Source organism: Abramis brama (assembly GCF_963993115.1).
Source record: "Abramis brama genome assembly, chromosome: 1".
Lineage (NCBI taxonomy): Eukaryota > Metazoa > Chordata > Actinopteri > Cypriniformes > Leuciscidae > Abramis > Abramis brama.
The window spans coordinates 47465331-47526278 of record NC_139963.1 but is presented as its reverse complement, the minus strand read 5'-3'; the positions used below and the strand labels follow the sequence as shown (position 1 = coordinate 47526278).

The window sequence follows — 60948 nt, the reverse complement described above, 5'->3', positions numbered from 1 at the left end:
TTTATTTTGTTGGATTTTAGTTGGACTTGGTCAGAACTGTTTCAGAAATAGTTATCTGCCTGATGCCTGCTGCCTTTGGGCTCATTGATGTTGAATTTAAATGACGTAAAATAAAGACATGTTATGTTACATTGTGATGTAATGGTGTTTTCTGGAAGGGACTAAAGATCAAAGAACTTTTATCAGCTGAAAGGCAGAATACAAATGTTTTTTATTAAGTTTGACATTATATAACAGTTTCAGGTTATATTTTAGTGTTGATAACATGTCCCGACCCACACACAAACTTATAATTGTCCCATTGGTTTGTTTGATGGTGGTCACCCTAGCGCGCATGGCTTGTCTGACCTACTGAAACAATTGTGTGAAAATAGGCTAATTTTTCCATAAATACTATGTTTGTCCAAACTAAAGTTCGTTTTGGGTTATTCTTATCAAGTGTGACTATCACACCGGACAGATCAAGAAAGGTAATTCTTGCTTAGCTGTGGCTGAGTCAGCAAAATATTGCAAGCACAACCTAGCCTACTGGCTAAAAATAGCATAAACTTCTTTAAATATTAGAAATATGTAGTTTTAATTGTTAATTGCAATTATTTAACCTTTAAACTGGTGTAGTAATATCCTCCACAGGAGCGTCAGCCAAGGTAGGAGAAAAAAACATTAGCCTATAACAAACTGTTAGTTATTACAAAATGATCAGGAGTGGTTACTGTATCTTCTATTGACACTCACTGTACTCACTTGCAATCCGGACAAAGATTGAGCTGGATGGAAATTACAGTATGAATAGATTACATAGAGGTGAAGGAGTGAAATTATGGAACAAATATTGGACGTTAAAGGGATACTCATCCAAACGTGCAACCTTCACCATTAATACCAAATATCTGAATCAATAATCAGATCTCATTACTATAAATTTATTAAATATTTAAATAGATTAAATATATCTTGAAATATATCTGTCATGAAATAATGCAGTTTTATTGTGTCTTTCTTTCAAAGTAACTCTGTAGTTCATTATTACTTAGTCCTCTCCCTTAATAAAACGTAACAAGTTACTCTTGACCTCCAATTTTTATCCTTAATTAAATAAACATTATATTGCAGGAATAAAAATAAAATAAAAAAAGTATTATACTTTCATTCTAAGTCATCTACATTATCTTACAAAAACAGGAGATTATAGGAAATGAGGAAATGAGTCATAAATATGTGCTGGTATCTGATATTATTTATCATTACAATTATGATTTGAATTTATATATATATATATATATATATATATATATATATATATATATAAAAAAAAACTACAACCAACAGTTTAAACACACCCATACAACATTGTAGAAATGTCTCCAGTGATTAATTACAATATATCATACATAAAACAGTGATTATTAACTTACCTCAGAAATGGTAACCTCAGAAAGTATTTAACTGGCTGCTACATGTGCTATAAAGGGATGACAGATGAATCTTTGAGAATCCACCACCACATCAGTTGCTGTTATGGTGCATCATCAATAGATGGCACCATTGCAACTCGATAGTCTGTCTAAAACAGGTCTATCCCCAAATAATTCAGCTGCTTCTAAAAGGTAAAGAGTCTTTAGACAATGAACACAATGAACAAAGACAGAAATGAAAGAACTAAAGCACTGTAGAAAATATGACAGATAAATACTAACTCACAACTCTTGCCAACACAAACCCTTCATACACCGTACATATAACTCAATGTAAAAATACATCATCCACAGCATCCCAAGAAAATCAGATCGTCAGCACGTAATTTACTAAACCTTTGTGTCTGGAGAGTCCCATACACACACACACACACACGCATCCTACCCTCAATTTCTCCCTCATGTGTCTTTTAGACACCTCCTTTTTTCTAGTTGCCATGACATCATCAGTAACCCAGGAAACCCATTGAAACCAGAGGGACCCAGGAAATGAGGTAATGGTTCAGGAATGTTGGGAGAAAAGAGTTTCCCCACAACTGAAATCTCCCTGTCCAGAGGAGAAGAGCAAACAAAGCAGCTCTGTTCACAGCAACATGAGGTCAACAGTCCTTAGACAACAACAACACATTACCCATAATCTAATTACAACCAATATCAATGTGAAAATCAAACAGTTACAAAGTTAAGTCTAAATATGCCATAAATTACATAAATAAATAATCCAGGACTAAAAAAGCTGTTGAATGTGAATTTGCAGTCAATTTCCCCATAGGAACCTGATGAACCATCATAAGGTTTAAAACCCTTGGCTCTGCTTCTCTTTTGACCTCCTATTTATATCTAATTGATTCCAATTATAAAGTTAAAATTGTTTACTTTTGTTTTAATTCCTGCATTATTATACATATTCAATTACATACTGCCATTCTAAATAGTATCTTGCAAAAACAGGAGATTAGAGCCCGACTGATATGGATTTTTGGAGGCCGATACTGATATTAGGGAGTAAAAAAGCCCGATATCGATATATCGACCGATATTATTTATCATTTGTGTGTACAAACTTTTGACTGGTACTGTATATAGAATACACAGTATACACAAACAGAATATATATATATAAACACACATTTTGCAGTGATCACTCAAATGTGGAGATCAAACACTTGTGTGACAAAGATATGTGATGGAGGTAGGGTGAATGATAGAATGAGAATGATACATTTGAGCTGTAACCAAACTAGTTTGCATTGCATGTTCTACTCTATATTGTATTATAAATACTGTTGCATAATCTTCACTAATGACTTCGTCTTTTAATTTAGTCACGTTATATAAAAAATAACTTGTATCAATAAATATATCAAAAGTATTACTGGCAAAACCTTATTATCTTCTATTATTAGTCTTAATTCCTCTAGTCTCTACTAATGGAGGAAGAACTCTTTACTTTTTTTTACTAAAGTAAAAGTAATAATACCATAATGAAAACGTGTTTAATTACAAATACAGTAGGCCTACTTTTATACTATTTTAAATAAGTAGTCAGCAAAATATACTAAACGTGAAACTAGGCTACTCTTTATGCAAAATTGCCCTATATAAAGTGTTATAATTATATAAATTATTAGAATATTTCTTGATGTTGAAACGTAGCGTTATAGGCAGAATGCGCTTAAACACTACTCCGGACGCGGCCGTTGTTGCTCGCGTCGCACCCTAGACACGAAAAAGCGCCTGTTACAAAGCAGAACGAGGCATTAATTATCTGAGATTTGTCGCTCGCGTCGCGCCGCATCCAGTGTAGACCACATCACTGATTATAATGGGTTCAACTGTCTTTAGTCGCACCGCTCGCGTCCGGTGTCTTGTTCAGGCAGCAGCAGACAAGCGGTGTCTTAACGGCAAGTTGCTTACTAGTACCAGTGCGGTCTGTTGAATGGTGATTTAACGCTATGTTGTCACCTGATGAGACGCAATGTTATACAGTAAATAATGTCCACATCTTTTACTCTCACAACGAGCTTATCATACTCATTTGCTACATTAGCTAGCTAGCCATGTTTCATACCTTGTCAGTGGAGTTAAAGTTAATGTGTGCGCATCTTACACCGTGTTTGAAGTAGAAACCTCCTTTTACTGAAGTGAAAGGGTTGACTGGTGTCACTACAGTGACATGGGTCACCATTAGCAAACAATAGAGCACGCTTTGCTGGACAAACTATGTAGTTACACAATACGCCGATACCGATATATCTGCGATAGGCTCATATCGGCCGATATAATCAGCAGACTGATAAATCGGTCGGGTCTACAGGAGATACAGTTTGCAGTCAATTCCCCCTTTTTGAAACAACAGGAGTTTTTAAAGTCCATTTTCAAATGATTGTTGAACCCTTTATTACATTAACATTAGCCACTGATAAATTACTGCATTAACTGTCTATTGGCAAGATCTAAGAAAGCCTGGATTACCTGCAACAGTGTTTCCCAAACCTGTTCTTAGAGGCACACCAACACTACAAATTTTCAAATTCTTCCTATTCAAACACGCTTGAATCAACTCATCAGACCTGCAATGGATAGGTCAGATAAGGGAGACGTCCAAAATGTCTATTGTTGTTTTGCCTCCATGCACAGGGTTAGGAAACACTGGCCTAAAACAATGCCTGCTTAGCTATTTGGTTGTTTTTTAACATTAACTAATAACCAACATGGCCTAAGTGAGGCTATTGGCTAAAAAGGAAAGTCAATTCAGAGCAGGCTCTTACATTTTGATAAAAGATTAAGACTATCTTTCACAAGCATTCACATTATGACTAATCAAGGAAAAAAAACATGGTCAATTTTGTTTTCATGTCGAAATACTACAGAAAAGTAATAAAACGGCACTAAGCCATAAATATGTGTAGCTTTTAAATATGTTTGAGGAAGAGAAATTATAGGTTTATGCTATAAAAAACTCTTCAGGAAAGTGCTTGCAACCCTAAGACTCAAAATGATAGCATTCAGAATGGATTAGACCACATTAATTACAAACAAACAAACAAAAATGACAGTTTGAGGATAAGGGTCAAATAGCAAACATCTGTATAATGCAGGTTTCAGTCATGTTCCTGGAGATCTACCTCCCTGCAAAGTTCAGCTCCAATAGGCCTATGTCACGAAAAAATTGAAGACCGGAAGTACGTCTTTTAGTAGGGATACGGCTCTTCCGGTTAGCTCTTTACAATGGCGGAGTCCGATAGATACCGCTGGACCAAATCTCTCCGCAACCTGCCTAAAGTCACATATGACGATGTGGTTCGGATAGTAAATGAAAACTCTCTAGTGGAAAAGCGTGAAAGCTGAGTTATGGCTGTCTACATCCTGACGCAGAGCAACCCGGTACACTACAACAACAGTGGCGGGCCGTTCGCCAGTAAGGTAAACGTTTCTATGGTAACAGCGAGTTGGACCAATCAGCAGACGTTGCTGCTACGCTTAGGATTGTGGGTAGTGTAGTTTTTTTCATAAGATTGCAGATAAAACATGTTTATCTTAAAACAAGGTTGATTTCATACGAACTTATAGCTTCTACAGGAGCAAAAACCTTTGTTTCACAACCTCATAGCTCGTGGTCAGTCTACCTTGGATGGTTTAGACATTATGGCTGATAATCTAAATCCTTATGGAGAAATACTGTTGACCGGAAGTTCTGAATCCCTACTCCGCGTTCCGGAAGCAGGAAGTGTGACATAGGCCTATCCTAATCAAACACAACTGAACCAGCTAATTAAGATCTTCAGGAAAACCTTTTAATTACAGACAGGTGTGTTGGAGCAGGATTGAAACTGAACTGGGAGGAAGCTCTTCATAGACAGGATTGGGCAACCCGGGTATAATGCAAGTGCAGGTATTAAGCCGCGTTTCCACCGCAGGAACTTTCCCCAGGAACAAGGGACTTTGTGGTGGTACTGAGTGTGTTTCGACTGTAGGAACCAGTGTTAAATGAAGTTTGGGGTGAAAATTTCCCCCTCAGAAAGTTCCTGCTTGCGAGGTACTACTTTTTCAAAGTTCAGGAACTTTCGGGGGTGGGACTTGGACACTGAACATTCTGATTGGTTGATTACACGCAGAATTTTATTTCAACCACAATTTTTAAATGAAATTTGCGGTGCATGCAGTAAGATTGTTTGCTATTTGAGTTGAAAAATACGACCGATGGACCGACGACAAGGTTAAGGCTTTATTAAGCTTATATGAGGAGGACGAAATCCAGTGGGAATTGGAAAGTTGTGCACAGTCCTACGTCACTGGACTAATTTGCCTAATCTGGGGAAAAATAGTTCCTGGGAGAAATTGTTGTGGGTCATTTCGGTGGAAACGTGGCTTTGGACAGTATAGAGTTTCTATAATAGTTTAGGATATGGGATTGATATTGTATAATTAGTGCACATGCTTGGCTGATCGAGGAATCAGGCTTTTAATGATGCGTCTCAAGTTCCACCACAGTCCAGTCGCCTTGTGGGGAACTGGCTTGGCTGCTGGGGGAGTAACTACTGACTGAAGCCACTGTCGCAGCGGAGCAGTCGAAGTGGGACATGATGTGTGGCCACAGGCTGCTCTCCAGAGGGCTGAGGATTCCCCCTCCCTGCCCAGGCAGGTACAGGAGTGGAGGACAGCCGTCCTCCCCGGCCAGAAGCAGAGTCTGGTTAATCAGCTGCTGGACCATGTCCAGTTTTGTGTTCCAGTCCAGCTCCTGTGGCGGCGGTCGGCGAAGGTTTCCGTTGGCAACTCTCAGCGGTAGGTCCGTCGGGATCGAATGGCCAGTCCGGTTGGGAGAACCTTGTTTTCCCCCAGATCTGTTCTCCTCATCCTCTTCCTCCTCTCTGGTCTCCATGGCCTCGTAGATGGTGCAGAGTCCAGATGAGGGCGCCAGGAGACACGATGGTTGCCCTTTCACCTGCGGCTGCTGTTTGACTCTCTGTTGCTGCTCCATCTCAAGCTGGCGCTGCAGGAGCTGTCGGCGTAGCCGGTGTTTCTGCTGCTGTTGTTGCAGCTGCAACTGAAGCAGCTCTCGACGTTGCCTCTCCAGTGCCCTTTGCTGTTCCTGCCGCTGCCTTTCCTCCTCCAGACACAGGCGTTGCAGCCGTTCCTGCTCCTGGCGCCGTCGAATGTGTCTCAACTGCAGCTGGTGCTGCTCTAACCGTCGCAGTTGCATGTTTGGCACCAATGCAGTCAGTGGGAACCTCGGAGGAACATCAACATGCTGGACATCGATACGAGGCTGTGGCTGCTGTAGCTGCCTCTGTTGGTCCGGCAGAGGAGCAAGGTAGTTATTGTCATTAATTTCTTGGATTAGTCTTGGATGGTTACCATTGTCCTGTTGGCTAAGTGAAACTTCACCAGTCTGTATGCTGTTCCAGGGTTTCCCTGTGGACAGTCAAGAGCACTTGCAATATGCGTTTACTGACAGAAGCATTTGTAATGACGAAGGGTGTGACCGAACAGGAACAGAGGAAAAGCACAGACAGAAAGAGGAACAGGCAGACAAGAAAAGAAAACACACAAACCAAACAAGTTAGACAAAACTTAATGAAGTCTGGAATCGAGTTTTCCCGCACATCCTTCCTGTAAACACCTTTGAATATTTTTAAAAACTAGCAAACCATCACATGAGGAATATTCTGTGTTCAATACATTCTATACTGTGGCATTCTGTTGGTTACCAAAGAAAATTTATACTGGGTTCTGTTTGTACAATCAAAAAAGGATCTATGCGCCATGTGCTCTCAAGCGAGAGAAGCTGTGGATAGAGCTTAAATTTAACTTTCAATATTCCTTTCAAGTAATATTCAGTCTACAATGTTAGATTGTGCAGCTCAAAAATGTCACCAGCAAGATTCAAGAGTAGTTCATTCTGACTGAAAATATTGTAACTGTAAAGAAATCTTTCAGAGTTTGAATGTTAAGCCCAAAGTATACTTAGGATTTTTACACGTACGTGCAGATGTGCATTGAATTTGTTTTGCACTAATCAGTTGTTCGACCAGGTGTCAACACTGGCCCAGGTCGTTGTTCCACAGTAGAAAACGAAACTAAAAAGACAGAACAACAAAATAACGGAGAGTGCAACAACAACAGATGCCCGCATTGACAAGCACTTGTGAAAGGGGGTTATGAGATAGCCATAACTTTAGTTTAAAAGAATACAGAGACATGTTTATTGGTCATAACTTCTGGACAAAAATAGCGAAGACAATGGACAAGGATGTAACTTTCTAGAGCGCATGTGTTGATCGCCTGTGCTCGTGCACGCTATCAAATGGAGTATACTCAGATTTTTGTGTTCGACTATACGCATACGCTGCCATATAGCCTATTCAAATAAAAACAAACAAAATATATATGGGCTTCATTCTGGCAATTCAGGTATGTAATCAAATAAATGAGGTGAATAAATTAATAAATATCTAAATCAATTCAAGAATTGGAGTGGGTTGCAGAGAGTCTGATTGTTTGGAACAGTAACTGGGATTAAAAAAAAATGTAATTGGCAATGTAGCAGAACTGAAATTTTCACTGCACATGTACCTGAAATACATTTATAAACTACCTGAATAGGACTTAAAAATGTAAATGAATCATATATAAATATAATAAATAAAAAAGTAATTATAATAATGTTATATAATATATTCATTAAAAACAATAAGACAAATATATATAACATAATCTAAGTAAAATGTAAAATATAAATGAAATAAAGATAAAATTCCATTAATGAAGGCAGTTTTTCAGGGTAAATGATACATGCATACATCCACATAAAATGATAATAACCTAAACTTGCTCATTTCTAATCTTTAATTAAAATAATGGATTTGTGGGAATTTGGAGAAAACAACAAAATCATTCTCTCAATGTTTGTCACCTGGCACACATAATTTCACATAACAGAACAGACAGGGAGCTAAATGGATGATAAATTGTACTTTGTTAATTTCACCTCCAGATATTTTTGATGTAAAATGACTTTTTTTGATGACGGGTGGTTAAAAAAAAGAGAAAAGAAGTGCAGAGTAGATGAGTGAGAGAGATACTGAGAGATGGAAAAGGAAAAGCAAGAAAGAAGGTTCCCTGACACACCCTTACAGGACCAAATTTAACATTCAGGCAGGTTTTGAAATATTTGTGTCAAGTTTGTGTTTATGCATTAATGTCTAATGATACTACATGAAAACAGGCAATTCTTGAAATTCATCAATTAATTCCTTGAGATACCATGCAACTGTTTGTGTTTGGCTTTCAGGGAGGGGTCCTTTTCTGGTGTTCAGTTTAGGAGGAATGACATGCTTTTGAAGAGGGGGGTTATAGACTATAAACACTGACTGTCATTTCATCAAAATACATCTGGAATAAACACCATTTCAGCAGATATCCATTTCCTGTTCAAAATAAAATTCCACAGGAGCACTCGAATGAGAATAGACCATCATGCCACTCAAAAAACAAAACAAACAGGAACAGACAGCCTTGCAATGATGTTTAATGGAATTTTTTGGGGAAAAAACTTTAGTTATTGTGAATCATTAATGTCCAAACATCCTTGGATGGTGTCTGGAAATGGAATCATATCAAGATTATAACAATTTCTTAATTAGTTGCACATGCAGTTCCAATTCTTGTTGAAATGTCCCAATACTCACAGTACACTGACCTGCGAGCATCATTTTAAGTTTTACAAATGCAAGAAAACACTTGAATTTCCATGAACAGAAATAGTAGTCCGTTCTGAAGTACAAATGTCCAACTACTGTAAATGAAAGAATCCAGATCAATCTGAGCCCAGTACTTTAAAGCACTTAAGTTACGTGCCAATCTATGTTATCCTTCACTAAAATGCGCAGCAGTAGCCCAAAACTAACAAAACACAAACAAAAATTGGAGTATGACTTGCCATCTAACACTTATTCACCCCCCTATGTCAAACACTTTGAGAGTGAAAAGCTTCTGAAGATTATCTAACCTGTATTTAATGCTAAAACAGTTAGTGCTGGACACTGGAATAGGTTTAAAAAGACAGTAAAGCTACTTTTACAGTGCAGGAAAACTGATGTGTGTACAAACATTAAGGTAAGACAGGGATCTTAACAAATCAAATTAAAACAAGAAAAAAAAACCAAAGTATAAAAAATTGACATTTGATTGGTAAAAACAGTAGGATAAATACAAAGGTAGTTGGAGTCCACCAAGTGTTTTTTTTTTTTTTTTTTGCATTTTTGTCCTTTCATCAAAGGACGTTATCTTAACTTAGTCTAACATTGCAGGTTCAGGGGTGCCATGAAGCGCAGTGTTATTTAAAAAGTACATTCTAATAGAAAATGAGAATAGCTACTGTACATACACAAATTTAAGCCATACAATCATAACCATCACCGTGGTAATAAAAGAACAGAGAGCAGCTCAGACAAAGCTATAATCCCTCACCTGGCGGCTCCATTTTGTCTTTCCCCTTTCTATTACTTATTTCTATTAATTTCTCCGCTCGCTAACCCCACATTTGGAAGAAATGAAGGACACAGGGTGGGAGCTTGGGGTCTGGGGTAGACAAGGTGCATTCCGAAGTAGGGACTTTATACGTTACCTGCCAGAAAGTTATCAGTCTTATCACATATAGCAGAGTAGTAAGGTGGCTGGCCGTCTGAATCGTCCCCATGTTGGGGTGAAAGGTGCATGGGGGACTCAGGATCCATTTCCTCCATAGAGCCTGGGTCTGTCTTACTGCACAGCATGTAGTGCTCGTCAAACCCAGCATCTCTCTCTGTGGGCTCGCTTATAGGCAGCAAATCCACTGGGCAGCCCAACAAGTCATCACTGTAGGCGGTAGCTGCTGGCAGGGTGAGCTCCTTGATGAAAGAGGGATCCTTAGCCTCTTCCGGAAGCTGCTCTTCATTTTCCAAGCTAAAGATACCTGGGCTCTTTCCACAGCTCTCAGCCATGGAGTGGGCATTGGAGATGGATGCAGAGCCGTCAAAACCATAGGAGGCCACAGAGTTGGCTGACTGAGGCGTATCACCATCTTCCTCTCCAATCTGTTCAGGGGCCTCCTCATCCTCCTCCAGGGCTGCAAGGTTGTGGGGGACTGTGGTGTTGTCATCAACTGTGACATCAGGGTCATTTATCTGCATCTCACCCTCTGTATCACTGGCCTCATCACCGGAGGTTGATGGTGATGATGGAACAGAGGCTGGCGCTGTTGCGGCATCACCCAGTACCTCATCGGCCGGCAGAGTTTCTGCCTCTTCCTCTTCCCCATCACAACGCTCAAGGTGAATACCAAGGTCCTGCTCCATGTCTGTCTGCATGGCAGGGACTGGTGTTTGCTGCTTGTCTGATCGGGACTCTACACCTGAGCTGCTGTCATAATCCCGAAGCTCTTCAGGTGTGCTGGTCTCACTGCTGCTGTGAGCAGCCAGGGCTGTCCCACTGAGAGTGCTGGACTGGGACATTCCAATTGCAGGAGCAGCTAAGATACCTGACTCTGCTGGGACAGAGCTCCCAGTATCCTTGCGAATATCAGATTGAGGTTCTGATGCCTGAATCAGGGGTGGACTCATGTCCAGAAAAGCCTCAGCTGGGGATTTGGGTGGTGTATCTGGATCAGCTGAGAATTTAGTGGTTGTGTCTGGATCGACTTGGAATTTGCTAAGTGTTTCTGGCTCTTGAAATCTTGAATATGACAGGCTTGATTCAGACAGGACGGAAGCAGGCTGGGCCAAGGGATCAGAAAATGGATTTGAATGACTCCATGCTGCTTTCAAAGGCATAGATGGTGCTGCAGCAGTGTGACCCTTGAGATCTAGATGACGCTCTTCTGTGTAATCATCATCATCTTCATTACTATCATTTCCACAAACTCTTTCAGCCATGTGCCTGTGGACCATTTCCACATCTTGGTCCTCCTTCTCTAACTCTTTCTGTTTCTTGTAATACTCATCATCATGCTCTAAGCCCAGATCCATGTCTTCCTTCATATGCTCATCTTCCTCATCATCTTCTTCATCTTCACTACCGAAAGACTGAATTCCAGGAGGCCCTGTGAATGGCTGTTCCCTGTCTGTCTCGCTCATGATGAAGTCCCCTGACTTTTTAGCACTGCAGCTGTCTTCAGCATTGAAGGGAGATGTCACTTCTGAGTCATGTTTGTTACTGCTGTACATGTCATCTGATTGCATCATACCCCAATCACAGCTGGCAAAATCTGCCACCCCCTTTTTAAAGTCATCTTCTTTCTCTGTTTGAGGCACTGATTCCTTTATGCCAATCTCTCTAACCTCTTCCTCCTCCTCCTCCTCATCTTCATCATCTTCCTCCTCCTCTTTCTCTTCCTCCTCCTCTTTCTCTTCCTCCTCTTCATCATTGTCTTCATTAATCTCTTCTTCAGCTTTCTCCACTGCCTCTTCTCTTTCTTGCCAGGGGCAGGCAGGAGCCGCACTTCTGATGTGATCCACACCAGTTGAGCCCAGCAGACCAAAGTCTCCCATCACATTCTTTGCTGCAGAGGGCATCTGTATATCATTCTGCTCTTTTTCATCATCATGCTCACTTTCTTCATCCTGCTGACTTTCCTGCTCCTGGTTCTCTATGGTCGCAGTGCTGGTGTACAGTGAAGAGCTCTGTGTCCACAGTTCAGCTGGACCCTGCAAGCCCAGTATGGGAGCTGAGCTTGGGAGCTCGACTGGCATGAATGTTGGGCCAGTGGGAGAGGATGGTGGGGACAGTATTGTGGTGCCCAGGGGAGACACAGCAGGTACTGGTTCCTCCAGGCTGACCAGATCCACTTCAGCAGCCAGTTGAGACATGGCATTATCATCTTTATAAGTGTCCATGCTCAGGGGGACATCCTGGGGATAGACAAGCTCTACCTCATCAGAGGTAGGAGAAATAACAGGTGTAACTGTGTCTTCGGGTTCCTCATCAAAGGCAGGAGGAATGACAGGTGAAACAGTTTCAACAGGTGTCTCATAAGAGGTAGGGGGAATGACAGATGTAGTTGTGTCTTCAGGTGTTTCTTCGGAGAAAGGAGGAATGACAGGTGAAACAGTTTCTTCAGGTGCCTCATAAGAGGTAGGGAGAATGACAGGTAAAACTGTTTCTTCAGGTGCCTCATAAGAGGTAGGGGGAATGACAGGTGAAACTGTTTCTTCCGGTGCCTCATAAGAGGTAGGGGGAATGACAGGTGATACAGTTTCTTCTCGTGCCTCATCGGAGGTAAGGGTAATGAAAGATGTAGTTCTATCTTCAGGTGTTTCTTCAGATGCAGGAAGAATGACAGGTGAAACCGTTTCTTCAGGTGCCTCATAAAAGGTAGGGGGAATGAGAGATGATACAGTTTGTTCTGGTGCCTCATCAGAGGTAGGGGTAATGACAGATGTAGTTCTATCTTCAGGTGTTTCTTCAGAAGCAGGAGGAATGACAGGTGAAACTGTTTCTTCAGGTGCCTCATAAGAGGTAGGAGGAATGATGGGTGAAACAGTTTCTTCTCGTGCTTGATCAGAGGTGGGGGGAATGACAGACATAGTTATGTCTTCAGGTGTTTCCTCAGAGACAGGACAAATGACAGGTGTAACTTTGTCTTCAGCTGCTTCCGTAGGGGCAAAGACAGATGTAGCCGTTTCTTTAAAATCATCTTTAGAGTCCTCAAAGGAAGCAGGAATGAGAGTTGTAAATGAGTCTTCTAATTTCACCTCAGAGGCAGCAGGATTGACTTGGGTAAACAAGTCCTCAGGTGCCTCTTCAGTGGCAGCAGGAACAAAAGCTGTAGCTGATTCTTCGGGGGCTTCCTCAGAGGTCACCACAGAAACAACAGCAGCAGCAACAGAAGCTGCAGCAGTGGCTGCAACCACAGCAGATACCACATCCTTCTTCTCAACCTCTGTGGCTGCTACGTCTGCTGGCTGGGAGGCTTTAGGGCCACCCTTCACTGGCATTGGAGTGCTACTGCCAACTGACTTCTTTGGACTGCTTGTTTTAGCACTTGGCTTGCTGGCTGTGGTCTTGGAGCTTGCACTGACCTCCTTGGAAGGTGTTGCTTTGCTCTCCTTGGGTTTACTAGTCTTAACATCTGCCGCCTTGCTGGAGGTGGTGGGCTTCTTGGAGGCTGATTCTGCCTTTGCAGTGGAGGCTGACTTAGGTGTGTCAGGTTTGGTGGTCTTGGCTGGTGCTGGCCGGGTAAGTGGAGAAGATGTGGGCTTCTTGGTTGCTGGAGTGGATGGCTGCTTACTGGCATCTAAAGAAAACAGAATATATAATTTCAAACTCGGTATCACTCGGTATCACAATTTAAATAGCACTCTAAATACTGTAGACTGAAAGTATCTATTTTATAAAATATTTACTCTTAAAATATCAGTATTCAAGTATTTAAACACGGTATGAATGCTCCAAGGATTACATCTGTACTACATGGATACGTTTATTGTATTCCACGAGGTGCCCACCTTTCTTGACAGGTGTTGTGGTCTTAGGAGTCTGAGTGGGAGTGCGACCAGCAGGGGGTGCTGTGGTTTTAGCAGGAGAAGGTTTAGCAGTAGTAGATGGTGTCTTGGGTGTAGCAGTAGTTGGTCTGGATGTAGATGTCTTGCCAGGAGTTGTTGGGGTCGCAGGCTTAGGGGCAGCAGGTGAAGAACGAGCAGCAGGAACAGAGCCAACAGACCTGCAGATAGCAGTCAAATCTTAATAACAGGTGTGGTGAGTCATTAAGGCATTTTTTAAAGGGATAGATCACCAAAAATGAAAATTCTTTAATCACTTACACACCCTCAAGTTGTTCCAAATCTGTATGAGTTTCTTTCTTTTGTTTTGTGTTCAAAAGAAGAAAGAAACTCATACAGGTTTGGAACAACATGAGGGTGAGTAAATGATGACAGAATTTTCCTTTTTGGGTGAACTATCCCTTTAAGTCGAGACTTTAGAAGAAGAGACTTCAGTTGAGCTTTCATGTCCAGCTAGGACAAAGACCCCTTTCAGTTAAACAGCAGAATGAAAGATCACACATAGAAGTTCTGATACTAGTGTGTATGAGGACAATTCCATCTTCCTCTTCTTATGACATTTTAGTTGTAGGTGATGGCCCATATATCCCATCTAGAGCAGTGACTCATTGGACAGAGGTTTGTTAGTCACAGCACAGAAGGCCAGGACAGGCAGCTCCGTAACACAACCTAGAGCGATGTTAATACTAGCAAAAACATTCTCCTCAAGAAAACCCCTCCCCCAGTTATCTACCCATAATGCATCTCTTCTATCCTGCAGTGCCTGACTCAGTGGTTATATACATGTTTTGCCCTGAAAAAGGGATCTAGTATCTGTCCACTCTGGTCTAGTGCGAGTTAAACTCGGCACACGCCAGTGACTCAATACTTGTCCAGGTCAAGTCTGAGTAAACTAACCTACATCCTGTGGGTCTGGCAGGAGCTTCTGATTTCCTCTGTCTACGCTCCACTGCATGTGTCTCTCCTGTTCTAAATAAAGAGCTGGAGAGCACGAGGCTGGGCGACAAGGCACAACGAGCACCATGTAAATCTTTCATTGTGATGAGTAAAAATAACCATGCAAATCCCACTCGGGAAAAGATTATGGATCTCGCTAAAATACATGCTCTATGCATTCCACATTTCATATAGGCAAAGCACTTGCGGGGATGAGATGCTACAAAATTGTGGTGTCCTACATATGGAGTATCAGGTGAGAGAGTGAGTGGATGAGCAAGAGAGAGAGAGATCCTGCAGTGAAAGTTCTGGAACAAAGAGGGCATGTCTATAAACAGATAAACCTGACAGAGAAAACCACACATGAATTAATGCAGTGGTGTGTTGTAGCTCCTCAACCTAGTTTCACTTTACAAAAACACTTACTTAAGCTCACAACCTGGATTAGTACATTAGTCTGTGAGCCAACTTGATAATTAGGCCTGTGTACAGTTCATAAAGTAGGTGTGCAGTTTTTTTTAAAGATGGCCAATATATTTAATAATATATATAATCTATATTATTTAATTATCAATATAAAATAGAAGCCATCATTATAAACATCATGATGAGCCCCAAATATTGATCTTAATGCTTTTTCTCTCTCATTAAGTCATCTCTTCCTTGAATTTACCAGCATCAAAAAGTCATACTTAGTAGACCACAGTAAAGACACACAGCAGGTTGGAATCATAGAGTCAACATATACCAGGTAGAAAATAAATAATTATTTAATGGAACATTGGGGAAAATTGTGCCTAGTATAGGGAAGAATGCACTATGAGATGAGAAAGACAGAGATGAGAGCGACAGAAAAAGAGAGCGAATGAGAGGTTCTATAAAAGTCTTCCTCTTAATCTCAAACATAAAACTGATATGTATAATCTATAGTGACAGGATGACTCAGTTTAGGAAGAGAGCTTGCAGAGATTAGCAGAAGCATCATTGTCTTGGAACACATGAGACAGAGAATGAGTTCAAGAGAGTGTGGGACAGAGAAACAAAAACCTCATTATTATACAATGAAAGAATACAGTGACCAGGAGTTGTCAAGTTCCAAAACAGGCACAATAATACACCATAACAATAGTTCATATGACTTGTGCACTATATTATTTGGGTCTTTTATGGTACGTTAATAGCACACTGGTGTTGCTTAATTGTCCTTTCGGGAATTTAAAAAGTGGTAATTTACTGCTGTCAAGATGATCTTTTAATAAAACTTGGCTGTCTATGCAGCAGAAATATGAAGAAATATTGAAATCAGTGTAACATGACTAGAGAAAACAAGAGAAAAGGGGCTGTGGCATTTGCTTTTACCAAAAACTTTAACACCCACAATGCACTTTGATTTTGGCACACCCATCTGTCGATCCGACTGTCCGTGGGCGAAATACAAAAATGTGGAAGTTCAAGCTGTAGTTTTGACAAAAGCCCTGGAGCTGTCAAAAGACAGTTGCTGACAAATAAACAGTGATATATGGGTGCAGATAATATCGAAAAAGAGTGCACATTGTTCATTTACATGCACTCTGTTGAAAATCTGCAAGCTTATCTTTGAATTTTCTGCAAAATATAGAGATTCATACAGGTTCGGAGTAACATTAGGGTGAGCAAATAATGCCATTGATTATCATCTATCATCATATGATAATGATTATCATCATTATCAAGTAAACTATTTCCCTAATAGAAAAAAACAAACAACAAAAATAAACTAGGCCATCGCTTTCCATTTTTTTATCCTCAATTGAGTGTAATTTGCCGTCAGATCTGTGTCATGGTTGGGGGCAAATACAATGCAGATTAAAACCCAAAAATGCACAGAAGCTTAAAAACAATCCAAGCACATTGACACACATGCATTTGCATGAATTGCCTCAAGCTAATGGCACGCAATTCAGGCATTTTATAGATAGCACTTTAATGATTTGTGAGCGACGGAGAAGCCTGGAGTCGGATTATAAACACTGTTTAACTTGCTGTTACATTTGTGAGTGACAAAACTTTCCCTGAAGCCACAACGGCAATGAGGAAGACGACCTCCTCCTGAGCCAGTGACTGGCAGACTATGGCTGATGAGACGTTAATAAGGCACTCTGGCCTAAAGGGACTCTTTAACCTCAATAAAGAGGTTCACGTCCCTTCAGGTTGAATCCCAATGCATTAGTGAAGCTGTGATTCAGCAGCGTTTGATGAAATTGCGTCTACCTGCTGGCACTCACCTGCTTGTCAGCTTGCTGTGTTAGCTTAATAAAGGCCAATAGTCGTTCATCTGAATAAAATTTGATCTATGTATTTTACCCCAACAGCAAAAATGGTCATAAATCTTAATGTGCACATCTGCAGTGATTTCTTGGCTTGCGGCAGCAAATATGAATCAAATCAAAGATGCCTGTAAACACAAACTCCTGCACTAACTTGACAGCACATGCAGCCATTTTGTTGTTGTTTAGTGGCTTTCAGACTGTGCCCCACAGAAAAGACCATATGATTATCTTCTGTGGAAAATAAAATGTGGCTATTTGAAGAATATCTTATAAAATAATATCTTATAATGCCTCCATTCAGTTTCATTATACACCATTCTACAACATTCTTACTTTTGTGTCCCATGAAATAAAGTCATACAGATTTGAAATGACACGAAATTAAGTAAATTACTATTTCTTGTTGGTGAGAACGATATATGTTTTAAGGCTTTTAAAATTCGAGGAAACTAAACAATTCAAAAATAATCCGCAGCAGGTCACGGCGTCTCACAGATAAACTGAAAAGACAAATGTGCATGTCCAGAAAACAGCCATGTCAAACTGCAGGAGCGGGACACCAGTGAACACGCACAGCCTAGAAAGATGGAGAAATCAGACAAGCGAAGAACACGCAATCGCTGCAGCAAACTCAGAATCACTGAAGTGTTGTAAAGCATCCATCAAGTTGGCTGTTGGGCACTCAGAGACATGCACGCTCCATTTAGAGATTAGGTGCAGTGGCTGCAATAAAACATCTCTCTGGAGGTCTAAACTCTAATGAACGAGAGCCAAAGGGACAAAGAACGAGAGAAACTAATTTATGAGAAATGGTTTAGCAACAGACGCACCCTTTACCGACTAGCCCATAGCTCTTACATCAGTATGACATCATCATCAGGAAAGAGCTCATCCATTAAGGTTGCACTACGACATAAATCAAAATGATTCATATTTCTGGCCAGTTCTTTCAAGTCTGCATTACACTAGTGCAACTAGCATGACTTGCATTCATCTTTGCACTGCTTTTATCGACCAACGCTGTGGATTAATTTGAACACGACCCCATTTGAACACGACTGTTTTTTCTTAATGTTGAAATACTTGCTCTCTTTATCTCTCAATCTGGTTTCTGACCGCTTCACAGCACAGAGACAGCGCTCATAAAGATAATAAATGATATTCGCTTAAATACTGATACGGGCAAATTATCAATGCTGGTACTACTCGACCTCAGTGCTGCATTTGACACTGTCGATCATAACATACTTCTTGACAGGCTGGAAAACTGGGTGGGGCTTTCTGGGATAGTCCTAAAATGGTTCAGGTCATACTTAGATGGGAGAGGTTATTATGTGAGTATAGGAGATCATAAGTCTGAGTGGACATCCATGACATGCGGAGTCCCTCAAGGCTCAATTCTTGCGCCACCCCTATTCAACCTGTATACACTCCCACTGAGTCAAATAATGAGAAAGAACCAAATTGCTTACCACAGCTATGCAGACGACACACAGCTCTACTTAGCCCTATCGCCTAACGATTACAGCCCCATTGACTCCCTGTGCCAATGCATTGATGAAGTCAACAGTTGGATGTGCCAAAACTTTCTTCAGTTAAACAAAGACAAAATTGCATTTGGAAACAAAGATGAAGTTCTCAAGGCGAACGCATACCTTCACTCTAGGGGTCTAACAACTAAAAATCAAGTCAGGAATCTCGGTGACTCTAGAGTCAGACCTTAGTTTCAGTAGTCATGTCAAAGCAATAACTAAATCAGCATACTATCATCTGAAAAATATTGCAAGAATTAGATGCTTTGTTTCCAGTCAAGACTTAGAGAAACTTGTGCATGCTTTCATCACCAGCAGGGTGGATTATTGTAATGGACTCCTCACTGGCCTTCCCAAAAAGACCATAAGACAGTTGCAGTTCATACAGAACGCTGCCGCCAGGATTCTGAGCAGAACCAGAAAATATGAACACATCACACCAGTCCTCAGGTCTTTACACTGGCTCCCAGTTAAATTTAGGATTGATTTTAAAGTATTATTACTGGTATATAAATCATTCAATGGCCTATGACCTCAATATATTACAGATATGCTCACTGAATATAAACCCAACAGATCACTCAGATCATTAGGATCATATCAGCTAGAAATACCAAGGGTTCACTCAAAGCATCGTGAGTCCGCTTTTAGCTATTATACCAGCTGTTTTCACTATATTTTTTTCCACCTTTTTTATTCTAAACTGTTTTATTTATTCTTATTGATTATATTCTTTTGATTATTTTAATTCCTTCTATGTAAAGCACTTTGAATTACCATTGTGAATGAAATGTGCTTTATATAAATAAACTTCCCAGCCTGAAAAGTGTTAAACATTGTAGTGCTTTTAAAACATTGCTCTATTTAGTTCAGCAGTCCAACTGCAACATTGGAGAATGTTTGGAATACCTGTTTGGAAACAGTTATAATTTTTTTGCAAATCTGCGTGGTGCCGCTAGTAGAAACTGCAATCCTTTTAAAATTGCTATTTTATGTAGTAATGTAAAAGCTTTTTTTCACCATTAATGCCAATGGCATGTTTTATTTATTTAAAATCCAGTAGGTACAGAAGATGCAGAATTCCCTGTACAACCTCTATTGCTAAAGGCATATATGCACACTACACAAAGACTCTTCACACTCACACAAATGCAAAGAAAAAATGTGCTGCGCCCAAAATGTAGTCATATATTACTGGACTGTGAAGCAAATGTTAAATTAATATTAAGACACTGCAGTCAAAAAAAGTTTTGTTATGCTGCTCAACTGCACAAATTTTGTCTTCCTTGGCCTGAGGTAGCATTAAATACGTGTTAGATCGAAGATGCCCACAGGGTCAAAATAACAATACAAAAAAAAACCTCCTGCACTAATTGGACAACAAGAGGCCTTGCTGCCATTTAGAGTTTGAGCTTACAATCATAATGAGGCAGAAACAGAAAACAAAGGCTCAGGGTGGATTCCCCAGATTATCTTTCCTAAACCCAGTGCTGGAATATACTGCAGTGCTATTAGTGTAATTTACCTTTCCTTTTCAAGCAGTATGTGATGTAATCTGTGTTTGAGACAGCAGCTTTCTTACTCTAAACACCATTAATCTTAAAATAAGCTTCCTGTTCAGCTTTATGATGTGTGAGGAGTCATGGCAGAGCTCTGTTTTTGACTTTTCTACCATGAATATGAATAACATCTTAGATCAAATTAATCATACAAATTGTGGGCAAGTATTTTTGCCTATAAAAAATATATTTGTCTTTTGTTGTCATCTTTGATGGGTTACTCCTAAAAAAAATTGTTTACAGTTTTTTTTTAAATGATATACAAGGCTACTAACTAACTAAAACAGCAATTAATTATAGAAATTACCTAAAACTGCCAAAACAGAACTTTGACAGACTCACTTTTGTCCTTTTTGCTTACTTTAAAAGCACTGGGGGAAAAAACACACACTTCAAGCATCTTATAAGGAAAAGAAGATGATCAACATCTGTCAAAATCTAAAGAGATCTGCAAAAATGTATGGTTGCAGGACCAAATATCACATTACAAAAGTTCACATGCTACAAAAGTCACAAAAACATTTTTCCCCCACCCACACATAACATCATGGGTCTGAGCTCCTTTACAGGCCTCAGGATGTCCCTCATTGCCTCTATAAACAAGTAACAAAAAAACTCCTTCACTGTTCATGGCTGTCTGCAGGCATCTCAAAACAGCTCGGATGAGCTCAATGTTATGATTCCCAGCGTGACTAAGATTGTGTCCCTGCATGATAACCATCCTAACCTCTGCTTCTGTCCTGGATATATTGAGATCTGCATTATATCAGCAGACGAGACGAGACTGTTGGTATAATTATGGAAACTTTCTGGGGAGAGTCTAAGATTTCTCTCAATCATGAGAGAGTTCCCCCTCATAGTTTTTTGTAATCAGGAATTTGAGGACTGTGCCAGTTAATTTCCAAGCAAATAAAATTATTTCCTGTTCAGGCTTAGAATTGATGCCTAATGCTTTAAGAATTCATTGAATGAAGAGTAGTGATTGTGAGAGATGTGGACTGCAACGTGAGGCTGAATGAGCAATGCCTGAAGGACTTTGGAAGAGAATGAGCTACTGCAATGGCCCACATTGCGGAGTTATAATCTACAAACCCTGGGCTAGGAGCTCAACCAATGAGACGCCTACCTGGTTGTCTTGGCGACAGGTGGCCTATCAGGTTTGGGAGAGCCAGTGGTGCCGGTCTTGGTGGTGGATGCAGTGGCAGGCCTTGAGGCTGGAGCTAGAGTGAAGGATGATGGTAGGATGTTTAAAAGCAGTGAACAATAAGACAAATACAGAAAGTTAATTTAAAATTTGATAATGTGCTACACCAGAATTGCTTTATTGAAAAAAATAAAATAAAATCTAGCCTACATCAGGGGTCTCCAACCACACTTCTGGAGAGCAACAGTCCTGCTAATTCTAACACATCTGAACCAGCTAATCAAGGTTTTCAAGATAACTTGGAAATTACAGGCAGGTATTATTGGAGCCGGGCTGGAAATTAAGTCTGCAGGACTCCAGAGCTATGCTTAAAATCACCCCCATACCCTCATTCCCTATTCCCTACATGACTCCACTAATATAGTCCATTTGAAGGAGTGAATGAAAACGAGTGAGTGAATTCAGAAACTGAGTGCGCCGCTTTTGCGTAGTTTGTGCTTGCTGTTTAATAATCATTTGAAATGTAGCAAGCTGGCAGCTCTAGTAGTAAGATGAAAAGATTTATCTTGAACTCTGTCATGGAAACTAGCATGTATAAACCTTAACTAAACAATTTAATAGTCAATTATATTATGCTTGAATTTATGAATTTATACCTGTATGATATTACGCTATACCCACATTGGACCTGCGGTTTGGAAAATGGATAGATGTACGATTCAAGACCCTATTTAAGGGTATAGGGGTTGTTTTCGGATACAGCCCTGCTCTCCAGGAGAAGGGTTGGAGACACCTGGCCTTCAATGAACTTCAAGAATCAAGAAGCTCAGATGATTCTTCTGACTTACCTGTAGTTTTTGGTTTAGACTTCAGGCCATTAGCTGGTGCAGCAGGGGCTTTCTTGGGGGGCTGCGCTGTCCCTGTTGTCTTCAAGCCATTGGCTGGAGCACTGGCAGGTCTCGCCGTCCCCATCGGCTTCTTCTCAGCCACCTTGGTAGGGGTCTTGGTTGTGGGTGCAGTAGTGGAGCCAACTGGTTTTTTAGAAGCAGAAGTGGTAGAGGTTTTCTTCTCCAGGCTTCCTGTTGTGGTCTTTTTGGTGACTCCATTAGCTTGCGACTTCTGTGCCCCATTTGTTAGACGGCTTTGAGCAGTGGTGGGACGGGAGCTGGTTGTGGATGCCTTGGTACCAGCGGTGGGTGCCTTTGCTTTGGCAGGAGCCTTCGTCTTAGCTTTGGGGTCTGCAGGCTTGTCCTTTCCAGTCTCATTGGTTGCTGAAAGTGCCTCTGATGGCTGTGGTTCACCTTCTGTTTGCATTGTGGGCAAAGCCTGGTCCTGAGCTTCAACCACTGGCGCCACCTCGATCGCAGGACCTGCATTTAATGCTTCCATTGGCTCCATTGTTGCTGTGTCAACACCATCCGGTTTCATCTTGTCCTAGTCCTGGAGGTCCGTCTCAGCAGGAGAGAAATCAGGAACCCAGGACTCAGTGCACTAGTTGGAGTCTACTGCTATCAGACGGCCTTCGATTGACCTGAAAACAAAAGCAACAAAATAGTTATAGTCTGATTTGAGACTTCAGACAATAAAAAAACAAGTCTGAGCAAGACATAAATCTGTACCCCCTCTCACTGGTGGACAGACCTAAGAGAACAATCAGATAAAGAGTCAGTTTGGTTAGCATGCAAATGCTTGAAGAAACCGCTTAAGAAAGAGATTAGGAATGAGGCAAATAGCCTGCTGTGCCGAGGGAAAACAACAGCTGATTCAGAGCTTGTGGATCTGTTTAAACTGTAACCAAACTGAATTAAAACCACACAAGATGATGTTTCCATCTATTACGAGCGATGGTTGGCATAAGATTACAGCTGTCATTAATACCGTTTTACATATGGCAAGACATCCATCATAAGATTATTTTGGTGCCATTTCTTGTGTAAAAAAATATCTGGGTTTTCAAAACCCTTTGGGGGGATTTCTAATTGCTAACTACTAGCAAATCAGCAATGCCAGATGCATTACCCACAATGCCTTGCTGACGCAGATGTTGTTTGCATGATTTAAGAGCAGCAGCTCCACAGCAAAGTTCATCCAGTGGAAGAGGCCAACGAGAGGAAGTGGCTTGGCTCAAATGAGCATGGGAAAAAAATTACTGAGTAAGAGTAACACTGAAAACGCACACTCATAAGGCAGACATCAGTGTCACCGGACACCTCGTCCTCATTATATTACAGAATCTTCCAGTTTCTTTCTGAGGGCGACATTCATTCCTCCACCCCTCAGACTCATTCTGCCCATTACAAAATCTCCTCAGTTAGTCCTCACACAGATGGTCCAGGCAGCTGAGCATCCCAAATGAGAGAAACTTGGGGGAGGGGGAGAGAGACAGTAATGGAAAAGAGAGAGAAAGCCCCGGGGAAAGAACCCAATTCATATTTGCTGCCAGATATGAGAAAATAGACATGAAAAGATATATTATGTCTTAGACAGAGATCTATCTATGGCCATCGGTTACTGATAGGAATTGTGTACTTGATGACATTAACAATAACCACATTGACTTGAAAACAACTGTTCACATGGCATATGAACAATAGAGAACAATTGATGAACAATGAACAATTTTTTAGACCTGCAGATTGTTCACTTTGTTCAAAACAGGGACTTAAATTGTTACAATGACACATATTCTTCTTGAATATGCTTTCAACTGCAATAACTAAAATGCTCAGAATCAGACAGTGCTGCTTTTTACACACCACATTTCCCATTATGAATTATGATACAGTTTGGTTTGTTGGGGTGTTCATTTTCAATCAGGCCGGGACAACTTTGTTCAGGCAATCTCGGACTGATTATTTTGGTACGGATCCGAGTGCAATTGCCATGTTATTAGATGCCTAAATGAACCCAACTACGCAATCACAAAAAGTAACTATATAGTCGGATTAAATAATGCATTAGTTTGTAATGAAGAACATCAAAGATTTTAGCTTTTTAAACAAACTCAACCACATGCAACATCACTTCCACCTCAGAGAGCTCAAGGGCTGTTTTCCCTGATGAAAAACATCTCCTCTAGATCACATCTCTCTATTTTAATATTGCTTATAAATACAGGCTTTGTTGCATCCGCTCTACCCATTCTGACTGTTTTTCTCTTGCTATTGATCCAGTTTGGAATGATAGATGAGAATCAGATGCAAGAACGTCAGGTGGTGGAGAGCTGAAGAGATTAGAGGAGTAAAACAGCCTCCTTCCGAGAGGAAAACACACTCACCATCGCATGGCCTTACGACCTTAACGATCCTGCTGAGGGATATAGACAGCTTCCTCTGCATGTAAACAATAGTGACCCGGGGGGGTCAGAAGCCTATGCTGTCCATCTAATTCTGGGGGGAGGATCTGACCTCTTCTGACTTCTGATGACCTACAAAGTGGCTAATTTCGACAGGCAAGTATGAAAAAAATAGTTTTTGGTACGTTTCATCATCCCTCAATAAATCATTTTTATTGAAGGACATACAGTTCTTGAAACTTCTGAAATCCCAAAATTAATCGTGGTTAATGTGTCAGCGCTCCCAGATTGTGTTAATACATTTAAAAACAAGGAGCTTTGTCATAATTACTGCAGAAATACCCAATGTGTCTATAGGTGTATTAAATAAATAGGGGGCACAACATGGTGGAGGCCTTCGAATATTTTGTTGGAAAATGGGGGGCCTTTTGAGAAAAAATAAGATTGAGAACCACTGCTTTAGGAAACCTAATGGCCTACTAAATCTACAAACCTATAGTGCTACAAAATCTTTGTGATAAACACAATGTCATTTAATATAAAACCTAGCTTTAGGGAGCACGAGATGGAGAGAAAATGACCAGAAAAGGTAAATATGGTGGCTTTGTGACCTTACAAACATAACACCCATCGTACCTACAAACCTTCTTAAAGCACAAACCCTCTTACCGACACTCCGTCACTCTCAGGGACGAACCTGCACACGCCTCATGCTTAATGCCTCATCCAATTATCGTAACCAATCCCTGTGCAGGATCCTAATGCTCCTGAAGGGATGACTCCACTCTTAACAGTAGCCGGGCGAGAAGCACTCATCCCCTGTAGACCCACATATGATGTAAACAAACACTGCATACACAGAAGCGTTGCATACCTTCTAGAATCAGTGTTTTTGGCAGGTCTCCAGCGACGGCGCATTAGTCTTTTAATTGTCCCGCCGCTGAACCACAGATCACCCTCATGCAAACTGGGTCATCGCCGCATTGTAACGGCAAAATGCACTTTGCCCTCTTTATCTGAGGACACAGCCATATGCATTTTTAAGTACTGCATTGTGCCTTAAGTTCCCTGTGTGCAAAGCTTGCTTCTCACAATCAGCTAACCACTGTGGCACAGCAGGTTCTAACAGGCTAATGCCATCTTAACTTTAGCCACTCCGGGCCAAACCCACATGTCTAAAAACTGAAGAACAAGAATACTGCAAAAAATCTGAATAGCTCACTATAGGAAATGTTTTTACCCCCTTTGAATCGCAATCAATGGAGAGATTGTGAGAGATGAAGCACAAATTTGCACACCGCCGAGATGCTGCATGAATCGCATGGCTTCTCCCGGCCCGTTTGCATGCACTGGGGACATCGTTGTTGGCGGCGGGCCACTGATTTGGCGTTTAGTCAGAGGGCTGACTAATTTGTCATTTGCCACAGTTTAGGATTTCACATATCAAATCTGTCCGGCCAATTCTCCATTGTGCCTCCGATCAGATAATACACACTTAAAAAAATGAGTAAGGTTTTTTATGCATTTGAATTCCATATATATTTTCCATACTGGCACATATTTGGCACACACATTTTTAACTAATAAATGAACTTATAACTAATAAAACTAACTTATAAACTTAATGTGATAATATTTATCGAAACGTACAATTTCTCCAATGCAAATATGCCATGATTTTTTGAGTGCAGAAATGTATGTATGACTGACAATGCATCACATGTAGATTATTAGTTTTTGTTAAAAAATTTGAATAAAAATGGATGGATTTTTTTTTTTATATGAAATAAAAAAAATAATCTTATATTTAGGCCTAAGTATTTTTATTTTGAGTAAAGCATCTTTATGCACCCTCTAACCTCCCCGTCCAACCCCCCACCCCGTGCCCTCCGGAGGTTGCAGAAGTCTCCCTCAACCCCTGTCTATCAGTCTAAAACAAGGGAACACTGGCTCTATTCAGAAAGGACCACCACAAACAGGGGCACCGGGGCTCCTCATCGGGGTGGGGCGGGAAAAGGGCAGTTTGCTGGTTAAGAAACACGCTAGTCTGAAGAGTAAAAGGTCAAAGGGTTTGAGTAAGAATCTGTAATCAAATTTTTCAGGCATCTTCTGAGCATTCAGAATAAAGCAAGAATAAAACCTCACGTCAAATCTCATATGCTAATAAAATCCATGTAAAGCCACAGCAGGGAGGAACCGAATACAGTAACACTATCAATTTATTTACAGGGCACATTAGTGGTAAAAATTCAAATGTATGACAATTTCTAGGTAAACTGATAGCTATGGTTTTTGTTTGTTTCTACAAACAAAAAAACAAAACACCTCATTAATTTTTCTGACCCCCCAAAAATCTGACCCCAGTCTAAATTAAAGTGTTATTAAATTAAACAACAACAAAAAATATTGTTTACTATTACAAGTTTTCTGAAACGTTACATTGAAGTATGCAAATGAGGCATTATCTAATTAAATATGCACTAATTTGCATATATTTTCCAAAACAGAAATCACTGAAAGCCAGGTTTAAAATACAATCAATGACCAGAAAAAAAATATATTCATGTTTTTAGGAATAAAATGTTCATTGCTTAAATTAACCACAAAAAAGTAAAAATCCCTCCAAAATCCCCCAAAAAATCCCTCCATTCATATAATGCTAGCCTTCTCTACAGCGGCACAAGCAAAAGACTGACTCAAGGTGTGATTGAGGCCTGTGTCACAGAACCGCTTTCATGAGTCCATGAATAGTCCATGAATAGTCCATTGGACGTTGGTGTCCATAACACAAACACAATTACATAATAGCACTCAAGAGCGGACGGCGTCTTAGACGCATCTGTGTGGAGATACTGGTTCCTTCTCTATATGCCAATCACATGACTCTCTGACTGAGCCCATTATACAGCATACTCATGCCGAGATGAAGTTGGACGGCCCGAGGTGCATTGCAATGAAACAAGTCACCAAAGAAGGGATTGTTGGGGTGGTGGCCCTCGCGGAGGAGGGAAAAGAGGATAGAAACACAAGGAGGCACATGACAGGACCGCTGCTGTCCAAGCTGACAAAAGCCACTTTACTGCCCCCGCTGTGGAGATTGCGATCGCGGACAGCGCATTCCCAAAACACCCTTGGCCAAAGGTTGGGAAGTCGCTCTCTGTCCAACACACAAAAACAAACAGATCTGCCCATTCAACGGTACAATCCGCAAGCGGAGCGAGGAAAGGAAGGTAGTGACGTCAGGCTGTAAGACACCACTTTGAGTGTATTACCCTCATGGGACTTGATGGAAACAAAACCAATGGTAAACCGAGACTAAACTAGCTGTGACTGAAGAAGCTTTTCCTGCCCGGGGCACCAATTACTCCTGCGGCAGACACCTGGACAGCATCCAGGTGACGAAGAGGTAATCCCTGTACTCTAAGGAAGATTTACGTAAGGTTTCTGGAACATATGTTATGCCTGGGAGTGAAACACTCCACGACTGTCTGAGATGCAACAGATTAGTGACCTACAAAGGGATACTTATAGGCCGTTTGCGCTGGATGTGTGCTTGCGTTCTGTCTGTTTTGTACTGAGACCCTAAAGGGGACATTGTGATGGAAAAAGCTATTGTGTGTGCTCGCCAAAGTAGAAGAAAGACTTTTGCCTTCTCCCAAGTAACTTTGCACTCTCTTGCAAAACTTTTTCATTACCCCAAGAAACTTTGTGTTTGCACACAAAACTTCTGCCTTCCCCCAAGAAATTGTATATTAAAATCAAAACGCTGCATTTTTTGGGGTTTCTGCATAATCTGCCATTTAACCTCTATATAACTGCAAAAATGGAGTTTGCAGTAAAAATTATTTACACATTAGTGTGATAAAGAAACATGCCTTGATGAAGAAAAAAAAAAAAGCATGGACGTGCTTGATGTTAAAGAGTCTTTAAGCGCACAAAATAATTTTATTTTTATTTTTTATCTAGCATCATAATATGGTAAATGTGGTTTATAAAAACAATTGCAACACCACAAATCAGTGATTTTGATATATATATATATATTGATATTGATATATATTGGTGAATTCCCGGTTGGACTGAATGAATGTCAGACAGATATTTTTGTTTGTCATGTCATGCATCTTGTGCCATAAATGACAATCTTTTAAGAAGGCTTAGCAAATGAATAACTTTTCTGTTCTATCTTGCTGCAGTCCGTCTAGTGGTTTGTGAACATTTACTTTTACATTTATGCATGTGGCAGACACTTTTTATCTAAAGCGACTTACATTGCATTTCAAGGTACACATTTACATTCTTATCAGTTCTTGCTTTCCCTGGGAATCAAACCCATAACCTTGGCATTGCAAGCGCCAACGCTCTACTGTTTGAGCTACAGGAAAGTTAACATGAGCGCTTCCATTGTAAAAGGCCCCTTAAAACAGCACTGTAATTTAAGGAAATGCAATAAAACTGTTCAAATAAAAAATTCTGTAAATTGTGCATTCGTCTGACACACAACGCCAGAGAAGGGTCACATGACCAAGGGAGCTGGTACCAGCACCTCTGTCCATCGCAGGGAGAAACATCGCAACCAGCGGCGGACCAACTCGGTCCCCTGGGGACAGGGAGATTAACACATGACAGAGCTTGTTAACTTGGGACAAAGCATGATGCTAATCCTGTGCGATCCTCCGATGGACACCCGCACAACGGGATGCACACAGGACATGGGCCAGATATGTGCGCCAGCATGTGTACCATGCCACCTGGCGAAGAGAAATTATGAGATGAGAAGGATATTGATCAGAAAGAGAAAGTGCAGTGGTCGCAGCACAGATGGGAAGTGCATTAGCAGAACATGTGGACATGCTGAAATTGGGAGGTTTGGGCGCAAGGGGGCCTTTTAACTAATTTGTAATTTGAGGAGCTGCTCGATTCTATTATCTACTGTGAGCACAAAAAAAAGAAGCTGAAGAACCAAATTACATAAGAGCTGATAAAGTCCAGCTGGTGGGGGGTTCGATCAATGGCATCTGATAGTGTGTGTTTGTTTGGGACAGTATGGCCACAAACGTCATCTGCACTGGACAATAAACGTGCCCTTCAGCAAACAGGAGGAAGTGACACTCACTCCACAGGAAATGACTGTACCTATAAGAGGATTATCCTTCTGTTCACAGCTGACCGGCACCTTCCAGATGGACTCTTGAGCCTCTGTTCTGACTCAACAAATAAAACTTTATAACATGCCCGTTGGATAAATGCAAATCTTCATGAAGCTGTATACAACCAAACATTGGTTTTAGTCTGTAATGATAGGGGATCTCAGCTGGTCAAGCCAAAGGTTGTAGGTATAAAATCCTGCAAAAGCAATTCTCCTTTCACTGTTGTGGCTTTGAGCAAAAATATTCACCCCCTGGTTGCTCAAGACAGACTATTTTTGTGCTAAAATACATTGTAAGCTGCTTTGGATAAAGCTCTTCTAAATAATAATATCCCAGAGTAAATCTAATTGCTCAGGTTGTTTCTGGCAACTATCAACCTCTCAAATTTCTCACACAATTAGAAATTAAATACACATAAATTAGTTATTTTTGACATAGACAACAGCTATATTTACAAGATATCACTAAAATACGGTTACATTTGTTAACATTAGTTTACTACATTAGAAAAACATAATTCTCTAACATTTACATTTTAGTTCATGTAAATTTCAATTGACTAATACAAAAGTTGAACATGAATAACAATGGACAGTTGTGTATTTATTAACAAAGATTAATAAATACTGCAACAAATGCGTTGCTCAGTTATTTAATGCACTAATGGGACCTTATTGTAAAAACTCATGTGGATAGCTGCTAAGATCATTTGATCTTGAAATAATTTGGTGAGAAATGTTTAAGGTCATAATGATTTGGCATCTTGAGCACAATTTGAGACATTGCGATACCTTCTGAAACTCTAGAGGAGGAGCACATGAGATTTTCCTCGAACAACTGCAATAACATACATTGATATTTTAAAATTATCCCACAGACAGACTAGAATATCACAGAGAATTGGGATGCAACCACCCAAAACACACAATGCTTGCACAAAGCATTGTGCATAAAACTCAAGTTTATTTTTACATGGATGCATCCAAGTAATATTTTATGAACACTGTAAGCTGGATGCTGAAGGAAATTTAGTCTCATGCCTTTATAAGTTTGGTTGACATTTTCCACTGCATGGAGCCCTACGGCATCAAGACACCTAGTTTTCAGGGTTATTTTAATATGTACTTTCAGACACTGCATGTGAACTATAACCTTTATAAATGCAGTGGGGTCAATACATCCATTAGTAAATTGCCGCACCCCATGAAATCAGTGACACTCTCAAAGACGCCATTCACTGAGTGACATCTGCCAAGACCAGAACAAAGGACCAAAATGCATCAAGACAGGACTGCATGTCTGCTCTGATATAATGTTGCCTCAGACGGAGATTAACACAGCAAGAGCGCTACAACTGCACAGCAGACATGTTTACAGAAAGCTGAACTGTAACCAAAAAACACACCCCAAAAAAGCACTCAGAACCCTGCAGAACACCACAGCTGCAACACAATATCCCATCCAAACAGAGCCAACTGTCCTCTGACAACTGCTCAGCCCCAAGAGCGCTATCTTTACCAGAGGAGGGAGAATTATCAGAAAACGACAGATGACACAGGAAAACCACTGAAACTTCCTCTTGGGACAACAGTAAGTGTTCAACACACTTTCAAATATAAAGGCTCCAAAAGAGTGTTTTCTTATGCAATAGAAGAACCATTGGTAATTTTGAGGTGACATAGTTAAACGTTACTAAATGCACTTATGCACTAAATTATGCATAATTACAAGTGAATAACCCTAAACCAAACCCTAACCCTAACTCTATAGTAAGTACATGTAGTTTATTAATATTATTACTTATTTGAGTCTGTACAATGTAACTACGTCACCTTAAAACAAAGTGTAACCAAACCATTTTTGGTTCCTCAAAGAACATTTCAGTGAACTGTACTTAAAAGAACCAGTGTGAAGAACATTGAGAATCTAAAGAACCATATAGGCTACAACCTTTAGGTTGTTCTATGGATGTTAAGCCTGGGACACACCAAGCCGACGTCAAAGAACTAGCGACGACTAAGTCTGATCGTGTTGTTGCCTCTCACCGGCTGCGTATCGGCCAAAAAGCTGCGCTTGGACACACCAAAAAGTCTAAAGGCGACTGTCAACTAGCATGCGTGTAAGTAAATATCTGTCTATTTCAGCAGGTATCAATAGTCTATATTCGTCATTCAAAAAGGGAAACCGAAAGGAAAGGACTGCAGATATACAAACCATAAACAAAGTATCGCTATCAATCACGCTGATCACTTTCTTCATTCCACTCGGCTCATGTTATTATGAAAGCATTCTAATGCTTAGGTAAGATGACGTAAAAAATCATATAACAGCCTTCTGTTTGTTCCGTCTTGACTTCTTTGCTTGCTTTCATCACTTTCACTTTTATGACACCGATTCTACAAGCTCAATTTACCCCCAAAAAACAAGATGGCGTCCAACTAGAGCCAACGGTGTGGAACACACCAAAAAAAGTAAGCCGACTGATGCTAAAAACGTTGGCTTGGTGTGTCCTGGCCTTTAAAGGCCCCCTGAAATCAAAAAGTTTTTTAGCTTTTAATATGAATATGTTAGTCTTAAGGTTCTGAATAAGCTGGTGAGTTCCAAAACAATGACAAAATTCGCATTAAGGAGATATAAGCATTAAAAACTTGCAGTCTCTCACTTCCGCTAAAATGGATCAGGGATTTTTATGATATCACCGGCTTCAGCTTCTCATCACATCTTCTGTCCAATCAAATGCTCTCTAGAATCTAAAGCTCCACCCCCTATGCTATAAATACAACCTGGCCAAAGAGACTGTTGAAACGTCACGGAGCAATATGGGTTGGAGAAAAACAGTTTTATTCCGTTTTTGAACTGTACGTTGGTTAAGAATGAAATGGCTAGAATTTATTTACACCTCTACTATTGAATCGGATTCGCTTCCATGGTGCTGTCAAGTACGACTCGCAGTCTGTGAGGTAAACTAAACGCTATTGGCTATTTGAAAAGGGGGAGGAGCCATTCAATATGTCCCGCCTTAGCTTCCTGTTTCAGTGGAAATTACGTCAACGCAGATACAAAGCTGCGTGTTCCAAGACACTTCAGTGGACCTTTAAATGTTCTTTATGGAACCATCCATAAACCATTTTTAATGGTGGACAGTGAGCAAGCAAACGTTGGTGGGCCAGATTACGCATATTAGTCACATTCTCTTATGTCACTTTAGATATTCATAAACAAGGATCTGACCTTTCTGATGCTATTTTCTGTAAATTGTTCTCTAGCAAAGCCAGAGCCAATCCCACCCCCAATTCCTTATAAAGTCACACTACCCATCATGCCATGACACATTTGTAATTGCTGGCAATGCCGACCCCCCAAGAGCCTAATCCCTGTAGGCCGGAGTTAGACAGCCACAGCATTGTATCGGGATCATAATATGACAGAACAATGACACTGGAACAAAAATGGATCTGAAATAATTAGAGAGAGTTGACCTTGCATATTCTGAATTCATGTACACTGACATCTTAAAATAGTCTGTATTACTAGAATTGTTTAATCCTCCCTAAAATTATATACAATATCCCAAACAAAAGCAGAAGAGATAGATCTGGAGCTGTGAGATGAAGGCCTCAGGGGGTCGAGGCATCCGTCTTAAACCTTTTGTTTGCCGAGAGGAGAGAAGGGAACTATTAAGCAAGACAATAGGATGAACTGACTTACAAAGCCAAGATTTAGCAGCATGAAGTAGCCAAACCAACCTGCACCTGCTGCGAAGAGCGTAATTTTGACTCAAGTTGCGTAGGGATTTGAGAAGAAAGCAATGCCAAGAAACCACCCTGTTGATTTTCACTGGCCCTAAACAATGAATATACCAACATAGAGCGAAAAAATACCCCACAAGCCCTGTGCAAAGAGGTCACCCGGGATCCTCTCTAAACTCAAAGTACATTTCTAAAAAGATAATGCAGTCAGATTAATCGCTCCTGGTTGTTTTTTATATGCAGAAACATCAATACTTCACAGTAGTCCATTGGATGATATCGAGCTGCTGGTTGTTAACTCTGTTCTGTATCTCGTAAAAATGAACAGGGTGTAGACAGCTAAACTGCACCAGCGGGCGTGTATTTTGGAAGGTTGGGTCCCTTAATTAATTCCTGCGGTATCATTACTCTCGTCTTTCTCGGCGTTGATGGTGAAACACCTTTAACATCCATGGAATCTTTCCACTGCACAAAAGATTCGTTAGATGTTAAAAATATTCTTCAAACTAAGAAAAGAACGGTTCTTTTATATGAAAGGTTCTTTGGGGAACTAAAAATGGTTCTATGGAATCACTGCGAAAACTCCCCATTGGAACCTTTATTTTCAAGCCTGCATGAGGTCATTACGTTGAGCTTTACTTAAAAAGCACATACACTTATACTTGTATGGATTAAATATGTGAATATAGTTTATATATGTTACTTCTGATACAATCCAGTATAATAAAGCCTTCATATAGGCTATACCGGCACATTCAGTCTCTGTTAACTGTAATACATTGTATATGGACCGGTAGCCTATGGTTTTTATACTATATTATACGCCTATAGACCGAAGAATAGAACGGGTCATATAGTATGTAACGGGTGTGTGAATATATTGTGTATGAAGCGGGTGTGTGAATATATTGGATGTGGAGCGGGCGGGTGGAGGAGGCGTAGAACAAAAGAGCTCGAGCGAACGCACGAGCGGAAAGTTTCACTGCATCTGCTTCACACAAAAAACATTACTCTTATGAAAACTGTATTATAATTTCTTCTTCATCATCTGTCATTGCTATATGTGTTTTCTGAAGGACTGTCCGTGATTAAATTCGGCCACAGCACGAGTGGGTTTGGCGTCGCCGCCCAGACATCCACCGTTGAAACGGACTGAAAGGATGAACAAGGCAACACGGAATAAAAGAAGGCAATATATGCCGGTTAACACGCAATAAAAAACGCTAAAACAACTAAACAGATTGCGTGTGATAGATGTAAGCCTATAAATCAAACCGGTGTGAAACCTGATCGCTTCAGTGGCATTTTCATCTGATGATCTCATTTAGGCTATTCCGCCGGCACTATATTATAATGACCGATGTGAACAAGAACTCATAAATATTCATTTACATATCAATGCATTCAGTCGTAAATCATGCTGTTGAATGAAATGCATCTCTTAAATTGGCACTGACATTTATTAATTCGTTCTGACACAGTGAAAAACGTGTTTAATGAATCACCGCTTGTTTCTAGGGTGGAATCTTACCGAATTTATAGCGCTTTTCCCCCAGCAACGCCCAGTCGGTACTCGCGTCTCCTGCGGTTTCTTTCCAAGCGGAACACCGGTGGTCAGCGATGTGAATCGAGACGAAACCGGCAACAAATGTTGAGATTTAAACCAGAAGAGTGAAGCTCTGACGGAGACTGTGTGAAGCTCACTGACTGACTGTCTACCGGTGATAAAGAGATGTGTGCTTCTCCTCCTGGCAGCAGAGAATGAAACGACGCTTGGCGATCCGCGCACGCACGCGCACACGGTACCGGGCGAGAGAGAGAAAGCATTGAAAAGGATGAAAAGCGCGAGCGGCTTCGGTTTCTCCCGCCAGTGACCAATCAGCGCTCAGACTGAGATTTATGCAAATGAGGGATGATGTCATCGCACAGGCCACCCCGCGTTCTTTCTTTCTCCCGTTCTTTACGCGCCATATCCCTCTTCTTTTCTTCTGCCCAGACCCCAATGCGCGCCCCTGCCCCCCACGCCCGCGTTCCCGCCGTTTCTTTACACTTTCACTTGTGCTCTCAAGAGAGAGACACACACACACACACACACACACACACACAGGGCTGGGTTAATATCAGTAGCCTAAATAAAACTTAAAAGCAATAAAAAACTTTTCGTTTAGCAAAATATAATGAAAGCGCTAACTTATTTTTGTTTAATGTAGTTGCAAAGGCAACATTTTGTCTATTATTTTTGTTTAGTTTAAGTTGAAGTATTAAAATAACTAAGTAATACTGAAATAAAGCATTTTTAATGTTTATTACTAATAACTAATAAAATGACTAATACATTATTATAATTATAATAATTATTACTAATAAAAATGACAAAACACAAATTTACTAAAACTTTATATGTATCAACGTATTAACAAAAACTATAATACTATTAATGATACTAAAATAAAAAAGTAAAAAAAAGTTGTTGCCTAAAAATGAAGTCATTTCAACTTAAATTACATTAGACTGACTTGTTGAGTCTTGTTAACTTATATATATATATATATATATATATATATATATATATATAAATTGCTTAACTTATTTTGATGAGTTAAAGCAATGTAAAAACATATGTTGTCATAATTTATTGATCATATCATTTTTTTTACAGTGAGCTGCTATTTTGCTGCATCAGATTGTGACCCAATGCAAAATATGGCCCAACTCTATACACAATTATTAAAATGAATCCAGCTGAACAGGAAATCTGACCATTGATGGGATTTGGGCAGCATTTAAACTCCCTTTCAAAATTCGCCACACCTATTTACTTTGCCATCATAACTCTGCATGAATGTATTGTTAGCCATATTTTATTATTTACACTTATCTCATGTTCACCGTGGACAAACCTGTGTCACATTTTTGAGTTGCAACCCACTAGTTTAGAACCACTAATCTATCCAGATAAAATATGAAACCACAGTAGGATAAAATGGCAATGTCGGGGCAACATTTAGAGTAAACATGAAGGACATCTCTGTTTGGATTTATTTAGCTAACCACTATACGACACCTGTTCTCACCTCACTCCACCAGTGATCAGTTTGCATGCATGTCAATTGGGGGATCAAAACACACATTTGTCCTAATCTCTGAATGTGTTTTGGTAGCGTTTGCTCGTGCTTCAGACTGCATGCTCTCCCTCAAGTCTTTGTCTTGCTTTCTCTGGCGAGACACAGGGTGGGCTTTCGTCTGTCTGCCTCTCTGTCTCGCGATGCTCTGCTTGTCTGACAAACAAAGCTGCATGTAAATGTTCCTCTAGCAGAAGCTGAGGCATTTATCTTGTGTTTATTCTCTGTGGTTTCTGCCAGGTCCCATGAGTCAGTATGAATTTCATTTGAATAAGTTGCATACATAGTTATACAGTCAAACCAAAATTTATTCAGACACCTTCAATATTTCCCACATTATCACAGTTTATTCTCTATAGTTTAGAAAATGGTAATAAAATATGATAAGAACTCAGAGTTATTAAATCAGTTGATATTTCACTGGTTTTGTCCATCTTTCTGTTAAACTGTCTCTCAGATGAATTATGTTGAATATCTGTCAGATGTTAAATTTAACTACACAATTAGATAATACACATTTAGCTCAACCAATGACCAAGCAATGCTTCATTTTGTTCAGTCTGTGGTGTAAAAAGTTCACATTAGCATTAGATGGTCAGGTCAAAGGCCCAAATTTGTATACATTTTACTGCTAGTATGAAGAATTTTTGGGTATGATATGTTATAGTTTACTTTATTTTGCTCTCCTCACTTGCATAAATGAACTATAGTGTCCTGCACCCACTAGTAAAAAAATATAAAAAATGATATCTGGTGTCGGAATCATTTTTGGTTTGACTGTATATCTGACATTTTAATTTGTGTAGTTGTCACAAGGTTGTCCAGGTTGGATTTGTTGGATGTCAACGGAACGATGACATCACAGTGCTTTTGGAGTCATGCGATGACCTCATGCTTAGCAACAGCACAGCGCCCAGGCAAAATAAAGGGTGACATTTTAGAGAGCGCAGACCTCAGACCTCAGTGTGTTGGTGATGGACATTTTGGGAGCACACAAAGGGAGGAAATATCCTGACCCTTGCGGTAGGGGACGGTGCCGAACCGGCAGGAAGGGGCGGAGCATATGAGCCGCCACTCGCTTCCTATGCTATTTATCTGATTGTTTTTCCTCAATGCCGGCGATGGGCCCTGCAGCTGGGCAACACAGCTCAAGAACACTGGCACTGCGTCAAACACACACTCGCACAAAAACACAAGCCCCAGCTAGCAAACATGCCGTCAAAGCAGTCAGGAACTAACACTCCCTAAAAACAAAAAAACCTGGATCCAGAAACATCAGAGCAGAAGTTCAGAGAGCAAAACAATCCAGTTCCAGAAGTAAAATCCAATTCGTTTTCTACTCAGACAAACCGATTTTAGCATGTAAATAACATATTCATGAAATTATGACGTCAATGTTTTCATATTTTTATAAAACTGTTTAATAGCGAATGCCCATCAAATTCATTCACAGCAAATTAAAAACGTTCTTTTAATCAATGGCTGTAAAGGCCCATTCACACTAATGAACTGAGAATAGGGAAGTCCACACAACTATAAGACACAGATGAATGATATCATCCTGCTGATGAATGATAAAAACATCGGCAGCCAATCAGAATCCACCAGACTTTAAAGAGCTGACGAAACAAAACTGCATCGTTACCTACGTTATCGTGCATTGCTGTCTACGATAATATAGTTCTAGGTGTGAATGGACCATAAGTCAAAAAATGTTTATATTGTACCATATTTTCTTTCAGTAATGTCATTCACAATGTTTCATATAAGAACTTATGATTTTCAAACACCTTTTTGCTTCTAATTTTGTTCTCTTTTCTAATTTTAATTCTGCAATGATTCATCTCTGAGCTAGTTGGTGTGGTTCATGACTCAACTACAGGAAAATAGATTTACTTCTGAAACCAAAGGCACAGAAAGTGTCTCACTAACCACATTTACATGCAACCAAATAGCCTGTTTGGACTGATGGCTCGATCGGACTGAAAAGGCTCAAATCTCAAATCCATCTGACTGAGGTCGATATCAATGAAGGGATGGTGTAGACCTGGAATAATACGATCAATAGGGAAAAAATTAGTGTGTAAATGCTTGAATCTAATGGTTTTCTCAATAGGATTAAAAAAAAATATCTTGTGCAGTGGCTTATGTTTATGTACTTCATGGGTATTATGAACTGGTCAGTGCAAGAGACTGAATATTGAAAGCTCTTCTGACATATATGTCAGCTGTTTTAGATATGCCATCAAGACAAAAATGGCAATTTTAGGCCACTTGTGGACATTATTGTAGTGGCTTTTGCTGCATTTATGGCATGTCATAATTACCATAATTATGAGATGACAACACGTTAATTAGCCGTTTCTTCATCAACACTAACAACGCCAATGTGAATCTGCAGCAGTCAGGAGAAAATTCACTCTACAAGTTGTAAGCACGAGTTCTACGAGGATTTGAACGCTTTTTACAAGTCGGAATCTTTTCTAATTACGGTAATTACGACAGCGTGAACCCACCTTTTCTCAGGTTCTCAATGCAAAAGTTGTGTTCGGAATATAAAATATGTAAACGAATATGTGAATCGGTTTCTTGATGCGGCAGAAACAACACAACCTTGGCGTCCGTTGTCAGGCCTAATATTAATGCGGATCCTAAAGGTCTTGCCTGATCATAGCTCTTCTTTTTCCAGTGATATTCCTCTGAGCTTTTATCTTTTGTAATGTCTCTTTGTCAGTTTGTTCACACTTGGCATGTTTGGTTGGATTAAAACGAACTCCAGTGTGATTGCTCTGTTAGTGCAGTTCGTTTGAATAAGTGTGAACGCTGCGATCTGAATCCTGGTGCCACTAAACAAGATGGGTCTCGCTCAGCTTCCAAACGAACTCTGGTGCGGTTTGACTGAAATATGAACGCAACACGGACCAAAGACATTTAAACGACCTGTAAGCGTATCTGTTTTTCCGGGTCATAGTCGCGATGTTGCCCATCACAGTTTAGTTGAGAGATTCTTGACGCTGTTTTGACTAATTTACAGATTTAAAAAGCTCTTCATGAGTTCTCAGCTGGTCAAAATACCATTATATGTAGGCTACGCACATACAGCGAGCGCATTTAGCTTGGGCGAACCAAACTACAAGTGTGAACACACCACAAATGTCCCTCTTGCTCTCTCTCCTCCCCCATCATGAGTGAACACGCCCCCTACTGCTGATTGGCTCACTCTTGCTCCTCCCCCATCATGAGTGAACACGCAACCTACTGCTGATTGGCTCACTCTCTCCTCCCCCATCATGATTGGACACGCCCCCTACTGCTGATTGGTTCACTTTATCTCCTCCCCCATCATGAGTGGACGTGCCCCCTACTGCTGATTGGCTCACTCTCTCCTCCCTCATAATGAGTGGACATGCCCCCTACTGCTGATTAGCTCACTCTTGCTCCTCCCCCATCATGAGTGCACACGCCCCCTACTGCTGATTGGTTCACTTTATCTACTCCCCCATCATGAGTGGACATGCCCCCTACTGCTGATTGGCTCACTCTCTCCTCCCTCATAATGAGTGGACACGCCCCCTACTGCTGATTGGCTCGCTCTTGCTCCTCCCCCATCATGAGTGAACACACCCCCTACTGCTGATTGGCTCACTCTCTGATCCCCCATCATGAGTGTACACACCCCCTACTGCTGATTGGTTCACTTTATCTCCTCCCCCATCATGAGTGGACATGCCCCCTACTGCTGATTGGCTCACTTTCTCCTCCCTCATAATGAGTGGACACGCCCCCTACTGCTGATTGGCTCGCTCTTGCTCCTCCCCATCATGAGTGAACACGCCCCCTACTGCTGATTGTCTCGCTCTTGCTCCTCCCCCATCATGAGTGAACACGCCCCCTACTGCTGATTGGCTCACTCTCTGATCCCCCATCATGAGTGTACACGCCCCCTACTGCTGATGGTTCACTTTATCTCCTCCCCCATCATGAGTGGACATCCCTCCTACTGCTGATTGGCTCACTCTCTCCTCCCTCATAATGAGTGGACACGCCCCCTACTGCCGATTTGCTCGCTCTTGCTCCTCCCCCATCATGAGTGAACACGCCCCCTACTGCTGATTGGCTCACTCTCTGATCCCCCATCATGAGTGTACACGCCCCCTACTGCTGATTGGCTCACTCTCACTGCATGTGAACATACTTATCAGGCACTAAAATACAGGCAGCTATTTAACAAATAAATCATTAAGAATCACCTCTCTTACACACACACACAAACGCAAATCACACCAGAAAAACTCCAAGCAAACACGCAGATGGACTGGGAGTGTGTCGGCATTTATGCGCGCACACACACACCCACACCCACCCACACATACACACACACACACAAGCACACACACAAAGGCTCTTCTGCACGGATGGATACGGCAGCGCATGCAAATGGTGCGTTCAGAGCGTGCGCGCAGTCGCGCACACACACACGTTTGCACACACAAGCTGCAGCACGGTTACCCTGGAGACACGAACATGCCGGCACTGCACCTGATTAACATTCAGCTTCTGAACGCTAATGAAGCACACGCTCGAGCACGCATCGCGCGCGCGACTCGCTCCAACAACATTACGAGAAAGGAAATATAATGAGTAAATAACATTATTCCGATGCTTTAATTACATTATGAGGTCTCGGTACATTAGCCATTAGATATAGTCAAATAAATGTCATTTATGATAAAGTTTATGTCTCCTAAAATACACAGGGTGATTATTAAACTTGTCTTTTAACTGACCCTTTAGCCTACTAAACTCTCTTCTTGATTACTTTTGCCTTCTCAAGCCTTATGTTTCTGAGTGAGCAACGGGAACCAACAGAGCTTATAGAGAATTTAATGGTTTCCTTGTGTATTAACAGTACATACATCATGTTTATTCATTTATTTATTGCATATTAGCAGCAAAGGCTATTTTAATGGCAGAGAGTGTAATAAATAAATAATACATGAATAAATAAAGAATTATGTAGGCCTATCATTATACAATTTTATCAAATACAATAATTTAATTAACAATTATATAATCTCTTTGCATTTTATATATTAGAATTTCCCCAAGAAACGTCTATATAAAATGTCCATTAATTACATTTCTGAATAAAATGGTTGCCCAATATAATTCAAACTAGGACATTCCTACAAAAGTTTATTTATAGATTTATAAAAAAAAATAAAAAATCTTCACCTCATAAATCATATTTAGTTAATTACTGAAAGTCCCATAGGAATGAATAGTGTGACTGGCAGTAAAATGGTAAAAACTGTAATAAAAAAAAAAAAGATTCTTACATGACACTGGTCATATGTCATTTTAGGTCAGCGGACACACACACACACACACACACTGAAAAGCACATTATTTGCATTAGCATCTTCCTCTGTGCATTGGCCTAATGTGTGGAAGCTCTTATTCTTCACATCTTCAGTTTAAGGCCCAAGGACAGTGAGAAAACTCAAAAGACTCAAAGAGGTTCCAGTCAAGGTCCTTCTCCTGCTTTCAAACCCTCTCCAGCATCGCCAGCACAGTAAAACGCCTGGAACAAACAGCGTTTGCATGAAATATTCATGCGTCAGGTGTCAGACTGACAGGTAACAGGCCTCATTTACCGCAGGACACTGAGGAACGAGGTCTTCTCTCCTGGGACTCGACTCACTCCATCTGAGGGTCCATTGTGCTTCTTCCACTCAATAATGCATGTCCGTGTTAAGAGAACCAGACCACACGTCTGATCGAATCACTCGGATACAGCATCTAAAGGTCATTTCGCCCAGGATAGTGTGCTTATCTTGTCAAACTGAAAGTAATTACATGAACTGACATCTTCATAACTGGTTTTGCTTTTTTGAAAACAACTCAGTCTCTGTTTAAAATGTAGATCTGTGTTCTGTGACTAAAGCGTAGAGGCACTCTAAAGGTTTGCCAGCTTTCATTTATCAATGTCATTTTTATTGTGTCTGTTTTCTTCAGTCGTCTGGCTCTACATTCACAGCCACTCCTCCCTCTGCAGTCTCTTTTCTTTCTTTCTTTCTCCTGGCGGTTAGTAAATGAACTGAACTAAAGCACTGCTGCATGATGTCCACTGCTCCATCTGCTGGACACACACTTTATCAACACGACACACCTGCTCTTAAAGGGACAGTACACCTAAACATAGAGAATTCTGTCATCATTTACTCACCCTTGTGTTGTTTCAAAACCTGTGTGAGTTTCTTTCTTCTGCTGAACACAAAATATTATATTTCGAAGAATTTTGATAATTAAACAGTTGATGGACGCCATTGTCTAACAGTATGAAAATAAATACTACTATGTTTGGTTACTGACATTCTTCAACATATCTTCTTTTGTGTTCAACAGAGGAAAGAAATTAGAAAGAATCTCAGAAGCCAAAATCGCCATCTAGTATTTTGTAATTTGATGAAAAGGTATTATAATACAAAGTTTAGTTTTATAATTGTAGATAAAAAAATAAAAAATATGAAAAACTTGAAACATTGAAACGCCAAGTCCATACAGCACACAGAATGACTACTGAATATTATTACTAAAATTACTAAATTAATTATATTAAAATAAAAAAGTAACCTTTGGGCTGCAGAATTATTATTAATATAGCATACAGAATGACTATTAGTACTACTATGACTAAAATTAATTAAATTATATTATACTAAAAACTATTGTTATAAGTTTAGAAATGAGTCAAGAAATTCCTTGAATCTTCTGTAATGACAAAATGAATTTATTATATTTTAATTAACTGATATATATATACAGTATATATATATATATATATATATATATATGTGTGTGTGTGTGTGTGTGTGTGTGTGTGAAAATGAAATAATTTGCTCACCATCACGTTGTTCCACACCCGTCTAAACTTCTTTTTTCAGATGAAAGACCAAAGGGGAGATTTTGAAAAATATTGATCTGTCAAACTTCAAAAAGACAAAAACACCCTAAAAACACCAGAAAATAGCCCATATGAAAAAAAAAAAACTCCTTGTTGTTGAAAAAACTAAATAATTATCTATTAATGAGGTCATAGATTTAAGCCCATGCTGATAAACTGAAAATAATATTAATAATCAACAACAAAAACAACAATAAAATGTCTAATTGCCTTATATTATCTCCTCAATTATGATCACTGATGCATGTCAGGGTGTTTACCTGGATCGAAATATTTAATTTAAGAAAGTCTTAGTATAACTGAAGAGCGAAAAGACACAATTACACGAACAGAAGCTTCAGTGATTTAATCCATAAAACTGAGAGATGTTTGATGTTGACATTCACAGATGTGTTAAGTGTTACTACGTGTCTGAAAACAGACATCAAATCATTTTAAATTAAAGATACACTAAACCACAGATACACATTCAATCTCTCCAAATAAATTACAAACAAAAAATGTGCAAAACTGCATTATAAAAAACACACACACAAAAAAAACACAAATATTCCCTCTGTTAAAAATGAGTGTCACTGTCTGAGACTTTAAATAAAAGATGTGACCAAAAGCATCTCAGCTTACAGTAACATACAATAAATGTAAAAAATTAAAACAAAATACAGCATTTTAAATAATTTAGATCTCATTAAAACAGCAGTAAACATATCACATTAATCATGAAACTACACCAACAATTCATTCTGTATCAAGGCAAAAACAGCATCTTCCTCGCCACAAAAACACAGAATCCAATTTAATTCTCTCTCTTTCAGAGCAATAAACCTGAACGGATCTGATATTAAACTGCCAAAAGCTGAAGATGATTATTAGCGTAGAAAAGTCCATAATTAATATCATAAATATGCTATACTGAGAGCTCATAAATAACCTTCAATAATCATAATAATGCCTTTTTGTTCCCTTTCAGTCCTGTATTCACTTCTCATCCACAACCACTGCTTATGGTTTCTCGAGTACTAGTAATGAATCTCATTAAGCATTATAAGACATACAAGTCATTTCAAGCCAACATTATCATCACGCTACTGAGCGCACACACACTTCTGAACACACACAAAACACTCAAAGCTTCACCGCTTGAGTGATTCCCTGATGGACTGACCTGTGTGTGTCAATAACACAGGGAAAAACCTCTCTAGATGCCCAGGGCTTCTCCAAACATCAGTGTGTGTGTGTGTGTGTGTGTGTGTGTGTGACGCGCTGAAGGAGCAAATGCACTGGAGACAGATACAATACACCACCCACATTAATATTCATGACAAACCTGCAAGCTATGCTTCCTGTAAACCACATTCACACACACACACACACACACACTAGAGAAATCTGAAACAAAGCACAGAAAGAGCGTCAGAATGTGGCATTATCATCCATATGATGCCAATAAAGCACAAATATCCTACTGTGCTTATGAAACATAAGCATTATAATATCTATATATCCACAAAACACATTTAAAAATGTATTTCCTGAAAATGACTTACAAAAAGCATAAAATCAGATGTGGTCATAGCCGGCAATATGAAAGCATATGAACGGAATAAAAATGATCAGGTGAATCTGACGAAAATGTGTAGGTCGTATTTCAACCTAAAAATTATTTTCATTACACGAATAATCAACCATTTTAAATTAGATTGACCCTGTTCAAATAAATTACAAACTTAATTTTTTTTTTAAACAGAATGTCATGGTGTATTATTATTAAATTTATGCTTATTTAAAATAAACATTGTTTTGCATGTAAGAAAACAAAGCCGATTAATATTTGTTGCATTGTGACATATACATAACAAATGTGTTTCATTTTCTCTCAAATTATTTTTATGCATCTTGTATTTGAATCTGCAACTTATATTTATGCAGATTTAAAATGGAAAATAATTCCAGCAATTAAGACCAATTTTTTTTTAATAATGGTCCCAAAAAAAGGCTTATTTTTTTAAAGCAAAATATAGCTTCTGATTTTTTTTGCGTGTGTTTTTAGGGTGAAATGTGACCAGGACATTTTATCACGAGATTCACCAAAACACCTGAAATATAAATTGTTCTTCTGTGTAAGGTCGTATTTCAACCGGAAATCAGTGAGAGACGAGAAATATCGCTTTGCATGTCAGAAAACACGTCTATTTTTGTTGCACTGTGACATTATTTTCATGACAAAATCTCTCAAAACTATTTGTGTCACATATTTGTTGTATTTTCCTCTTGAATCTTAAAATCTTAAATTTATGCATATTTAAATTGAAAATATATATTTTTTTTGCATTTAAATAAACACTTATTTTAAACGTCATGAAAATAATATCACAAAGCAAAACATCATAATGGTCCTAAAAAAGGCTTAATTTTTTTTTAATCCCAAATTTTTTCTTTCTTTCTTTCTTTCTGAAATGTGACCTGGACATGTTTGTTGTGACTGAGATTCATCAAAACACCTGAAACGTCCTCTTGTTTCCCTCTGTGTTGGTGTTAGTTTGTGTGCAGTACCTCCTCCTCGCCTCTAGATGGCGACGCTCACTTTACCTGTTCTGGTCAAGATGCTCATGAATATGCAAACACAGTCTGCTCATTAATTACAACGGATTTAAATATAAAATAACGGAATTAAAACAAGTTTATCTGTAAACAAACAAACATAGGAGTGCATGTCCATCCCGTGTGTGTGAGATGAAAGAAGCGTTACCCAGAAACACACACACACACACACACTCTAGCTGAAGCAGCAGAAGAGTGAACAGGTCGATGGCTCAGGACAGTGGAAGTTTCCAGAGGTCGGTGTGTCGGTGCATTCGGCGATGAACCGGTGCAGTTCAGACGCCTGCGGCACGTCATGCGTTTGTTGCTGGAACACAGACACACAAACACACAGCCGCTTTTACACATTTCAGACAGGCACTTTTAAAGGGGTCCTATTCTGCTTTTCCACCTTTCCAAACTGGAGTCGGACAATGATGGAGAGACTCAAGAAGGAGTGACAACATGTAGAATGCAACAGGACATTTCTGAATGGTTAGTTGATGAATTTATGCAGCTGATGTGGAGTTAACTATCTTCAAGTCACAGATTAGCATATTCTGTCATGATAATCGTTCCCGTGGGCGGGATTTATGTTAATTTTAGGGTTTGTGATGTAACTAACCCATGAAGAAGCTCATTGTAGTCTCTACCAGCCGTTTGTTGTAGTCCTTAAAAAACGATTTCTGTAAAGTAAAATATCTCCCTTTGCTTTGAACTTTGAGCGTTGTGACTTTGCAGATGTTGATTATGCTCAAACAGCAACATTACACTCTAACTAAAGTTAAAAAAGTGAATTCATAATCAACCACCTCTTTAAGTTTTTGTTATTTTGTGTAAATATTTAAATTTATTTTTATTATTTTCTATATTTGTTTTATTCAGAGTTAGTTTTAGTAATTGTATTACATTAGTTTGGGTCGAGGACAGCAGGACTCACCGAGATGGTGTCGTAGGCTCCGGTGATGAGCGCGATGAAGAGCGACAGCACCATGTAGATGAAGAGCGAGATGAAGGTGTAGAGATACACCTGACTGAAAACCCACACCAGCGCCCCGCTCTGCTCCATGTCCGAGAACGTGGCGAACATGTCGTCTCCGTTGATGAGGGAAAACAGGCACTCGGACACCGTGGAGAGAGAGCGGAACTGGTGGAGAATCACAGACGAGGACATGTCAATGCTTGGATGCTAGAAGACAATCAACAGGATTCAGAAAACTATGGATGTTTTAATGTGGTGATTTACACCGGTGAGCCAAAACATTATGACCACCTGCCAAATAAGCTGTATACAAGATATTGATCAAAATTGATGCTCCTCTTGATAAAAATGAATGTTTTGATGTTATTATTATATATATATATATATATAATTTTTTCCACAAGAGGTCGGCAAAGACAGCCAGTGTAAGATATTTTGAGCTGAATTAAAGGGGTTATGCATGAAATTGTGAGTTATTTTGAATTTAAATTGAAAGAATGTGAGGAATGTGCTTAAATTACTATTTATTTATTATTTATTGATCAAATCTAGTAATTTAAAGGTGCATAAAATGAAAAAATCCCCCCAAAAAATGCATTAAAAAATAGAAAAAATATTATAAAAATTAAATAAAATAAGCTTTCTGGACAAAAAAATATGAATAAGTGCACTTGTGCCGTGCGCTTTAGACCATGTGCTTGGATCCTTAAACTAGGGCCCAGTGTGTGAAAATGATTCTTCATGCTCCTATCAAACATTCTTTTACAATTTGAGCCTGAGGAATCAGGAATTATTATCACTGCAATAATGATCCAATCATAGACTATTAAGCATTTGCCTATTTAAATCCGAACAGTGATCTGTTTTTATGTTGGCGGGGCAGAGTGTTATTGAGCTGTGACGTACTTTAGCGTGGTAGGGTCCCAGGACGATCCATCCGCAGAAGCAGTAGCCCATGTAAATGGCAGCAGCGCAGCAGCAGAACCGGATCACGCTGGGAAACGCGGCTCGTAGAGTCACGATCAGGATCTGGAACAGGAACAGATCAGGAGATTCACTCGTTCAGTTTAGATTTAGAAAACAGGAAAGAAAAAAAAGGAAAGAAAGCTCACAAAGGCTTTCTAAACATTTCAGGGTCGTATTTCGAGACAAAATCAAAAGAAAAATAAATTAATTTTTTCTAGCATAAAGACTGTTTTATGGCCAATTAAAGAGTCCAATTTATTAGAAAATAGAAAGAAAATAAGAAAGAAAGAAAGAGGAAATGTGAAGCTCACAAAGCCTGTCAAAAATGTCAGGGTCATAAAAAAATTATAATAATTTAAAAATAATTATTATGTTTACTAGCATTATAAACTATTTTATGGCCCAATATTTTGTACATTGACAATTAAATGAAGTACATCTCCCCTCCATACACTTATTACTATAAATTCCAAGCACTTTATAATTTGTCTTACTGAATTTATTTTGTGCCGATTTGAATAAAAGTAATAATATAGCAAGACAAATACTGTATTACAGTAGTAAGAATCATCATTGAGAATAAAGAGAACTAAAAAAAAGTTGAGACAGATTAGAATAATGAAAATGAGACATTTTTTTATTTGATTTGATTCCTGGACACATGAATATTAGAAGTATTTTCTTAAAAGATTTTTTTTTATTGAACTTTCAAAATTACAGAATTCAAAGTTCTTGACACATTTCTTTTACACATTTTCACATTTTGAAAGTATAGATTGAAACACAACAATAATTTAAATAAAAAGAACTGATAAATTCTTGAATACTTAAAATCTTAAATTCTTAAATTATCTTAAATTAAGAGAAACATAAATTCATTTAGCAGAGATACAGTTCTTTGGGCTTTACAACTTTACAGAGTACTTTTAGTTACTGTTTTAGTTAAAAACAAATCAATAATATATATTTTTCTTTTGGAAAAGTCATATTCATTTGAATGAAGTAAAACAGAAGACAAATTTAAGAGGTTGCAGTTCATTTAACACTTTATGACGAGTCATTTCACTCGGCGGTCATCTTTGAAACGCCTCTCGGTCATGCAAGTGCAGCTCCTGTCTCTTTGAATGGGGAAACAGCAAATTCTCCAAAAGTGTTCGCCAAGCTTACGGTTAAATTTCATATTTGAAATCACCAATGAAATCTGACAACAACTGTCATAAATCTAGTTTCTAACCGCTCAAATAATGACAGAAAATTAAATTTTTCAGGCTGGATCAAGCTCATGCGCAGTGGAAGCACGTCTGACTGTTTCTTTAGCAACCGGGCAGCTGCAGTGATGCGATGACTTTACCAATCGGTGATTGGCTCTTATTTAGAAGGCGGGACTTATTCCTCCATATTGAGCATTGCACTTTTCCCCATTCAAAACAATACGAGAGTCTTGTGTTATTCTAGTCTTTGGTATTGCTCAGTGGGACATACAGTCAAGCCGAAATATATTCAGACACCTTCAACATTTCTCACATTATCAAAGAAATTTAGAAAATTGTAATAAAATATGATAAGAACTCAGAGTTATCAGATGAGTTGATATTTCACTGGTTTTGTCCATCCTTCTGTTAAGGGGGTCGCACACCGGACGCGCAGCTCAGCGCCGCGCAGTGCCACGTCTTTTAAATTCGAACACATTATTCTCTATGAGAGTACACACACCGGCGGCGTCTGTCCGCGGCGCCCAGCAACGGCTCAGGACCGTGTTCAAAATCCTGCCGCGCCACAGAGCGCCATTTACATAGTTTTATATTAAATTTACATTTATGTGTCTCAAATCGTAGTTAATGTATATACGGACTTCACCCTGTGCTGCAATATACATTTAGTTTTATATTTATTTACAGAAATCAGAAAATTGCTGATGTTATCAGATTTTCAGGTGAGAGTTGTCCTAGACGTGGCGCGGCGCGGCGCTGAGCTGCGCGTCCGGTGTGCGACCCGCTTTAGACTGTCTCTCAGATGAATTATGTTGAATATCTGTCAGATGTTAAATTTAACTACACAATTAGATAATACACATTTAGCTCAACGAATGACCAAGCAATGCTTCATTCTGTTCAGTCTGTGTGTAAAAAGGTCGAATTAGCAAACACTTCAGCAAAACATGGTCAGGTCAAGGTGTCTGAATAATTTTTGCTTCCAAATTTTTATACATTTTACTGGTTGTCACTGTATGAAGAATTTCTGGCAAGGCAAGGCAAATTTTATTTGTATAGCGCATTTCATACACAGCAGCAATGCAATGCGCTTGACACAAACATATAAAAATAAAAATAAAAATAAAAATATGGAACTACATTCAATTTTGGCAATAGTAAAAATAATTAAAATTCTATATATATAAAACACCAACAAAAAATGAAAATAAATATATTTATTTATTACGCATTAACTGCAGAAATAGCATCTGAAAAAAGCTTGGTCTTTAGTCTAGTTTTAAAAATTGTGGTAACACTTTACAATAAGGTTCATTAGTTAACTACATTAGTTAACATTAACTAATAATGAACTGCACTTATACAGCATTTGTTCATCTTTGTTAATGTTAATTTCAACATTTACTAATACTTTATTAAAATCTTGTTAACATTAGTTAATGCATTGTGAACTAACATGAACAAACAATGAACAGCTTTATTTTCATTAACTAACATTAACAAAGATTAACAAAAACAGTAGTAAATGTATTGCTCATTGTTAGTTCATGTTAGTTAATACATTTACTAATGTTTAATAAAGGAACCTTATTGTAAAGTGTTACCAAAATTGTGATAGTTGGAGCGTTTTTAATGTTTTCTGGAAGCTGGTTCCAGAGATGGACGCCACATTAGTTAAAAGCAGCTTCCCCTTGTTTTGTCCTGACAATAGGTTTTAGTAGAAGCTGTTTATATTGTGATCTAAGGGGTCTTGGTTGAGTATACTGTTGAAACATAGCATGAAGGTATTTAGGTCCCATCCCCTTTATTGACTTAAAAACTAATTAATAAGAGTGCCTTAAAATTAATCCTGTGTCTAATTGGGAGCCAGTGTAAGGACTTTAAAATTGGAGTAATATGATCTATTCTTTTGGTTTTAGTAAGGATTCTGGCTGCACTGTTCTGTACAATTTGGAGCGGTTTTAAAGTCTTTTTGGGGAGTCCTGTTAAAAGCACATTACAATAATCAATCCTACTAGAAATAAAAGCATGTATGATCTTTTCAAGATCCTCCTTAGACATGAATCTTTTAAGTTTATTAATATTTTTAAGATGAAAATATGCTGATTTTGTGATTGTTTTTATGTGACTATTAAAATTTAGATTATTATCTATTAGGACACCAAGGCTTCTTACCACTTCCTTTGCTATTAAGCCCTTTGTTTCGAGCAGGGTAGAGATTTTACATCTTTCCTCATTTCTTCCAAAAACGATAACCTCAGTTTTATTTTTATTGAGCTGGAGAAAGTTCTGTGACATCCAAGTATCTATTTCTTCAGTGCACTGACAGAGAGTTTCAATGGGGGTATAGTCATTAGGCATTAGAGGTAAATAAATTTGTGTATCATCCGCATAACTATGGTAAGAGATTAAATTTTTCTTTATGAGTTTACCAAGTGGTAGCATATAAAGATTGAATGACAGTGGACCCAAAATTGAGCCCTGGGGAACTCCACAGGTCAAAGATGTTAGTGTTGAGGAACAATTTCCAATTTTAACAATAAAACTCCTGTCACTAAGATTCGATTTTAGCCAGCTGATCACAACACCGGTGAAGCCAACCCAATGTTCCAGTCAATGAAGCAATATGTAATGGTCAACAGTGTCGAAAGCCGCACTGAGATCCAGTAATACTAAGATGGATGCCTTGCCTGGGTAGGGTAGATGCCTTCTGGGTATAATGTCACAGTTATTTTATTTTGCTATCCTCACTAACATTAATGAACTATAGTGTCCAGCACCCACTAGTAAAAATATATAAAAATGATATCTGGTGTCTGATTAATTTTTGATTTGACAGTAGAATATGCGACAGGAATGCAGTGTAACTCACGTTGTATTTCTGGAAGAAGCTGAAGTATCGTAACACCCCGACCCAAACCATCAGAGTGGAGGTTCCCATCAGAATACTGCAGACGTCATACGACGACAGGTTCTGCGGCACAAACACAAACACCAATCAGATCAGAGCGCTTCTCGAACACAGCGATACCTCACAGGAAAGCGTGTGACCTTGGTCTCGATGGCGATCTTGATGAAGGAGGCGATGATGGTGAGGACGTCACTGATGATGAGCAGGAGGTACCAGCCGTTGATGAACTCCAGGCGGTCGGCCCAACACACCGAACGGCCCAGAGACTGACGGAAATAACACACAAACTCCTGCCGACGCAGAGGAACTGTGAGTTAGGATGCATTAGGAAATCACACACACTTTAACTGCATTTACACTGCAAGTCTTAATGCACAGATCCGATCTTTTGAACCGACTGTTTACACTCACTTTAGACAGGACTGGTATCTGACAGGGGTGTAACGATACCCTCATGTCACGATTCGGCACATATCACGATACTGAACTCACGATACGATATTATTGCGATACTCCAAGACATATGATAAAAGGTTAACAAAAAACACACTGTTGATTAAATTGCTAAATTTGGTTTTACATTGTGAGTGTAAATGAATAGGCTTGGACTTGGTGCTGGAAACCCAAAGCAACAATAGAGACACCAGAATAACAATATTCATGATTCTGAAGCTGAACATACAGAATTATTTGTTTGCACTCTGTCACTGAGATATATTTTAAATAATGTAGGACACTTTTTACTGGTAACAGACATTTGGCATTAACAGGACCCACAAAGATTCCCCCATTGCATTATTATACATTATATTCAACATTATATACAGTAGTTTAATGTAGTGCTGACACTAAAACTAAGAACTTTTTTCTTACACAGTAATTTTTTATTTTGGGTGAATATCTGTGTTTACATTAATTTCCACCCAAAAATGATTTTCTGTGATCGTTACACTATGCACATGGTAGACCCTGGTTTTGAATGACCGTGTTAAAATTATTTATATAATTCATGTCAAGTGGTCATTATTATTTGCCAGCATGGACAAGATAACAGCTGTCATGACTCATGAATGTTTTGCAGCGCAAAATCTGACGCACCAGATATATAGTCCGGAAATCATTTTTGTTTATCTACAGCTCTGATCTAGAATTCTGAAGTGAAATAAAGTAGCCCTGTAATATTTTTTATAATGAATTAACCAGAGCGAGAGAGAGAGAGAGAGAGAGAGAAGGAGAGAGGGAGAGGGAGAGGGAGAGAGAGAGAGAGAGAGAGAGAGAGAGAGAGAGAGAGAGAGATAGAGAGAAAAATGGAGAGAGAGAGGGAGAGAGAGAAGGAGAGAGAGAAGGAGAGAGGGAGAGGAAGAGGGAGAGAGAGAGAAGGAGACAGAGAAGGAGAGAGATAGAGAGAAGGAGAGAGGGAGAGGAAGAGGGAGAGAGAGAGAAGGAGACAGAGAAGGAGAGAGATAGAGAGAAGGAGAGAGAGAGAGAGAGAGAGAGAGAGAGAGAAGGAGAGAGGGAGAGGGAGAGAGAGAGAAGGAGACAGAGAAGGAGAGAGAGAGAAGGAGAGAGAGAGAGAAAAGGAGAGAGAGAGGGAGAGAGAGAAGGAGAGAGAGAAGGAGAGAGGGAGAGGAAGAGGGAGAGAGAGAGAAGGAGAGAGGGAGAGGAAGAGGGAGAGAGAGAGAGAGAGAAGGAGAGAGAGAGAGAGAGAGAGAAGGAGAGAGGGAGAGGGAGAGAGAGAGAAGGAGACAGAGAAGGAGAGAGAGAGAAGGAGAGAGAGAGAGAAAAGGAGAGAGAGAGGGAGAGAGAGAAGGAGAGAGAGAAGGAGAGAGGGAGAGGAAGAGGGAGAGAGAGAGAGAGAGAAGGAGAGAGAGAGAGAGAGAGAGAAGGAGAGAGAGGGGGAGAGAGAGAAAGAGAGAGAGAGGGAGAGAGAGAGAGAGAGAGAGAGAGATCTACTTACTTATACGTTAAATTTCTTAACTTAAAAAAATTGATGTAACTGATTACCTCAAATTAGTAGAGTTTTGCCAACTTATTCGGGTTTATGGTGTGCATCAAATTCCGATCCGTGTCAGATGCGAGTAAAAGATGGGATTATCTGTGGCTTACGTGTTGCAGGATGATTCCCCTGAGGATGGAGCGTCCACACAACACCAGAGACAGACCGCACACCACCGCCACCAGCACGTCGAACGCCACGCGCGCGTAACTGTCCGCTGGACACAGAGACACACGGGTTCAGCGTCAGCAGGACACACACACACACACACACTGAGAGCACTTGGGGTCGGCTCACCGTGTCCCGACACGTTGGGGTCTCGGCACTCCTTAATGGACGCCTCGTTGAGCAAACTGAGCTTCACTTTACCGCTGTGAGCCTTGTTATCAAACAGGATCTGAAACACACACACACACACACACACACACACACACACACACACACACACACACACACACACACACACAGCCTCATGTGCTTAGAAAGGTTTCACATATTATATTATAATATAAATGACCCTTCCAAAATTTCCAGCATCATTACTCCAGTCTTCAGTGTCTCATGATCCTTCAGAAATCATTCTAATATGATGATTTGATGCTCAAGAAACATTTATGATTATTATCAGTGTTGAAAACATGATACATTAATGTTCAAAAGTTTGGCGTAAGATCATAAAATGCATTAATTTGGTCAAAAGTGACAGTAAAGACACTTATAATGTTACAAAAGATATCTATTTTAAATAAACAATGTTCTTTTGAACTTAATATTGAAATAATCCTGGAAATTTTTTTTATCACAGCTTCCACAAAAATGTGAAGCGGCAAAACTGCCCAAATTTATCGAATGTTGACTGTATTTTTGATCAAATAAATGCATCATGGGTGAACATAAGTGACTTCTTTAAAAAGATTCCAAACCTTTGAATGACAATATAATATAATATAATATAATATAATATAATATAATATAATATAATATAATATAATATAATATAATATAATATAATATAATCTGTGCGTACAGTGATGGAGAAGGTGTAGCAGTCGGGAATCTCGTTATTAATAATCGTCTGGATGTTTATGGCCTTCAGCTGAAACTGGATGGTCACATTAATCAGCCTGTGGAGAGACAGACAGAAGTGCAGAGAGGAACTTGAGCAACCATTTCACAAGACTAACGCCTCTTACATAGATCAGGGTTTGACAACACTAACGGTGTGTGTGTTTACTGAGCTACAGTTACTGTCTACAAAATTAAGCTAAAAACGACGTTAAAAACCACTGATAAAAGGTAAACAATGTTCTGTTTGCGCTGGTCTGTGATTATTATATTTCATATATAAACAATATGTTCTCATTTGGAATCGCAGGATTGACGTGTGTCTGTCTCACTTTTGGAAATTGAGGTTTAAGGTATTGTAGTGGTTTCGCAGTGGAGCTGAAGGGTCTGGCGGTGGATCCACTCCGACACAGTCTAAAACAACAACACAAACACACAGGAGAAGAGTCAGTACGGCTCATTTAGAATCACTGATCATTCAAACGGACAGCAGGTTTGTGTTGCTAGGCAACAGAGGAAAACAGAACACAGATTCCGTGGAATTCCGAATATTTAGAACTTTGTTAATATTTAGCTCTGTTCTGAACCCTAGTGAGACTCCTTCATAGGGAGCATCGCCACCCTCCCTATTCTGCTCTCTCAAGTGGACTGGCAAAATGATTAGGCCACATGTATATGTATCCTTTATGCAGAGAAGGCAATCCCAGAATGCACTGCAATGAGGTGCAAAATCAGGATGAAATATTTGCTAAAGTTGGCATGAAACTGAAGTTGCTAAACAGTTTTGAAACATTTTATACATTGGTTGTTGACTGGATTGTAAAAAATGAGTGATGCATACTGAATTATTTTCTTACTTAGTATTTTGTCTTGTTTTCAGTATGATTGTCTTATAATTCTTAAATCAAAAAGTACTTATTTGAGAAGGACATTTTTAAAACAACACAAAATATCCATAAGAAAAAAATATTGGTAATAAAGTAGTACTATAATATTAAAAAATAATAAAAGTAATAATAATTATTTTCAATAATAAAAAGAAAAGGGAAAACAATATTTTTCCTTTTAAATTACGTTATTTTTCTTACTTGCACTGACATTTTTTCTTGTTTTAAGCGACTAAACTAGATTTATGGCTTTGATTTTCTCGCAGTTGTAGAGTAAAACGTGATTTTGAAAATATATATTTCATATAAAAAATGAAAATAGTATTTTTGTGCATTTTTCATTAAAATAAACGTATAATTCTGTTACTTTTTTAAGTCGACTTTTTTCACTTCAGCAATAATCTGCCAAGTTTGAAAAGAGATCAAACTTAAGTCTGTGCGTTCAAGATTTACGACGGTTTACGTTGGAAATTTAATGTGCAGGTCTATGTTCAAAAAGTGAATAAATGGATAATAAATACAGCGTAAATATAATTTAGTATAAAAATATCCCATAAAAAATACAAAGTATTAAATGAAAAACATTATCAAACTAAAAAAATAGTACATTAATTTCATTGACAAAAAAAAAAGTCATTTTTGAGCGACGCGCGGAGAGCACCAGAGAGTGAAACACATCAGACAACGAGACGTCTAGTTTTTAAACTCAGAGCTATGCATTAGTGTGATGTGATGTCATTTCCTGCGCACCCGTGACAACATGAGGGTCGATGTCAAACGTGTCGTTGACCGGGTCGATGGTGCCCTTCCTGTAGTAGTGCTGGCACAGATAGAGGGCGCTGTCATTCACACCCGCACCGCGGACATACGCGTACCGTCCCACTGACGTCTGCGGCAGAGACAGATACTGACACACACACAGAGAGTCAAAGGTCAAACGTTATATTCAGACACACTGTAAACTAGTTCAGCACGTTTGCATGAACTGATTTGACGTGGATGTTTTGACATGAAGCTCAGTGTTTCAACACTCGTCTGATGTGCTAATGTTGCTAACATCCTGTTTCGCTAACGCTCTCTGAAACTACAGATTGATCAACAGCCTCCTCATCCACAGCAAGCTCTTCAGTTACTTACAACTCACACACAGGTGTTAGAGACAAGTGTGTCCCTCGTGAGCTCATGTGACACACACAGATGTGCAGATGTGTGTCTGTACCTGCTCTATGGTGTAGTTGATGTGGTCGTGGACGCTCTTCTGCGTGTGGATGCACAGCGGCTCCTCAGAATCATCCCGATAGTCCCTGAGGAACAGATGCTTGAAGGAGTCGGTGTTCTCCTCCTTAAACGCCACCACCATCTGATTACTGAGACCAAACAGCACCAGCTGACACACACACACAGGTGGAAACACACCAGTTAAGACAGATATCCACTGTGTGCGCTTCAAGATATTACACTGACTGATGAGCAGTTGTCATTGTAGAAATACTCCACTTTCTGCCCCAAAACCTAATAATTAGGTACATTACTACAGTAAAACTAGCAACTTGGTGTTAATTAACTAAGTTAAGTTTACACAACTGTTTAAAAATAATAATATTTTGCCTGTTCGTTTACATGGCAATGGCATTTTGGGGGCCTGAAAATAAAAACTGAGAAACGAGTGTTAAAGTGCATGTTTTTGAAACCTATACGTTATTGTATCTGTAAACAACAAAAACACGACAGAAAAAGACAGCCAGAATCCGAAGCAATTAACAAATCATTCGTGACCTTAACTAATGCAGTTTCAGTGCTGTGAAATTGAAAGAAACCAAGATGAGAGTGCAATTGAGAAGCAACAGTTTGCTCTAAAAGTTTAGCAAGGAAATGAAGATTGGAAATGGGACGGAAGTTTTTTAAGTTAAAGTGCAATCGTCTTTGTTAACAACAAAAACGCAAATTTGTGAAGACAGTGACGTCTTGCGTATTACATGTTCAGTCTATAGACGCGTAGTTTCTTTTCAAAGTGACATCGCCATCTACTGGCCTGACATGAATAATACAGCGTTTTTTATTGTTTTCGCGGATCCGTGTTAATGAGGATCGTTTGACAACGTTGTCGTCTGTACGCAGAAAAATTAAAAAAGATAACGGTTTAAGTACATTGTTGTCATGTAAACGTATCCTAAATGACTCTGAAAGCCTCTTTCACTGTTTGAAAGCGATCAAATATTAATGCATCATGGTTTTACAGTAGCACAGCAACTTTTTGTAGTGGCATGCCACTTTGATTAAGTGCTAAATGAGGAATAATGTAATTAATATCACAAATATTACCAGTCAACAAAAGTAAAAAGCAAAAGTGTCCAATAACAGAGGGTTAAAGAGATTGATTAGCATTTAACTTATTTAAATTTAATTATTTGAAATGCTTTTATCCAAAGCGCCTAATAAATGCAGAAATGTTGATGTACCTGTACAGTGACTAAGATGATCTTCAGCAGCTGAAGGACCAGTTTGAAGGGTTTGCGGCCTTTCGCGTGGTATTTATCACAGGGGCTCATGAAGAAGTACTTCAGCTTCCTCCTCAGGGCCTCCTCCTCCTCTTCCTCCGGCCCCCGAGGGCCCGTCACACACACGTCCAGGGTGGGGGGGCTGCGGTGACACCCGCCGTTCAAGTCGCCGGAGCCGTATCCCATCACGGGACTCAGCAGCCGGTCCTTCTCTGAGGAACACACACAGTACAACGGGGCATTTGCTGTTAAAATCATCAACAACAACAACAAATGGGTAACCATATAAATAATTTTTTTTAAATTGTGTTTACATAATATGTGAGTACTGTGAATAATTATTTTGTATACAGGTGAAACTCGAAAAATTTGAATATTGTGCAAAAGTTCATTTATTCCAGTAATTCAACTTAAAAGGTGAAACTAATATATTATATAGACAAAGTGAGATATTTCAAGCCTTTATTTGTTATAATTTTGATGATTATGGCTTACAGCTTATGAAAACCTTTTCACAATATTCTAATTTTAATAATTTTATTTTTAATAATATATTAGTTTCACCTTTTAATTTTAATTATTGAAATAAATTAACTTTTGCACGATATTCAAATTGAGTTTCAACTGTATAAATACACACACGACATGCATGTATATATTTGAGAAATATTTGCATGTATATATTGTATATATAATTTATATTATATATAAATATTTATATATAAAAATAATTTGTTTCTTAAATATACATGTATACATGCATGTGTGTGTATTTATATTTACAAAACAATTATACACAGTACAGTGTAATTTTGTGTTTCTTCAGTGCTCTTAAGTTAGATGTTTTTGCTTAAACTGTAAATGAACCTGCTTCTAAAACATGACAATGAGGCTCGATAAATGTAGACGAAGCAATAATTTAACCTCAGACACATAAATATTAAAACGAAAGATATATCTGTCATAAAAGTTATATCATTTTATAGAGATGTATGTAAATAGCGGCGAATAAATAATAATATAATATCAAACCTGTGGCCCCTTCAGCTGAAGGTCTGGTGTAAGCGCTCGTCATATTACGACCATTGATGAGCAAAATCAGATATTGATAGGCCTAGATAAATCACATTAATATGATCGATGTGTTTCAGGAAAATAAACAGACGCGGATGAAGCGCATCGCTGCAGAGTCTGAACATGAGCAGAACACAACACAAACACCACCATCAGATGCTCTGACCATAGATGCTCTGACCACAAGCGCTGTCAAAATAAAAGTCCCAAAATGACCTAGGCAGGAAGCATGTATTTTCAACTGTTCGACATGTATTAAGTACCATAGAAAAGCAATTTAAAATGATCACATTTTATTTTGCATTAGGCCTAAATAAAAGAAAACATTCAGGATTCATAAGGAGATTCTCTTGAAATAAGTGAAAAACGCTGCCTGCCCCACTGTTTAGCACCATGTTTAGTACAGATTCCTCACTCTCCTTCTTTTTGTTTTTGTTTTCCCTCTTGTGGCGCTGTCAAAATAAAAGCCCCAAAACGACCCACCTTACATAAACCTAAACCTACCAATTTCCACCCCTGGATCTGGATCCAACTCCGCCCCCTGGATCTCGTGTACTGCAGTGAGGTGCTACTGCAATCATGCAGCATATGCAATGTATTTTAATGCTATAGAGGGGTAATATAAAATTGTCAAATTTAATTTTGCATTAAATTACGAACACATTCATCATTCATAATGAATTTGTGTTGCTGCAAATTCCCCTGGATGATTTTCAGTCCACTTTCCTCGCTTTCCTTCTTTTTCACTCAAATTAGTGATAGGTTTAATGGTATATTTATCACGTCATCACACACACACACACACACACACACACACACACACACACACACACACACACACACACACACACACACACACACACACACACACGCACACAAACACACTTAACCATATATTCAATTTAGAAAAAACCTTGGAAATGTAAAAAATTCACACTTGCATTTGTCAGACACTTTTATCCAAATGTAAATAGGCCTACTGTTTGAAATACAGGAATGCT

The 60948-nt window shown here is 39.2% G+C and overlaps 3 protein-coding genes across 3 annotated transcripts; all 3 read right to left on the bottom strand.

The window, feature by feature from the left end:
* Positions 1 to 1314: 1314 nt before the first annotated feature.
* Positions 1315 to 8087, bottom strand: LOC311081862 (BTB/POZ domain-containing protein 8-like). Its single transcript, XM_084112563.1, has 2 exons — positions 7462 to 8087; positions 1315 to 6890 (listed from the first exon to the last, which is right to left on the bottom strand). Exon 2 carries the CDS (start codon positions 6676 to 6678, stop codon positions 5941 to 5943), a length of 738 nt encoding a protein of 245 aa, XP_083968689.1. The 5' UTR covers positions 6679 to 6890; positions 7462 to 8087; the 3' UTR covers positions 1315 to 5940.
* Positions 8088 to 8990: 903 nt separating this feature from the next.
* On the bottom strand, positions 8991 to 35518 carry prr36b (proline rich 36b). The gene is made up of 5 exons (XM_084104221.1): positions 35220 to 35518; positions 22343 to 23025; positions 21477 to 21570; positions 13961 to 14175; positions 8991 to 13749 (listed from the first exon to the last, which is right to left on the bottom strand). The coding sequence occupies exons 2-5, from the start codon at positions 22920 to 22922 to the stop codon at positions 10094 to 10096; spliced, it is 4545 nt and encodes a 1514-aa protein (XP_083960347.1). The 5' UTR covers positions 22923 to 23025; positions 35220 to 35518; the 3' UTR covers positions 8991 to 10093.
* An 8590-nt stretch (positions 35519 to 44108) lies between these two features.
* mcoln1b (mucolipin TRP cation channel 1b) lies at positions 44109 to 60398 on the bottom strand. Its single transcript, XM_084107854.1, has 13 exons — positions 59906 to 60398; positions 58835 to 59085; positions 57595 to 57762; positions 57126 to 57282; positions 55821 to 55902; positions 55451 to 55547; positions 54721 to 54820; positions 54534 to 54640; positions 52568 to 52717; positions 52389 to 52490; positions 48246 to 48368; positions 47298 to 47504; positions 44109 to 46685 (listed from the first exon to the last, which is right to left on the bottom strand). The coding sequence occupies exons 1-13, from the start codon at positions 59946 to 59948 to the stop codon at positions 46554 to 46556; spliced, it is 1719 nt and encodes a 572-aa protein (XP_083963980.1). The 5' UTR covers positions 59949 to 60398; the 3' UTR covers positions 44109 to 46553.
* Positions 60399 to 60948: the final 550 nt, after the last annotated feature.

Coding starts and splice junctions, on each gene's coding strand:
- prr36b (XM_084104221.1), bottom strand. CDS start 22,922: ATGAAACCGGATGGTGTTGACACAGCAACAATGGAGCCAATGGAAGCA. Junction 14,176..21,476: donor CCTGTCGCCAAGACAACCAG/GTAGGCGTCTCA, acceptor TGCTATCTGCAG/GTCTGTTGGCTCTGTTCCTG. Junction 13,750..13,960: donor CACAACACCTGTCAAGAAAG/GTGGGCACCTCG, acceptor TGTTTTCTTTAG/ATGCCAGTAAGCAGCCATCC.
- LOC311081862 (XM_084112563.1), bottom strand. CDS start 6,678: ATGCAACTGCGACGGTTAGAGCAGCACCAGCTGCAGTTGAGACACATT.
- mcoln1b (XM_084107854.1), bottom strand. CDS start 59,948: ATGACGAGCGCTTACACCAGACCTTCAGCTGAAGGGGCCACAG. Junction 59,086..59,905: donor TTCAGCTGAAGGGGCCACAG/GTTTGATATTAT, acceptor TGTGTTCCTCAG/AGAAGGACCGGCTGCTGAGT. Junction 54,821..55,450: donor GCTACACCTTCTCCATCACT/GTACGCACAGAT, acceptor TGTGTGTTTCAG/ATCCTGTTTGATAACAAGGC.